Raw genomic sequence first — 72,089 nt, forward strand, 5'->3', positions numbered from 1 at the left:
GTAATTGCGCTCAAAGATAATTCACGGTTGGATTAGTTCGGGTAAAGGTAGCATGAAAATGTAGCATGAAAAGGTTTTCGCCAACGGTTAATAAATAAAATGCACGTTTCGTTTTTTTTAATTGTTTATTTATTAGTAGCAGCCAAAGCACACAACCACACATCTTTCAGTGAAGAAATAACTTCCAACAATCTGATAACCCCAGAAACTAACGAATTTATATATATATATAAAAAAACATTGGATATGCAGAGAAAAGACAAGTAAATGTTTTGAATGTTTTCTGAAACACAAACCGCTAACGACTATGGATGGAAAGTAACGCTTAAAATTTGAAAAGCTCAAACTGCAAATGCTTCTATAGTGTTTCCACAAAAAAAAAAAGGAACTTTATGTTCTCAGTTGGGCTTTGCCCATTAAACCAGTAATGATTTTTAACAAAAAAAATAATAAAATAAGTATGCATATGACTTCAACAAACACATACATCATTCCAAGTGAAATAACATTAAAGTAATATCAAATATTGCAGGCATGGTGAAAGCTTTTCAAGCACCTAGAAGCTTTTTCACCAAGTAACCTGGCATATTGTACAGAAACAAGCCCAGCAGTGCTATGATCAACAGAACCAGCACAATTTTGATGACCAGCCACTTGTATTGGTTGCAGATGAGATGGCGGATGGCCTTAAACGGGCTAAGGAACCACAGCATTGTAATGTCAGGGCGGCTGGTGGGACAAAACCATTGAACAAGCTTTTAAAAATTGTAAACATAGACAATTTTTACATGTTTGTCTCATTGGTGACATGCACTTTTGGCAGGTTCAAAGCAACAATTAAAATGCCTTCATGTGTAATGGTCCACATTAGTGCTCACGCATGGACTCAAGTGTGCAAGAGTAGCCGTTCAGCAAAACCTGAGTGTTGAAGCTTTAATGGAGAACAAAGATGGCTGATCAATTTATGCTTACAAATGGATTTTAAACGGGCCTGTTTATTGCTAAATATTGAATAGACACAGGAATTGCGCTCAAAGATAATTCACGATTGGATTGGTTCTCGCCAACGGTTAATAAATAAAGTGCATGTTTAGTTTTTTATATTATTATTATTATTATTGATTTATTTAAAGCACACAATAACATCCTTCAGTGAAGAAATATAACTTCCAACAATCTGATAACCCCAGAAACGAACGAATTGATATAGAAAACATTTTACATCAGAATTGGATATGCAGAGAAATGAGACATCTACATTTGTTTAGATTTTGTAACACAAAATGTTGTTTTCTGAAACACAAACAGCTAACAGCTATGGATGGAAAGTAACACTTCAAATTTGAAAAGCCAAAACTGCAAATGCTTTTATAGCATTTCCCAAAAAAATGTGCAACGGTCTCCTGTCAGCGTTTGATGAACTTTATGTTCTCAGTTGGGCTTTACCAATTAAACCAGTAATGATTTTTAACAAAATAAGTATGCATATGACTTCAACAAACAAATACATCATTCCAGGTGAAATTGTGTTGAAGTAATATCAAATATTGCTGGCATTGAAAAAGCTTTTCAAGCACCTAGAAGCTTTTTCACCATGTAGCCAGGCATACTGTACAGAAACAAGCCCAGCATTGCTAATATCAACAGCGCCAGCACAATTTTGATGACCAGCCACTTGTATTGGTTGCAGACGAGATGGCGGATTGCCTTTAGCGGGCTAAGGAACCACAGGAAGGTTGTGTCAGGGCGGCTGGTGGGACAAAGAAAAACTCATGATACAAATCTGCGGCACAGCAGAGGGTGAACGTTAGCTGGCATATTTATTACGGATTTATTCTCAATTTATTCAGACGTGCGTAACGAGGTTATATTATTTATATTATTATAATGTCTCTGTAAATAGCATAACCAAATGGTTTATGGTTTATGTTAACACAGACAGCTCCACTTGAAATGTTCAATTCACTTACCGTGATTTAAGCGCATCAAGGCCTGGTTTCACAGACAGGGTTTCACGGAATTAGGCTTTAGTTTAATTAGGACATTTAAGTAGCTTTTATTAAGGTGCCTTAGAAAAAAACATTATTGGTGGGAATCTTGAGATGAAACAATGACACTGATATATTTTAAGATATGTTCTCAATGCAACAGCTCAAACATGCATTTTAGTCTGAGACTAGGTTTAAACCTTGTCTGTGAAACCGGGGGCAATTGTTTCTTTGGAAGATTCTTATTTATAATTTCTTACTGTTGGAAAAAAAAAAACTCAATATTTATGATGCACATATTATTAACATTGTCCACACGTGTCATAGGAGAAATAGTCAGATATTTATTTTATAATTAATTTAATGGAAGGTATTAATGAAAGGAGAGATTCCCTTTAAATCAGGGTATGCTGTGCTGAGGCCATAAATATGGCTTTATTTATTTATTAGAAATTTATTCTTCAATCAATCCTGGAAGCAGGAAAACATGAATCTAACATGTACACCGATGAGCCAAAACATTATGACCACATGTCTAACATGCTGCTGGCGGCCAAAACAGTGCCGACCCGCGAGACGTGGACTCTACAAGAGCCCTGAAGGAGTCCTGCGGTCTCTGGCTGCAGATCCTTCGAGTCCTGTAGGCTGTGAGGTGGAGCCGACTTAGATCGAACTTGAAGGTCCAGCACATCCCACTGATGCTCAACTGGACTGAGATCTGGGGAAACACCTTGAACTCTTCATCATGTTCCTCAATCCATTCCTGATCAATGTGTGCAGTGTGACGGTGCATTATCCTGCTGAAAGAGCCACTTCCACCAGGAACACCAGTGTCATGAAGGACTGGACCTGCTCTGAGACAATCTTTAGCATCACACTCCCTCCAGCGGCTCGTCATTATCCAACAGTGATCCTGGTGCCGTCATTTACCCAGGGAAATGGCACACACGTCCACATGATGTAAAAGAAAACGGGACTCATAGGACCAAACTACCTTCTTCCGCTGCTCCAAGGTCCAGTTTCGGCGCTCTCGTGCCCATTGTAGGCGTTTCAATGGTGGACGGGCTCATCATTACATTCTGATTGGTCTGTGGCTATGCATGTGTTGTGACATTCCTCCCATAACCATCATTAAAATATTGTGTGACTTGTGCTGCAGTAGACCTTCAGTTTGCTGGGACCAGACGGGATGGCCTTCATTGCCCTTCGTTGAGCCTTGGACACTCAACACCCTGTTGACGATTTGTGTTTGTTCCTCCTCGGACACTGCTGGTAAATTCCCACCACTGCTGACCGGGTCAACACACAAGCCTTGCCGTCTCAGAGATACTCTGACACAGTCGTCTCGCCATAACAATCTGGGCCTTGTCGAAGTCGCTCAGACCTTTATTCCTGCCCATTTATCCTCTATCCAACACGTTGATGACGAGAACCGATTGTTTGCACACCATCTAATCTAACCAGACCTTAATATATGGACTTGTTAGGAGATGATCAACGATATTCGCTTCACCTGTGATGGGTCATAATGTTTTGGCTCAATATAGCAAAATAAGTCAAAACCCATCAAACCTTTGCAGTTGCAAACTCTTAAGGACTGTTTTTTGGGCTGTTTTAAAAGGTATTTCTTTTAAAATATTGTATGATAGAATGTTTTCAGTATTATAAATAAATGTTTGAAAGTAATGTATAATGTGTAGTTCAACAAACAAGATGTTTTTAGTTTAAGTGAAAAGTTGTCAGTAGCAAATGACTGCAATATTGAAGGTAGATGTAAAAGTTGGTGTAAATGCTGCTCTTACTTTGGTTTCTCTAGAGGCTCTGGTTCATTGCGTCCTTCACCAACAGGACTCTTCTCGGCCTCCTCACCTGTCAGCAGGTGAAGCTCTGCTTCAACTTTTCCCTTAAAGGATAAAAAAAAAACCATTAAACTAAACATCAGAGCGGAGTAAAAAAATGCTGGTGGTTTAGGAGTGACATTCACAGGGTTAGATCATGCAAAAAAAAAAGTAATTTACTCACTGTCATGTGTTTACAATTTATATGATTTTCTTTTGTTCACTGAACACAAAGCAAGATATTCTGAAGAATGTTCAAAGCACAGTTGGAAGATGATTTTTACTACCAAGCTCCAAAAATGTCCAAAAAACACCATGAAAGTATCATTACAGTAGTCCATATCATTTGCATTTTTGTTCAGAATGCCGTGCATCATGCAACTGAGTCTGAATATGCAGAAGTGTAAGATTGGAATTTGAAAGCATGGAGGGTAGAATTTTTCAGTTTTGGTTTGGAAAAAAAGGAATATTGCACATATAGTAGTCATTCTTAATGTGTAATCTACCAGCCAGCTGCCTCGTGTACAGCAACATGGCATGAGCTGATGGGTCCTGATGTGTAATCCTTCAGCCAATGAACCTGCATGCATTTAATTAGTCTAGTGCTAGTGAGTGTCACTGTAAGTTCACTGTGTTCACATCACTTTGACCCTCCTCCTCCCCAGCACCACCTGTCTATATCGGTTTACAGGGATTCATGCATGTCCGTTTGTGCAGCTGCATCTTAAGCCCTATTCGGATGGGATTGACTTTACAAGGGTAGATGGAGTAATGTAATTTTACCACAGGACGTCTGTAATATTAATGGCCAATTCGCACGGGATAAGATATCTCAGTAAAACTAGCAGAAGTGGGAGGGGTAACTCGATTTGCGCATCGCCGTCACGTTCCTGTCGTCATGTGCGTATTACGATGCTTCCTGATATCATGTGCGCAAACACATATAACCTATATTTATATATATAAAACAGTTCTGTCCGGTTGAACGATGTATTAATTAACTTCAGATTGGATTGGGTTGGTAATAGGCACATACCTAACGCTAAAAGATGTTTCGTGCCTCTAACAAGTGCTTTCGATCTTCTTTCTGATCTGAATGGTATGTGGAAAACACTTGAGTTTTGCCACAGACTTGTCCCAGCGACTAGAACGCAACTGAATGCTTTTTCAAGCGTCTCCATACTTGAAAAACCGCGGAAAACTACTTTTAAACAGGAATATTACCTGAGGTAATTTTTCCGGACCTTTTTACTGAAGGTAAAAGTAGCCGTAATTTTTACTGACATTGTCCACTGTCATGTTTGTGTATGTCTTGGTGTAACAGAGGTAGGCCAGTAAGAGGTGTGCGAGTAAACCACTCCCCTGGCTTCAAGAGGCGCGCTGGCGACTGACGCTAGAGGCTACGGTCTTTAGCGTCCTTGTTAGCCTCCCACGCTGGAAACCCCGGGTCGAGTAGGACCAGTTACATTAGCATACACGCAGAATTTTCAGCATCATTATTCCAGTCTTCAGTTTCACTTGATCCTTTAGAAATCATTCTAATATACTATAATATTTGACGCTCAATTGATTTACAAAGTTTAAACCAGCAGGCGTTGCAACCGTGTTCCTGCGTGTGCAAGTGCTTCGGAAAAGTTAATCATTTTGCGAAGCAATTGGTTCAATCGACTCAAAAGTTTAGAAAAGCTTTGTTTATCTTATCACATTATTTGCAGGTCACTTACCGTAATTTCCATCTCATCATTTTCATCACGGGCCACAAACGGCCACCAGCCTTTAATTCTCTTCTGTTTGAAGAGGTTGACCATGGGCATATCTTGCTCATTTATGACCATGTCAATGGAGCACTGCTTCGCTGTCTTTGCACCTCGAGGAAATCGATTCAGATCAAGTTCGATTGCACCTGAAACAGAAAGCAAACACACATGTGACTGTATGAATGAAGGCCATTAAGACAGAGCCTGAATCTAAAATGACTTTACAAAGTAAAACACAACAGCACACCCAGGAAGTCGTCTGCAGAGAAATGATCCGCGTCCCACACTTGCAAATTCAGTCGGGCAGGAATTTTATACTCAGTCTCATCCCAAGAAAACATGGACTCTTTCTTTGAGATGACGATCTTCTCTTCGGCCTGTAGGTAGTCGAAGGGATAAACAAAGCGCCAGTTGAAATTGCCCTCTCCAGTCAGCGAGTGATAGTGGACGTCTGTGTCCTGCTTGTCTTCTTGTTGGCCTTTCAGCCATCTGTTGGTCACATGTTTCATAGTGATGGAACAGTTGGTTGGTACCCTTGTGATCACTTAAGAGATATGATCCTTCAGATATATATATATACATACATAAAGGCACATATCTGATATATACATACCTTTTTTCTTGCAATTCCGAGATTATATCTTACAATGCTGAGAATGAAACGTGGAATTGCAAGAAATAAAGTCAGAATTGCAGGATATAAATATGTAATTACGAGAACATTTTTTGAATTGTGACATATAAACTAGGAATTGCAAGAAAAAAAGTCTGAATTGTTAGGTATAAACTCTTTTTTAATCCTTTTTTCATTGCGAGTTTATACATTGTATAAAAACGTCTCTGTTATGTATGTTAACCCTCGTTCCCCGAAGGAGGGAACGGAGACGCACGTCAGAGGTGATCCGACGAATGGGGATCTCGCTTGAGAGACCAATCCACTTCGAGTCTAAACTAAACGAGCCAATGCACATTGGCATGCGATAATTGCATCAGCTTCTCTGCCTCGCAGCGCAAGCATATAATTATAAAATCACATCTTTGTTTTTCCGCTGAGGAGCTGGAACTTGTGACTCGGACATACAGCGGAGGTTCAGCAGTTGTGGTGACGGGACGTACTTCTCCGTTCCCTCCTTCGGGGAATGAGGGTTACCATACGTAACGATCCGTTCCCTTTCAGTCGGTCACTTTCCATGTACGTCAGATGTGATCCGATGAATGGGGATATCTACCAACACGCCACTGTTGCTGACCCTTCCACCGCTCTACTTGAGTCTCCTGATCTGTCCCCTAGAGTTGGGGCGGAAGGTAGGAGCTCTAAGCTGAGAAGGTCAGTCACGGCTGATCTGCAAGACCCACTCAGTGTGACTAATTGGATAACGCTGGGAAAGTGTGCCCTTGAAGGAAAGGGGACGCTGCGGAAGCCACCTCCTGCCCGAAGGAAGGTAATGAGGTGGTTACACATATGGACTAGCCAAGCAGGGTAGTGCAACATATGGCAGTCTCTGGGGTGGTTCCAGCATAGCTCTAGGGGGGAAAGAACACCAACAGAGACGACAGAGCGGACTCTGTTGTGGGAAAGACACGGCTCGTCCGCAGAGGAGCTGAACTGTGGAAGAATGCTTGTTCCACAAGCATACGAGTGTAGGCCTGGCATCAGACCCTGAGCAAGGCACTTCTTGGGATTGATACGCCAAGCCAATAGCATCCACTATCCAGTGGGCTAACCTCTGCTTGGAGACAGCCTTTCCCTTCTACTGACCTCCGCAACAGACAAAGAGCTGGTCTGAGGTACTGAGGCTTTGCGTTCTGTCCACGTACAACCAAAGGGCATGGACGGGACAGAGAAAAGCCAGGGCTAGGTCTGCCTCCTCCAAAGGCAGCGCTTGCAGGTTTACCACCTGGTCCCTGAAGGGAATGGTAGGAACCACGGGGACGTATCCAGGCTGGGGTCTCAGGACAATGTGAGAGTTGGCCGGCCCGAATTCTAGGCATGATTCGTCGACCGAAAATGCTTGTAGGTCCCCTTCCCTCTTGAAAGAAGCCAGTGCAGTCAGGAGCACTGTCTTCAGTGACAGGATCTTTAACTCTTACACTCTTACACTTTGAGGGTGGAAGGAGACAGCCTTCACTCCAACCCATCTTGCAGGAAGGAAAGCAGAACACCGACCGGGCATCTTCGGGGGTCTTCACGGTGGGGAGAACACTACTCGACGAACAGGTTCCACTTCAACACGTAGAGGCGCCTCGTAGACGGGACTCTGTCGGAAGTGATAGTGTCCACCACCGACTGGGGCAGGCCACATAGAACCTCCACTGTCTGTCCAGGGACCAGACATGGAGTTTCCAGAGGTCTGGGCGCAGATGCAATCGAGTGCCCTGTCTCTGAGAAAGCAGGTCCTTTAGCGACAATGCGGGGTCATGTACAATCGGTACGTGCCGTTCTGCCATGCCCATCTCGGGACTCGGCCGTGAAGCCAGTGCTGAAACTATCTCATATGAAGCAATCCGTGCAGCATTACTGCGGATGCCGTATGCCCCAGGAACCTCTTAAAAAGTTTCAGTGGGACCGCTGTCCTGCTCTTGATCGAATTCAAGCAGTTCAACACTGACTGGACGAGCTTCTCTGTGAGTTGCGCTGTCATGGTTGACCGAATCCAACTCCATACCGAGAAAGAGATCCTCCACACATGGGAGAGTTTGCTCTTTCCCCAGCTGACCTGAAGTCCCAACAGACTGAGGTGACTGAGCACCATGTCCCTGTGTTCGCACAACTGATCCCGAGACTGAGCCAAAATCAGCCAGTCGTCAAGACAGTTGAGGATGCGAACGCCGCATTCTCTGAGTGGAACAATGGCTGCCTCCGCGAACTTCGCAAAGACGCGAGGTGACAAGGACAGCCCAAAGGGTAGGACCTTGTACTGATATGCTCGACCCTCGAACGCAAAGCGGAGAAACAGTCTGTGTCGAGGGAGAATCGAGACATGAAAGTCGATCACTACAAACCAATCTTGGAAACGGGTGCATTTGAAAATGCGTTTCTGGCACCAGACTGGTTTCTGGCAGAAAAAGGTGCCGTCCACGATCTAGTGACCTCATCATGCACTTCTGGAAAGAAAGGCACTGGGGCACGGGCCGCCCCAAGATACTAATTGTCCAGCCGCGAAGGTTTGGGACATGGTGGAGGGTTCCACTTGAGCCGGACACTTGCGGCGGCCCGGGAAAGCATAGCTGTGAGCTCTGGGTCTGACTCGGCAAGTGGCGAGATGGCCGTGGCGACACAACAGGCGATAGTGCAAGCCTGTGTGGGCACTCAATCTCGTTGAAGATGCAACTCTGTACCCGCTGAATGAACAGCAACTCGTTGAAGGCGCCCACTCTGACGAGCTATGAAAACAGCTGTTTTATACAGCAGCTCTTTAGAGAGATCGCGATCACCACTGCTCACGCTGTCACACCAAGACCAACTGGTAGAGGCTTCTTCCACAAAGAGATTCGTCCAGCAGACACTCAGAAACAGATACTTTGCAGAGCAGGAACAGCATTCACCGTCTGGCTCCGAAGCGAAAGATGCGACGCACCTGCTGCTCATTAGATGCTTGCACTGCGAGGCAGAGCAGCTGATGCAATTACCTCATTTAGCTCGTTTAGTTTACACTAGAGATGTGACGGTGATAATATTCTCTCACCGGTTAATCGAATTGTGACAACACCGGTATTACCAGTTTCATCGTGGGGGTGGGGGGTGTTAGAGTGATGTAATTTTTTTTTTACATGGCGTCAATTCATCATTCGTATTGAGTTTGATTGACATGCGATCTGACCAATCAAATTCCACCATTTTTGTGCGACAAAGCAGTCAGAAGAGTTATTGATTAACTTCGGTGGATTTGAACTTGGCTTTAACTGAGGCAATCTGTCACGACACATTAAAGAGCCAAAAAACGGTAGGCCTATTTTATTTTTGTTTGACTGACCAAATTTGAAAGTTGAGACTTTGTTTCATATTAAATATTACCTGCTCGGTCCTGTATTTCAGCGCGTTGTCAGTGTCCTCTATTTTTCACGGCTTGAGATCATGTTGAGAACAATAACGCCCGATTTGAGGGTGTAGGGCGCGATTTCGGATTCAACCACAGTGTTTTAAATGGTGGGTTCGTTATTATTCATTATTATTCATGAAAAACGCAACAACAAAACGGACATTTTGGCATAATTTGTGTGTGTTATGTTTTGTTCAAGGCCGAAAAGAGAACTCGATACTGACGCGCGTCTTTTCCGTGTGTGTAAGGCAGGACTTCCACAGCGCGGTCTCTTGTTTTGTCGTGCTTGAATGGTTGAGCGTGATCATACAACGCTAGTCAACTGGTGACAGAAAATACGGATACTGCGTAATTGCTTTCAAAAAATTTTTTTTGCGGTGCTGCAGTGGGCAAGTGATGAAACCGGTGTTGCGACTGAACACCGTGTAACACCGGTAACACCGACTATCGTGCCAAGCCTAGTTTACACTCGAAGTGGATTGGTCTCTCGAGCGAGATCCCCATTCGTCGGATCACCTCTGGCGTACGTCGAGAGTGACCGACTGAAGGGGAACTTCTTGAAAGGGAAACTTGAAAGGGAACGCCTTCGTATAAACTCACAATTAGCTTTTTTAATTTGTGAGTTTATATCTCACAATTCTGACTTTATTTTTAACAATTAACTTTTTTCTCATTGACTTTATTTTTTCGCAATTTACTCATGTTCTCACAATTCTGACTTTATTTCTCGCAATTTACTTTTTTTCTCACATTTCTGACTTTATTTTTCACAATTTACTTTTTTCTTGCAATTCTGACTTTATTTTTTTGCAATCAACTTTTTTCGCACTGACTTTATTTCTTCCAATTGACTTATCTCACAATTCTGACTTTATTTCTCAAAAAAAGAAATAATGTCAGAATTATGAGCTAAAAAGTCACAGTTAGCTCTTTTTTTATTCCATGGTGGAAACAAGCGTTCATAATATACACGTACTGTACACAGGAACAAGTGATTTCAGTGAAAAAGATCCCATACCCTCTAACAAATATGTCACTTGATTTTTCTCCGGTGAAAATGTCATCGTCCTCCAGAACGACTTCATCTGTGTTCCACACGATCACCCTGAGCTCGAATCTGTCAATGACAAAAGGGTATTTTGAGTATGCAATGTTCATCTGTATTTGGCCAAAAGCTTTCACCAAGTGGTTCCTACTTTTTTGGCTTCCTAGGTGAAATATCAATAGCAGGTCCAGGTGCAGGCATATCCTTCGGGAACATGTCCACCCACATCTCAATTCTCCCCTACATCACAAGCACTCATATTCACTAACGGCTCATTATCGCCATTTCGTTATCTGACAGTGGTGCTTTTGGGACATTATTCCTGACCTGCTCAATCCCAGGTTTATCAGGATTCAGGAGAGGCCTCGTCTCCACATGCTCTGGAACCAGCTTGCAGCCTATTCGTGGAATATCTTCCCAGTGTTTTAGTACAGCAAGAGCCAGGTGCTCATCCGTCTGTTTCTTCAGTCCTGCCGTAGAAAAGTATGTGCATTTGTTCTGATGTGCTGCTCTCCGATGGGAACTCAGCAATTCAGAAGACCACCCTTATACTTGTTCCCTTTCGAAATGCTTTGTGAAAATGTACATACCATTTTCATCCTCAATTTCAGTTGGTCCCGTGTAAACTCTGTTTGCCACTTTCACTCTTCCTCCCGGGCCGAACTGGGGGGGATCCATTTTTCCATCTTTGCAGAGTTTGCCGAGGATTTGTGTTGGCTTCAGTGGGTCCCTCCACACATTATAGCCATGACTAAAAGAAACAGTTGGAAAAGTTTTGTCCATCCATCCTTTTTTGAAGCAATATTTAGGGGCTATTTATACATTTTATTTTAGGAAATTTAGAATATTAATTTCAACTAAATGAAAATGATGAAAAAAAGTTTTAATATTTAATTCAAGTAATAAAATGTTACATGCAGTTACACACTTAATTTATACACTGAACACCAGGGTTATTATCGTTCACTAAAACTATTTTAAAAAATCATTACTTGAAATAAACGTTATCTGAAATGGGAGAAAATATAAAAAAGTAACTTATTTGATTTCAGCTGATTGCAACATTTCTCATTTTCATTTAGTTTAACGTAAAGTACTAAAATAACTAAACCTGAAATAAAAGTAAGGAATGCACCGAAATGAAAATTGAAAACCAAAAATTTTGGATGCACTTGCCTGAAAACCAAAAATAAGTAATAAATTAATAATTAATCAATATTTAGATCTGGTGACTTTGTTCAGCTCGTGGACAGCATGTAAAAACAACATGACCAGTTGTAGTAGGAAATCTACTCACCTTCAGTAAAAAGTTTATATATTTACAATATTTGGAGGGGACAAAAAAAGTTGTGTTAAGCATTATCTTATTACGTTAATGTTGGAATTGTATTAATTTAATTTGACATTTTTCATAATTGGTCTGTTTTTATCCCCCAGGATACGTCGCCACTTTAGGGGTATAAAAATTGACTCTGTGGTCTATAGACTTTATACTTTGTGGCTTGTTTTAGAAAATCAGTTCAATACCTAAAGGTGGGGTAAGTGATATTTGAAAAACGCTGTCTGAAAGTTGGTTGGAACGACACAACCAGACACAACAACAAACATGTAGCCAATCAGCATTAGGGGGCGTATGACAGTGGAGGAAAGAGAACGAGCAAGAGAGAGATTTGAAGAAAGACTGTAGAAAGAGAAATGGCTGAAAGACATTACAAAAGAGAAAAACTCATTAGAATATTACTGGAAAATGAAGGGTTATGATCAGGAAAGAGCTTTAGGACCTATGTTAATATTAGAAAAGCTTTCCAGCGCTGGAGATAGCGAAGTGGGAAGGCCTGCTTTGATTCTGCTCCACACGTAAGTAACACTGGCTTTGAGTGTCATTGTTTGTCTGCTGCTGTGCTGTTGGCAACTAACAACCAACTCTTGTTTGTATTTACTCTTGTGTATGTTTGTTAATTTTTTGTGCTTCCTTGTCGTTCGTTCATCATCATTCTTCGCATTATTTTTCGTGAAGCTTTCGTGAAGGAGTTTCTGCTACAATAAATAGATTCTTTCAAAGACTTTGAGAAATAACATACTGCACCTTTAATACTATCTCTCTCTCTCTCTCTCTCAATGATAATTGAGAGATGGACAAATAAATGTCCCCAAGTTATGTCAAATTTGACATTTACAGTTGTAATTTAAATGATTCAACCTCCATTGCAAATCAGGTTTATTGGCAAAATGTACAGAATTTCAGCTGTTTGCAATGAACAAATCAAACAAAAGTAATTGAAATAGCTCAACACAACAAGGGTTTTTAAGTGGGTTCCCTAAATTCAATTGAAAACGCAACTTTTAATAACTTTTGCAATCTCAAAATTACTCAACCCCTTCACGGCAAGCATTTTTAGTACTTAGTAGAACACCTTTTGCTGTTATGACCTGCTGCAAACGAGATGTATAACCGGACACCAGCTTCTGGCAGCGTTTCTGAGGAATCTTAGCCCGTTCCTCATGAGCAATGGCCTCCAGTTCAGTAATTTTCTTGGGTTGGTGCTGCAACCGCCGCCTTCAAATTTCAGATTTTATATGGGGTTCAAGTCAGGGGACTGTGAAGCCACTGTAGTGTCTTCCAGGACGACTTCTGCAACCAAGCATTGGTGGAATTTGAGGTATGCTAGGGATCATTGTCCTGTTGGAAGGTTCAATGACACCCAAGCTTCAGCTTTCTCACTGACGGCATGTTGTTTTCTCCTAGGATTTCCTGACAATTCAATGAAATCCATCTTGTCTTCCACAGACTGCAGGTTTCCAGTGCCAGAGGATGTAAAGCAGCCGCAGAGCATCACCGATCCACCATGCTGAACTTTATACAGTGTTCTTTTCAGCATATGTTTCATTCTTCTTCCTCCAGACATACCGCTGATCCATAGGGCCGAAAAGTTCCAGTTTTGTTTCATCGCTCCACAGAACAGAATCCCAAAACGTCTGTGGCTTATTTATATGATTTTGAGCAGTTTTCTTGTGCTGTTGGGTCAGTAGTGGTGTTGTCTTGTAGTTCTGGCATGGAAACCGGATGCGTTTAGTGCGCCCCTTACTGTGCAGCTGAAACCTCAGTGCCTGTTGCCACCAAGTCTTGCTGCAGGTCTTTCGCAGTCACTAGAGGGTCTTTCTGAACCTGCCTTCTCAGAAATCTGCTAGCAGCCGTTGATATCTTCCCTTTTCTGCCCCGTCCAGGTAGTGTTAAAGTTCCTTTAACTTTGAACATGCAAACTATGCTTCCAACGGTGTCTTTAGGAACATTTAGTGCCTTCGCTATCTTTTTGTATCCTGTTCCTTATTTGTGAAGGGCGATGATATCTTCTCGTAACTTTTTGGACCATTCTTTTGACTATTTCTAACATGCAGACAAACATGACACTCAACAAACTTAGCCAGTTCAGTTATACTAGTGGTTCCCAAACCTGTCCTGGAGTACCCCCAACACTGCACGTTTTCTTTGTCTCCCTAATCAAACACACCTGATTCAACTCATCAGCTCATTATCACATGGGTTAATGAGCTGATGAGTTGAATCAGGTGTGTTTGATTAGGGAGACAAAGAAAAATTGCAGTGTTGGGGGTACTCAAGGACAGGTTTGGGAACCACTGAGTTATATCATGTGTTCTAGTTCAAGCACTCCTGGTGCAACTAATGAAGCCCTTGATTAGTTACATCAGGTGTGCTTGAGACAACACCTGTTTTGCAGATTTGTGCTGTTGTGAGGGATTCTATTCAGGGGGTTGAATAATTTTGAGACTGCAGAAGTCATTAAAAGTTGCATTTTCAGTTGAATAGAACCTCTTGAAACATTTGTTATGTTGAGCTATTTCAATTACTTTTGCTTGAAGTATTTTTGCATAGCAAAATTGAATAATTTTGATTACAACTCTACATTAACATGAAAAAATATTAAAAAAGAACTTTTAACATAAAAAAATTATGTATGAATAATCAAGGAAACCCAAGTTACAGTCCACTAAATGTTTATCTAACATTTACTTTATAAAAATCATTAAAGATTTCTAAGCAAAAAAAGACTTTACTTGATAAAAACAAAGTCTGAACTATCAATCAGAGGACAGAAGGTATGAAGTAGATTGTGTACAACAGGTTCTTCAGCAAAGTTTTGGTAATATTGATAATTTACAGGCGCTATTAATATTTGCATATTAAATATGATACAGAAAACTAATACATTAATAAATAGGCATTATGCTTATTGTTAAACAAAATTTTACAAATAATGTTAATTTTAAGTTATGAGAGAATAAATGTTTTAAAAATTTGGCTAAAGTGTTGTAACATGCATTGCCAAACAAACATTGTTTGTTCATTTAATTTATAGCCCTAAAGGGGCGACGGATCCTGGGGGATACAAACATTAAAATAAAAAATAAAAGTAATGTTACAAACATTTAAATTGCACATAAGGCATTTTTTTATATAAAAATAAATTCTTGCTGATTAATGAGGTTATGGACATTAAATAGCTTTCTTGAGGTTAAGTGATTGTATAGCTTTGAATTTTAAAGTTCAGAGATTGGTTTATATTAAAGCTGCATTCAGTAACTTCGGGATTTCTTCGCTGTATTCTCGCTTTTTGCTCTCAGGTTTCTCTCTAGAGCTCCCCCCACAGCTTCGGAATAGATATGACAACACTGTTGTAAAAACTCGTTGGTGATTCTCAGACACCAGAGGCTAGTAGATCAACGACATCAAAGCAGATGGGATATTCTTTAAAACGTCTTCTTCATTCGAGTTCGAACAGCGTGAGGGAGCGCAATAATGACAGCATTTTAGCAGATTTCTTTTGGCCGTAAAGCAATTGTTTACATCGCGAGACCTGATATCACGCAAGACTTCCTGACGCGGCGGCTGGCGGCCCGCCGCCCCAAAGTTGCAAGTGCGAATTTTCCGCTCACGGGCACCAGGGGGGTGCGAAACGACCACCATTCAACCCGAAATAAGTATTATAACCATTCCAATGACTCCGAAGCTGTTCAGTTAAGGTAAAAAAAGTTACTTAGTTCACCTTTAAAAGTAACAAACCATAAAGCTTATTACGTTTATTGGATGACAGGTGTGCTGAAAATGTTTACTGAAGTTTTGTTCTCGCTAGGCATCAACAGAAAACAGCACAGACTAAAAGATTTCAGATTTAAAGGAGCCGTATGTAAGATTGTGGCCAAAACTGGTACTGCAATCACTTTCAAATTACTGTAGAGCGGTGTATCCCCTCCCCCTCCCCCCTGACTCGAGGTTGCCAGATAGGCTGCAGGATCCAGCACGAACGTTTGTAGCTGCAGCTGTGGTAATTAGAGCAGAGCTGGCAACCCCGATGCCGAAACACTACTGTTTCGCAGTCAAAACATGGCATCCGAGTAGCGCCAATTAAAAGTGTTTCTGTCCTCCAAAACCATTTCAGCCCGAAAACGAAAAGAGGTGTTTCGCACGAAAAGTTTCGATAGCTGAAATTTCGATGCATCCCTAAAAATTATAATTAAAATTACAAAAAAACACAACAAAATTACTAAAACTTTAAAATTAAAACCAAAATTATAAAACTATAATAGTATATAAATGATACTAAAATAACCCCAGCGAACACAAACCCCATCAGGAAGTCACAAAGTGTTGATGTGTTTAAAAGAAGAATTGCATACATTGCATATTTGGAGCTGATACCACATGTTGCTCTGTGTTTGCTGTAGTAACGGTTCTCCAGGTCAATCTTGGTCTCCCCAATCAGGTCATCGGTTCCCACCAAATCCCAGTCATAGATGGACACAGTGAGGGTAGAATCCATTGGGAATGTCGCTTCAATATCAAAAAACCTGGGAGTTTGAAGACAGTTGATGTTAACATTAATATTATCTAGTAATGAATGAGAAGTCTTTAATCAACAGGACTAACTTTCCAAACACAGGGTTGAGTTGCTTAGAGATATAGTTCTCCTTGTCCTTGATGTCTGAATTTCCGAGCTTGATGGCGATATATGGGTCGGCCTTCCCATTGATGTCTGCTGGATGCAGATCTGTTGCCTGAGACAAAGACATAACAATTGTACAAATGGCCAAACACAAAAAGACTCAATGCACTGCTCTAAGGTCTGTGGTACTACTACATACCCTGATGACATAGACCCGGACGAGGATGTTAATCGGATCGTTGTGTGGGATGTTCTGGAACATGCCCATGTTGGAATCAAATCCCGTTTCTCTGTACGCCTCATCCGATACAGGGACTTTGTAGATACACAAGGAACCCTACAGTAAACACAGCAAACAAACTCAGAGATGAGCTTCAGAATGTTGAATGTGTTTAATACATTTGCGGATCACTCTTTGGCTCACATTATTTGTATGGTAGAATGTTTACGAAGTACAAATAGTGCCGAAGTACCGACAGGGGGAGGGTGTTGTGAGGTTTTGAGCCAGCTTCTTCTTCAGCTCCGACTTCGCGTGCAGCCGTGCACGAGCACAAAACCTCACAACACCCTCCCCCTGTCGGTGATTGGTTGGAACACTATTTGTTTTGATTTTGAGTGGTTGGTGAAACCAATTGTTTTTGTGTGCAGATCTCAGAGACGTCCCGACATCATCGAGACCTAAATCACAATAAGTGTCGAATTCAATAGCTTACATACAGCGCGCGTCTTCCTCTGCTTATAAACAGACCGTTTTGCGCTTCCGGCAATGTCAGGACGTCATCTTGTACAGTAGATGGCGGTAATACTCCCAAGGAGTGAGCAGCCAGTAACAAGTAGTAGTAGAAGAAGAACGCCGTAATCTCAGTTCTCGCGCATGCGTCCTGGCGCTCCCGTGAACTCTCGTCAGAGGCCCACATTGAAGAACACTAATTGTTGGATAAAGTCGTTATTTTTTGTTGTTTGTCCGCACAAAAAGTATTGTCGTCGCATGATAAACTTAATGTATAGCCACTGTAGTCACTTGGACTATTTTAACTATGTTTTTAATAACTATTCTGGGCCGGCGAGTTTCGGTCCCTCTGAAAGCCTATGGAGGAGTGATGCAGCCGTCAGATTTCATCAAAAATATCTTAATTTGTGATCCGAAGATGAACGAAAGACTTACATGGTTGGAACAACATGAGGGTGAGTGATTACTGACAGAATTTTAATTTTTAGGTGAACTAACCCTGCACTGTGAATTAACTTAATAAATGCTGGTTAATAAATGCTGTAATAACTGCTTATTGTTGGTTCATATTAGTTATGTTAGTAATGTTAACAAATGAGACCTTATTTTAAAGTGTTACAACTAAATATTTTGTTGTTTACGAAAGTTGGTGTGAGAACTGCAATCTATTCTAGAGCAGCTACTTTGATGAAGCTCAAATATAAACATTCTTCTCATTAGATTTGGTCACTACATAATTCCATTTTGTGTTATTTAATAGTTTTGATGACATTACTATTAATCTAACATAAAGAAAACTGAAAGTGCCCCTATTATGGCTTTTCGAATATTCCCTTTCATGCAGTGTGTAATGTAGCTGTTTGTGAATGTAAATGTTCTGCAAAGTTGTAAATTCGAAAGTGCACGATAACTAAAGTTATAGTCTCCCAAAAGACAGAATCGACTCTGAACGCCTATACGAGTCGTTTGTAATTAGTATCTCGCTGCGTGACACTTCTACATCACTAGAAAATACATTTGCATAATGCCCGCCTATGTTGTACGATGTCCACCCGCGAACAACTTGTCCCGCCTTCAAACACATAATTTTGTAGAGTTCAATGCGGGATTCGCAAAACACTTGTTAGTATTGGAGAGAAATATCAGTTTATTTGGACCAACTTGCTCCTCAGAATTACAACTTGTAAGTATGATTAATTATTGATGTATATATTTTCTACCGGATGTTCAAAATATGTTCAAAATAAATATTTTGTGTTTTATATTGCGTAAGTTTCCAACTGTCACGGTGGGTTGCAGGAAGGCAGACGAAGAAGAAGATAATTTCCAATACAATGTTTTAATAATAATAATGATGATGATTCAGAAGACAGGTAAACAGGCTGAGCAACACACACTTACACATAACAGTGATCGGACAGAGAATGGATGTGAGGGACAAACTTATAAAGCAAACACAAATGAGGATGATTAATAAAACACAGCTGAACCAAATGAACTCATAATGATGGTGACCATGGTAACAAAGGAGTGGCGGGAAAATTTAACAAAGGAAAACACGACTAATGAAAACAAACTGTAACACCGGCTAACCGCCTAACTCACGTTATTACTGTCTCACAGAAATAGTTCTGCAAATCAGCTGTGGGCCACTATTACCTAAAACAGTGTCCATAAATGCAGATTGTCTGTCGTTCTTACTACTTTGAGTAAAAATAAAGGATGGACTAGAGTTTGCAAAACAAATCTTGATGTTACATCAGTCATTCATGTTAGTGCTCGGCTTATCGATACAGTTCCTGCTTGTGCACCGCAATAAATTTGAAATATAGCTACACATTGGTTTGTTGATGGACATACACTTGTTAATGCTGATGGTGAGGGATTACAGTTGAAACATCTCATAGTGTACCTCAAACTGAGTAGCGTATCACTGAGAATTGTCCTGCTCAAGCTGTCCTTGCGATGGATGACTAACTATTTCTTCCAATGTTTCATCATCGCCTTGCGCTCGGTTTGATATGGTAAAATCGACATCATCGTTATTGTCTTTAATGTGTGTACAATCGCTGAACTTTAGGAAGCCTCCGTAGCTGAAGTTTATGGTAATGGGCGTATTGTTTCCAGAATCGGCGTTTACGTGCATTGTAAGCGGTAGACCATTCACAACATACTGGGTCATCTGGCCAATCAGAGCAGAGTAGGCTCGCAGAAAGGAGGGATTTAGAGAGACTGATTCATCTGATGAGTCATTTGAGAATCATTGAACAATGTGGTGATGCGCAATGTTTATTATGAGAAAATGAAAGTGTTTTTTGACCTTTGATGCATGTAAACCTGTAGTGGGAGACCTCCAAAACAAAATCAGGAGCCTTTAACATAGCATAATAGGGGCACTTTAATAGTAATTATAGTAATAGTAATAACTATAAAGCATGAGTAGATGTGTCCAAATGTACATGGAGAATTAGCAAGTCAGAAGCAAGAGGAAAGATGGCAATTGGGTAATGATTGATGACAAACCTTGAATTTGCCAATAAGTCTGTCTTCATCTGCTGCATTCTGCTCAACATCAGCATCATCAGAACACTTCCCTCGATACAGGTTAAAGGTGTGAAGCCAATCTTCAAAGGTGCCAAACTCGTGTTCAAGCTCTCTGTTGTACACCTGTAGAGGAAACAAGAATTCCCACACTCTTTTACACCCACAAGGCGTCCCATATGTAGGGCTGGCCTGGGAGTCGATTTCCAAAAAGAATAAATTCCAAGGTGTAGGGAATCAAGAGTTGATTCCAAAAGTTGGAATCCATTCAATCAAAGGAAATTGACTCCTCTTTAAGAGCCTTTTTCAGTTATACAGAGCTAATCATTATTCTGCCTCTCACTTGCTAATAATGATTGGAAGTGCAATTCATTTCTGTGAACAGGTTCTTTTGGACGATCTGTTTCAATGAACCGGTTAAAAAAACCTAATCTTATAAACTCAAAGATTTATGCCCACAAAATGTTGCCACTTGGAGGAATCGTCCAAGGCTCCCATCCAAAGCTTGTAAGTTTACCTCATCTCTGATGGTGAGGTCTTACAATGCTGAATGGCCAGGCCGCCTCTGCCCTGCATGCGATGTCCATCCTGCAAGTTTATCAGGCTAAAGCATTGAAAGACCTACACAAGGGTAGTCCTGATCCAGAGCTCGGCAACTGACTAGGCCCTACAGATTCGCACTAGAACCTCGGCGGACGTGAACACTTCTGAATCGGACCCTGTACAAGCTTCCATTTAAAATGTTCACACAGAAACACATGCTCTCATGTGTCCAACATCAATATTTTCGCAGCAATAGACCTGAAATACATGTACTTTAATGTGTCGACCCTTCCTAGGCACAGGCCCTGCGGTTTGCCTTCGAAGGACGAGCATACCAGTACAAGGTCCTCCCTTCGAGTTTTCCCTGTCTCCTTGAGTCTTCACGAAAGTCACAGAGGTTGCCCTTGCCTCGCTAACTACCTTGATGACTGGCTAATCTTAGCCCACTCAAAAGAGCACCCAGCCACTCACATCCCGGATGACCTCAATCGCACAGCCGATGCGCTTTGGAGACTTCATCCCCAGGTGGTCCAAGGAATCTAGAGTCAATTTAGGGAAGCACAGGTAGACCTGTTCGCCTCACATAAATTCTACCACTGTTCACTGTGGTATTCCCTGACCAAGGCCCCCTCGGCACGGATGCACTGGCTAACAGCTGGCCTCACTTCCCCCAGTGAGCCTCATTGCAAAGACAGGGAGGAAGAAGAACAGGTTCTAATGATTACGCCGTACTGGCCCAACCAGACTTGGTTCTCAGAGCTCATGCTGATGACATCGACCCCTCCCTGACAAATTCCCCTAAGGAGGGCCCTTCTTTCTCAGGGGCAGGGCACAATGTGGCACCTGCGCCCAGACCTCTGGAACCTCCACGGAGGAATTCAGAGGCCTATCACTAGTGGTGACTAGTGGACACAATCACTCAGACAAGACACAAGGCGACTGTATGCCTTGAAGTGGGGCCTCTTCACTACATGGTGTTCTTCCCAGGGTGAAGACCCAAGGAGATGTGGCATCGGGTCCATCCTTTCTCCAGCAGGGCCTTGAGAGGCGCCTATCCACCTCCACCCTGAAAGTGTACATCACTGTAATACTCCTTCAAGACCTCGTCTCATCCTCTCTTGGGATCGTTTTCTAGTCTCTAGGCCATACAGAAAGATCAGTTTTAGCCATTACAATCTGTTGAGCTTAGTGCCCTCTCTATGAAGACAACCCTCCTGATTGCGTTTGCCTTTATCAAGAGGGTGGGGGACCCCCACCACTCTGTAAGTGAATCATGTCTAGAATTTGGGCCAACAGACTCTCAAGTGGTCCTGAGACCCTGGCCCTGATTTGTGCCCAAAGTTGCTACTACTCCATTCAGGGACCAAGTGATAAACTTGCAAGTGATCCCTCCTGACAAGGGAGACCCAGCCCTGTCTCTGTTGAGTCTGGTGCTCACTTTGCACATATACCTGGACCGCACACAGAGCTTCAGAAGATCTGAGCAGCTCTTTGTCTACTTCAGAGGTCAGCAGAAGTGGAAGGCTGTCTCCAAACAGAGATTTCCCCACTGGATTGGGGATGCCATTGTCTGGGCTTACCAGGCCCAAGATGTACCGTGCCCATTGGGAGTGAGCGCTCACTCCACCAGGGGTATTGCGGCCACATCGGCTTTGGCGAGCGATGCTTCATTAGCAGACATCTGTAGAGCTGCGGGCTGGGCAACACCCAGCACCTTCGCGAGATTTTATAATCTCCACATGGAACCAGTTTTGTCTTTTGCCTTCCCCCTCTCTGACGTGGTAACGTGCACCTTTCGTCTCAAAGAGTTCCCCAGGTTTGGGGAACCACAGACATCTTTTCTACTTCCTAGCACTCATGGGTAGTGAGTTCGGCGGAGGAGCTCACCACCAGGCCCATTACTAATGGTATGCCACTTTCAGGTCAGCCCTAGTAATCTGGCTAGTGCTCCATATGTAGTGGTTCCCTAATGTTGACCCCGTAAGATGTATTCTTCCACTGTTCGGTTTCCCTATCTGACCCTGTGCCTTCCCCCTCAAGCCCACTACAGCAACTCTTCCATATGTAGTACACCCCATTAGGTGAGTCCATAGGGTGTACTTTCCATATTCTAACCTACCCTTTGGGTAGGATGTGGTCTCCATACATTTCCTTTCTCAATAGAGTACGCTTCCCAATGTTAACCAGGTGTTCTCAGCTGTAAAAAAAAAATCCTTTTTGAAAAATCAGAAGATGCCCTACAGCTGGAGTGATGTCTTCCAAACTTTGTGGAGTTTAGTATAGGGACCCCTAGTGTCGGTATTTCAACACAACGTCGAAAGTGATCGACAGAAAGGGAACATCTCAGTTCCTAGTCTAACCCTCGTTCCCGAATGGAGGGAACAGAGACGTTGTGTCCCTCCAGCAACAACTCTGAACTACTGCTGAAGTGGTCGAGATGTTGTCTCAGCTCCTCAGCATGCGGTGTGTGGTGTTGGCTGCCTTTTATACCCGTATGTCTTGGGGCATGGCAATACATAAAAATTCCACAGGCCAGTTGGCCTTTTCTGAATATGTGAGAGGTGTTTGGGGCTCCCAAGGGTGACCCCTAGTGTCTGTATTTTGACACAACATCTCTGTTCCCTCCATCAGGGAACGAGGGTTACACTAGTAACCAAGAGGTTAATGTTGTGGTTATTTTAGCATACAGTTTACTTTGTACATTCTATGCAACAACATAAAGTTAAAGTAAACATTACATTTCACATGCATTTTAGACAATATTTTTCTTGCACCATCCCTGCAATAAGTTCATGTCCTTGAATGAGCGTAACATTTATCTTTGGAATTACACGAGTTTATCTTCATATTTGTGAGCCTTCATATTATGAGAAGACATTTCTATGATCTTTATATCTTGTGGTCATGGCCAGACTAAGTAAACATGTTCCTCCTATCTTTTAATTGCAAAAAAGAATCGCAAACAACAGTGAGGAATCGATTCTTGAAATCGAGTCCATCGATTCCAGAACAAAGAATCTGAAGGTCAGTTCCACAACATTTTGAAATGCAATGCCCCTACACATCTGCTATCCAAAGAGATGAACGACTTCACCTATGCCTTACCTTTTCAAATGTACTATGGTTGTTAAACACCTAACTACAAAATGTACCTTCAGCTCTTCTATTTTATGCTTCTTCTTCTCTGGTACGCCATCCCCAGTCATGGCTTTGTTCTTGTTTCCCTTTCCTCTCTTCTTCTTGGTCCCTTTCAAATCAGAGGCATTAGGAACATATTTGGTTATCAGTGCAAAGAACAGAAGAGAAGAGAACAAACAAGCATGGATTTTCAATATTGCGAATGGAGAGTATACAACAGGATAATTTGTGTAATATAAAGCCCAGTTTATACTTCTGCGTCAAACTCACGCCGTAGCTACGTTGTAGACTGTGTGTAGCACACGTACCCTTCGGTGTACCCTGATGTGCACCTCTCCAAAAATGTAACAACGCGTCAATTCTACATGGACGCAAGCGCTGTGATTGGTCTGCTAGAACCGCTCCCTCGGTTTCACGTGCTCCCTCTGCATGTGTAATTGCGCGTCAACGCGGACAACAACGCAGAAGTATAAATGAAAACCAACGCGTAGCCTACAGCGTAGAGGCTCTGGTGTACGTCCGACGCAGAAGCATAAATCAGCCTTAAGTGTGGATTATATGTAAATAAATATCTGTCAACTAACTTCATCTGGGCAGTACTAAAACCAGATGTGTTATAAAAAAAAATATTTTTATGGAAATTGTAAATATATTGTCTTACATCATTAATTGTCTTATGCATTTATATATATTGTATGCTAATATCAAGGTATGTCCAATTTAATGAGGAAACATTTTAACGCAAGAATAACTTTTATATTTTGAGTAATATTTTACTGGACTGAAGCAGCTTAGGTTTACTTAATTTAATAGAAAAATCATGTTCAAATGTGAGTCTCAAATACAATCACCAGGCTTTTAAAGAGGGTTAATTTGTTCATCTCTCAATCATCACTGTATTGCATTGCATTATGTTTTAAAACTACAGAGCTTTGATAATAAACCTAAGCATTTAAATATCATCTTACTAAGACATATTATTGGCAGAAATAGAGTGACGACTGATATTCATTTGCATTTAATGTAAGTAATCTGCTAAACTGTTATAAAGATCTCACTGATTTACACGTATCAGAATTTCATCTTTTTGTTCATATAAATATCAGCATTTGCACCAATTTTTTCTCAGTTTGGGCCTCTGAATAAAATTGAGCTGTTTTTCCTTCATATTCTCACGGTTTTCAGACTATATTAGCCATAAACACCTGATCTATCAAATATGATACGAAAAAAAAAAAACATCAAAACAATATTTCATGTCAGACATTGACATTGATTAAATTTAACATTGATCAATTTGATTAGATTTCTACAGGTGTCTTGTATTAGAGACATAATAAATGACAACTGCCTTAGTTACCTCCACCCTCTCCAGAGTCAAAATCGTCCTTTTCCTCAGCTTCTGATTCTTGTGCTTTAAGGACCTAAATCGGTCATAAAATAGTATACAATTTTCTCAGTTAAAAAAACCTGAATCATACATTTTTATGGATTTCAAAGCATCTTTTGGCAAATGTAAAATAACCTCTTTCAGTGTTTCAATTGAGGAAAAGTATTTGGACCACCAATCCAGCATGCTTTCATCCAGTTCCTCCTCTTCAAGCTCTTCACCCTTCTTCCGCTTCTTTTTCCCTTTCCCACCTTTGTCATCATCTGGCTGCCACAATGTTTAAGACACAAAATTCAAAAAGCCCTTTTCACACAAAAATAATGAATTTATGAATGTAATTTTTTCCCAGCTAACGGAACATTCTCAGAACTTTCGCTAATGTTCTCTCAAAGTTATGAACAAACGTTCTACTAGTAAGTCAAGTTAAGTCACCTTCATTTATATAGCGCTTTTAACAATATAGATTGTTTCAAAGCAGCTTTACAGTTTGTGGCAAGGGGGGCGTGGTTCAGCGAGGTCTGCGACAGGAGAGAGAGCGGGGAGAGAAGCAGCGGTAAGTGGGTTAAGTACGAAATGATTTACACCTGTGTCTCGTTGCAGTGATTGGCGTGGGGAGACTGCATTTAAGGAGAGGTCTCACAGCCATCGAGGAGAGAGAGGGCTGAGGACTCGTGGGAACCAGGCAGAGGACTGAGAGCTCTGTGGACTGAGATTACAGTGCTGTTTGATCCTGTAAAGTTGTGTTGAGTTTTGTGAGCGCATGTGGCGCGATTGTTATGTACGAATTGAGTTATTAAATACCCACGAGTCTCAGCCAGCCGACCCCGGTCTCCTTCCTTCTCCCATACACAAACAAAGGGATTTTTATTACACAGTTATAATAGGAAATTAAAGTAACAGAGATTGTTTTGGCTTTACAGCAGCTCTATAATAAAGTTATTGTCCAGCTAAAGTTAGTTTTGATTGATTCACTTCCGACGCAACGATCATTAGTTATTAACTTATGGGCCACTAACACGACACCGTTCTAACAGAAAACCCTTAATGCGATCCGGCTGCTCATTTGCACAAAACAGTGCCTGATGGCTCGAGAACGCAAACCATGAAATAGAATCCAAGGTACAAGCCTTGAAAATTTTATAATACAGAATTTTTTATTGCTTCCGCGTAGCCACGTGAACCAGAACTATCCCGACAATGTTTTATCTGTACAGAGGTAAAGGGAAAGGAAGGAGGCCTTCACAGGGGAGGGACTAGTTGACACTTCAGGACTGCATTTTCATCGTGTCTATAATGTGTTATGTGTATGCTAGGTCAAAGAGATGTGTTTTTAGTCTAGATTTGAACTGACAGAGTGTCTGCTTCCCGGACAATGTTAGGAAGACTGTTCCAAAGTTTTGGTGCTAAATAGGAAAAGGATCTACCGCCAGCAGTCGATTTTGATATTCTAGGTATTATCAACTGGCCGTAATTTTGAGATTGCAATAGACGTAATGGACTATAGACGTGAAGGACTATAATGAGCTCGCTCAAGTACTGGGGAGCTAAACCATTTAGTGCTTTGTAAGTAATCAGCAATATTTTAAAATGTATGCGATGTTTAATAGGGAGCCAATGCAGTGTTGACAGAACCGGGCTAATATGGTCATACTTCCTGGTTCTGGTAAGAACTCAAGCTGCTGCGTTTTGAACCAGCTGTAGTTTGTTTATTAAGCGTGCAGGGCAACCACCCAGTAGAGCATTACAATAATCTAGCCTTGATGTCATGAACGCATGGACTAATTGTTTCCGCATTTGTCATTGAGAGCATATGACGTAATTTAGATATATTTTTAAGATGGAAAAATGCGGTTTTACAGATACTAGACACGTGAATCTCAAATGAATGATTGGTATCAAAGAGCACACCCAGGTTCCTAACCGACGACGAAGACTTGACAGAGCAGCCAGCAAGTGTTAGACAGTATTCTAGGTTATTACGTGTGGGAGATTTTTGTCCAATAATTAGAATCTCTGTTTTTTCAGAATTAAGTAGCAGTAAATTACTAGTCATCCAGTTTTTTATATCAGCTATGCATTACGTTAATTTTGTGAATTGGAAAGTTTCGTCAGGGCGTGAAGAAATATAGAGCTGAGTATCATCAGCATAACAGTGAAAACTAATGCCATGCTTCCTAATGATATCTCCTAATGGTAGCATGTACAGAGTGAACAGCAACGGTCCTAGTACTGAGCCTTGTGGTACGCCATACTGAACTTTTGATCGATAAGACTCTTCATTTACTGATACAAACTGATAACGGTCAGATAAGTATGATTTAAACTATGCTAATGCAATTCCACTAATGCCAACATCATTTTCAAAGTCTATTTAAAAGAATGTTGTGGTCAATAGTGTCAAACGCAGCACTAAGATAGAGACCAATAGAGAGATACAACCACGATCGGATGATAAGAGCAAATCATTTGTGACTCTAACGAGAGCTGTCTCAGTACTATGGTATGGTATAAATCCTGACTGAAAATCCTCGCAGATACCATTTCTTTCTAAAAAAGGAACATAGTTGTGAGGATACTGCCTTTTCTAGTATCTTTGACAGAAAAGGCAAGATTCGAGATCGGCCTGTAATTGACTAATTCTGTACGATCAAGTTGCGTTTTTTTAACAAGCGGTTTAATCATAGCCAGCTTAAAAGTTTTTTGGTACATATCCTAATGACAAAGATTAATTAATGATATTAAGAAGAGGATCTATGACCTCTGGAAGCATCTCTTTCAGTAGCTTAGTCGGTATAGGGTCTAACATACATGTTGTCGATTTAGATGATTTAACGTTAATGTTGTAACATTAATGTTTGTTCAAAGTTATCTGGTCTTTGATATTGTTCTCAAAGCGTTAGCACAAAAACATTTATACATTCAGGGAACTTTTTTTTCTTCCGTCTAACGTTTTAAAAATGTTACTCGTTGTTTCAGAATGTTCAGAGAAAATTCAAAAGTAACATTTGCATAATGTTTACAAAATGATGAAATGGAATGTTCCCTTAACGTTTGCATAACCAAGAAGAAACATTTTTAAAACTTTATGGGAACATTAGCAAAACATTCTTAGAACATATTTTTGTTAGCTGGGATTAATATTACAGGCACTGAACATAATTAGAAAGACATCTGATATCTGTATACTTACCATATCAACTTTAACCACAGCATCAGATGCCTGAAAACAGATTCAATAAAATTAACAAGTTCAAAAGTCATCTTAAAGCATAATCTCTTATTTAAATATATATATATGCATATTGTGTTAGAATATGATTTACCGTACCAGCCAAAAGTTTGGACACAACTACTTACTGTTTATGATATAATATAATAGTTCCGTCACAAAAAATGTGTAATAACACACATACAGTCTGCATGATGTAGTGATGAAAACATGTGACACAAATGGAAACTCTCTTATAATTGATGGTATGAACAATAGTGAAGGAGAAACATGCAAAACTGCAAACTTTTCCTGCTTTTGCTTCATTATTCAATTCAACACCTTAAAAAATGTAAATTATTTGTGACTCCAAATGTTTGACGGATAAAGTTAATAGACATATTTAAATTTTAATTTTGTAAAGTCTCCTACTGAGTCAAGTTTGACCACTGTCTCAGTCTTCTTTACGGTTGGTTCTGGCTCTGTGTGGATCACAACCTCCTCTGTAGAGGAAAAACGACGTTACTTACTAGCTGAGAAATAAGGGATATAAAAGTATACACTACCAGTCAAAAGTTACTAAATCTAAAGGTTCAAATATTTTTCCATTATTTAACAAACATGACAAATGTTTAATTATTTAAATGCTTTTAGATGAAGGCTCACATCTATGCCATGGATGCTATAAGACTTATCAACTAAAGATACATATTGAACAGCTTTCATCTCAGCCCTGCATACACACCCATAGCAGACCAGCTATTGGCACTCTTGTCCGACGGCCTGTAAATGAATTTGCGTAGAGTTGTGACGGCATGAGAGCCGACTAGCGTGTAACGCCCAAACGCCCGGCAGTCCACCACCCGAATGTTCAGAGGGGGATGGAGAAGCTCGTTCTCAGGAAGGTCCTGGGGGGAAATCCTCAGCATTATCAAATCTTTGTAGTGCGATCAACATCATTTTGAAAATCCTGAGAAATAAAAGTGCAAAAACTCACCACTTCAAACCATTTGACCAGAGTGCTGAAGTTGGGATTTTTCTTGTAGTTCTGAATTAGCGCTGACTGAATGCCTTTCCCCGCACACTCGATGTCCACACGGGGACGGTCAACTTGGGCCAGGTTCACCCGCTTCAAGTCCCTTAGGCCCCAGAAGAGAACCTGCACAAATATTTTGTTCATTTCATTTTTTTACATTGAGACATTGTTTTTCAAAGCTGTATAAGTGCATCTAGCTTTTTTTAAAGGGGCACTAGTGACAGTTCTGGCACTTCTGTGGTGTAATTTTGTAGAATGCATTTGGGACAGGCTCAAATCCTGATACAGTATACACATTTCAATAATAAACCAAGCAAAATTGCACCTTATTGCACTGCATTTTCATGTATGGAAAACAGTGGACTTGACTTTTTGATCATATTTGATCAAATGACCTTTTTTTTTTTTTAAAGATAAGTTTTCACTGTAATAATTACTGAAATGTCTTTCAGAGCCAATTCTATTCTTTTTAATTAAAATGCCTTTAGTGCCACTATGCCAGCATATTACAAATATTACCCTACTAAGTCCTTTTAAATTTTCGACGTATTATGTATAAAGAAATAAAGTCATTTACACCATCAGCATTGTAAATGCAATGTTTGGAGGCACATTTTGTGAATAAGAGGCTGTTCTCCGTAGTCTAACATGCGACGCAGATTCCTTAGTGTTCGAACAATTGGCAAAAGTCATTTTCACAACAAGCTGACATTTAAATGGATATACAGGTGAAACTCGAAAAATTTTAATATCGTACAAAAGTTCATTTATTTCAGTAATTCAACTTAAAAGGTGAAACTAATATATTATATAGACTCATTACATGCAAAGTGAGATATTTCAAGCCTTTATTTGTTATAATTTTGATGATTATGGCTTACAGCTTATGAAAACCCCAAATTCAAAATCTCAGAAATTTTAAAAATGTTCATAAACTGTAAGCCATAATCATCAAAATTATAACAAATAATGTTCTTCATACTTCATACATACTCTTCGACTGTATTGTGTTCTCAAATTAATATTTTGTAAAAATGTTCGCAAAATGTAACTATATTACCATCCAGCTCTATTCTGTCAAATGTGACTATACGGCATGAAGATATTAAGTTGTTATACTGTAAACATTACAGTTGCCACTACATTTTAAACTGACAATTCTTATTTTTTAATGGAATATTGCAGAATTTATCGGTGCACTGCACATCATCGTTTTAAGTTCATGTTCCTGGTAAACTTAAATCAGAATTACAGTGACATCTGTTCCCTGCTGATGTAGGGCAGGGCAACCTGTCACTCACATGAGATCCACCAATAGCAAACCACAACCATCCAATCAATTCCTTCAAAAAGGCAATGAAATCTGTACCTAAATACTAATTGTGCAACGTAATTACCAAAGATAAAATATATTGAGGTTGCCTAGGCCTCAAAATGACACAAGATAATGATCAACTCACCTCAATTCGGTATTTACTCAAGACGGGTCTTATGCCAATAGGAACCGGCAGGATTGGACCACGATCGATATCTGTAGGTCCATCTATTGGAGGCAGGTCGGCCTTTCCAGCTGGTCCAATCTGAAAGATTTACACAGCACATGAATATATATACACACACTCACACGCATTTACATAAAATGAAAAACATTCCATAGACGTAATGGTTTTTATACTGTACATTCTCTCCACTTACACTAACCCGACCCCTAAACCTACTCATCTCACACACACACACACACACACACACACACACACACACACACACACACACACAAAAAATCTTTTATTACTTTAGTTTTATTCCAGATTTACACATGAGGACTTCCCTAAAGGGAGGTTTATGGTTTGTTTGTTCTTATTATAGTTAAGTAGGTACACACTCACTCTCTCTCTCACACACACACACACACACACACTAACCCGACCCCTAAACCTACCCATCACACGCACACACACACACACACACACACACACACACACACACACACACACACACACACTCACACACTCTAACCCAACCCCTAAACCTACCCATCACACTCACACATCACACACACTTCTTACTCACTCTCTCTCTCACACACACACACACACACACACACACACACACACACACACACACACACACACACACACACACAGTGTCAGGTGCACCTGTAGCAGTTCGAAGGCGGCGAGCATCTCTCCCGCAGTGCAGTTTCCCCGGTAGATCTGGTAATACTCTAGTTGAGGAGGGAAGCGTGGCGGCCCGTAATGCTCATCTGACATCTTGGTTATAGGTTTAGCGAATGTCCTACCCATGAAATCGGCTTTTCCCTTGGGAAGCAGAATGAGATCGGAGCACATTTATGATTGTGAAAGCATGAAAAGCAGAAGAAAATGAACAATTGTGAGGATATCGACACTCACAACAGTGTCCTGGTCATAGATCTCGATGACGATTATAGGAGGATCGTCTCTCAGTTCGCCAGCCTCACCATAGAGCTCCACATTATCAAACACCAGCAGCTGATCCCATGTAGGACACAACGTCTCATTCAGGACCTGAGAGAAATCATACACTTATTACATCTTCCTTTCAACTTCTTTAAACTTGTTCACTGCTCATCTGCTCAAGCAGTAAAGCAGCGCCAAACTACATTTTTTTCTGTAAATATTTTCAGTTCAAGCCCGTCAAGCTTCTATATGTTCAATGCTTTATTTTTCCTCATAAGTCACAAGTCGCACGGGTATATTTGTGGCAATAGCCAACAATACATTGTATGGGTCAAAATATTTCTCTTTTATGCCAAAATCCATTAGGATATTAAGTAAAGATCATGTTCCATGAAGATATTTTGTAAATTTCCTACCGTAAATATAGAAAACATTTATTTTTGTGAGTGAATGCAGCACAATCGCCAACATAAATGCACAACTTTAAAGGAGATTTTCTCAATGTTTCGATTTTTTTTTGCACGCTCAGTTTCAGATTTTTGTCCTAATATTGTCCTATCCTAACAAACCATACACCAATAAAAAGCTCATTTATTCAGCTTTCAGATGATGTATAAATCTCAATAAAAAACAGTTTTTACCCATGTGACTGGTTTTGTGTCCAGGGTCACATTTGGCCTGATGGTGCTGACAAAAAGTTGTTTGGGTTTGACACCATTAGGAACGTAATTGACCATCTATTGCTTGATGTAGCAAGCAGGATGTGGAATTGTTATTTAATTCACCTGTTTTAAGTGTAGTACATAACATTCAATCATATTAAAATGAAAAATATTAAATAATAGTTTAATTTTCGATTGAATTACCTATCAATGTCATCATACACACAACACAGGGGGTATTAATAATATCATATATATTAATAATAATAAGGTAAAACTTTATTTCGATAATAGATATTTTACTAACTATAAGTAACTTTGCAACTACATGTCAACTAACTCTCATTAGAGTATAAGTAGACTCTCTGCTTAATATCTGCTAAGTCTTTAATTTGATGCTCCTCAACAGACACTCTACTGACTATAAGTAACTTTACAACTACATGTCAACTTATTCTACTAACCCGAACCCTAACAGTCTACTAATACTCTGAGAGTTAATTGACATGTAGTTGCAAAGTTAGTAGATTGTAGCTAATAATAATGATCATGTTTGAAATGTCACCTAAATGAATTGAAATGTTATGGATGATACTGGAAGAACACTTGAACAACTTTTATCTCACCTCTGTGACATGACTGTGAGTAGAAAAGAAAACCCTGGCAAACGGGTCTGATAGGCCTGAGCTGTCGGCCGCAAACAGACTTCTAGCCTGATACATGTGAATCCTCAGCTGGAAGATCTGCTTCACTGTTGGTGTGAAATAAGAGTTATCACCGACTATTGAATAGACAATCTGTAGCTAATGATATAAACGCATGGGTCTCTTACTGGTGTACATCAGGCTGGTGGGTGGCGCGGACTGTACGCCAGGCCCTTTCACTGCCATGTTCTCCTCGAAGCCGTTCGGCAGTCCGCTCAGGTAGTCCTTCCGCTGCCGGCTCAGGCCGAGCCACAGGTACAGCTCAGTCTTCGCCTGAACCGTCCAGCCTGCAGGTCCAAAGCTTTTCTTACCAGGAAGCTAGAAAGACAGGCAAGCAGAGTGGAAGTAAATTAGTACTTTATCTATGGAAGCGTGTTTTCGCCACAGAATGAAAAACAAAAAAGGTAATTGCGACTTTTTATCTCACAATTCTGACTTTTTTTCTCACAATTGCGTGATATAAACTTGCAGTTCTGACTTTTATCTCGCAATTGCGAGAAATAAACTTGAAATTCTGACTTTTTATCTCACAATTGCGTGATATAAACTTGCAATTCTGACTTTTTATCTCACAATTGCGTGATATTAGTACTTCTATCTATGGAAGCGTGTTTTCGCCACAGAATGAAAAATAAAAAAGGTAATTGCGACTTTTTATCTCACAATTCTGACTTTTTTTCTCATAATTGCGTGATATAAACTTGCAATTCTGACTTTTTATCTCACAATTGCGTGATATAAACTTGCAATTCTGACTTTTTATCTCACAATTGCGTGATATAAACTTGAAATTCGGACTTTTTATCTCACAATTGAGTGATATAAACTTGCAATTCTGACTTATTATTTCGCAATTGCGTGATATTAGTACTTCTATCTATGGAAGCGTGTTTTCGCCACAGAATGAAAAATAAAAAAGGTAATTGCGACTTTTTATCTCACAATTCTGACTTTTTTTCTCATAACTGCGTGATATAAACTTGCAATTCTGACTTTTTATCTCACAATTGCGTGATATAAAGTCGCAATTGCGTGTTATAAAGTCAGAATTATGAGATATAAATTCGCAATTGCGAGAAATAAACTCGAAATTCTGACTTTTTTTCTCAGAATTGCATGTTTATATCGCACAATTCTGACTTTATAACATGCAATTGGGAGATATAAAGTCAGAATTATCATTATATATGTAAACTCGCAATTGTGAGAAAAAAAGTCGCAATTATCTTTTAAAATGTTTTATTCTGTGGCCGAAACAAGCTTCCATACATATCAAGTAAAAGTTCAGAACAAGCCAATTAAAAGTATCATATATTTTTTTATTATTCCTTTTTTAAAGGTTGTTTCCACCACAGAATAAAAAAGGTAATTGTAACTTTTTATTGCACAATTGCAAGTAAAAAAAAAAGTGCAATATGTAATGGCGATCTGAGCCATTTTCCGTCCTTCACCATTTCCACAAGGGTGTTGCACAAAGGATTTGACGTGTGAATCCATAACTTGTCTTGTAAAGCTTTACTTTTTCTTTGTCTTGATACATTATAAGAGAAATCAAACTCAAAACTACTTTACACTTATTCACGTTCCAAAAACATGAATTCTTGAAGTCTTGTACAAACCCTTCCTTCTTCTTCAAAACTGTTACGCATACGTAACACGTATAAAACTAGTCAAAGTCACGTGATACAATACAAATAACACAAAATCTACATTTATCAAAAAACGTAATCACTCTTAATAAATTAATATATTACAAAATTATGAATGTCGTTATGGCTCTAACACAATATATTACAATTCTGAATTGTGAAATATAAACTCGAAATTGAGAGTCAGAATCCCAATTCTATAAAAAAAAAGTCTGAATAGCGAGAAATAAAGTTGCAATCCTGACTTTTTTTTCTTGCAATTGCAAGTTTATATCAAGCAATTATGACACTTTTCCATTTTGTCATAAAGTCAGAAACTGTCAGAATTGCGCTAAACAATGTCGCAATTGCGAGTTATAAAGTCTGAATTGTGAGATATAATCTCACAACTAAGAGAAAAAAGTCAGAACTGTGGGCTAAAAATATATATTTAAAACATATTTTTACAGGGCTTCTATATTCTCGCCTTCACAAGTGAAATTAGGCACAAAAATGTTTTCCATTTATACAGTATATATATATATATATATATATATATATATATATATACATATATATATATATAATATGGTACTTGCTGTTTTTGAGATATGTTCAGAGTGCATTCATCCCAACCTTAAAAAATAACGTCTGGACCTTCCCACAGTCTTTCCCGTTTTCTTCCTCGACAGAAGAGAAGAGGATGTCTTTGGAGGGAACGCGGGCGTATGCAATGCGTTTGTTGTTGCTTATCATCCATATGTAAATATCTGGAACGCTGTGTTGTGGCTATGATGAAAAACCATAAGGATTTACATGAATATTTTTACAGTTCTTTGAATTCCTCAATATGGCCATATAACCACGCATGTTGTGCACTACCTCATCAGACAGGAATCTCAGCTTGTGGAGGAAGTTTTGTGCCAGTTTTATTTTGTCTTTCACGTTGCTTTTCTTAACTTGTGACCGCATGGCCTTTGCTTGCTGGCTTATGTTTTCCTGTCAGAAACAGAATGATTTTTTTTTTTAAACATTATAATAGTATATAATAGTTATTAATAGCATTTATTTGTAACAGATGCTTTTAATTGAAGTCTGAGTGTTTTACCAGGTCCTGCATGCATAATTTCACCCTCTCCCGGTCCAGTTTAGTCTTCCCGGCCTGATTCTGGTCATTGTTCGCCAAAGTTACAAAGGTACTGAAAGAGATATGAAATTTGCTATTATTATATCCTTCCTCTAGACTATAGATATAAAAAACAGTTCAATGATAAAGTTTAACAGTGTCATTTGTGCCTCAAATTTTCAGGCATTTTTTTTTCTTTACATTGTATTTCAAAACGTTACTGCTGAACTATCAATAAATCATGCTTTATCACCTTACAAAGTAACCACTACTGTATGTAAAAATATAGGGAGGTAATTCCCCCAATATAGCTGACCCAAGATTAGTGGTCAAAGACAGATTAGTGTTTTTTTTTAATGGCCGATCATAAATATGTGGTTAAAGCCTTGCAAAGTACTATTAGTTATTTATTTGTAACTAACTCTAGACTTAACCTTAAACCTGTCAATTGCATCAGTATAAAAGAGGACCTATAGTGCTTTTTTTCCATGTTCATCTTTCTTAAGTGTGTAATGTTGCTATTTGAGCATGAAAAAGCTCTGCAAAGTCCCTCCAGCGGGAGTTATTCTCTATATCAGTGTCACTGTTTCTGAACTCCCTGAAACGCCTCCATTGTGGTTTTGAGTTTCTTCCAGGAAGGAACACGTCTCAATATTCCTCATTATAATAATTCATATGCAGAATAAAGGGGCGGGGCCTGGTTGAGTTAGTTAGTAGTGTGTTAAACTGGGGGTTATGGTAAGGGGCGGGGCATTTCCCAAACACATTTGAAGCTCTTGACCAATCACAACACACTGATCCAGCCGACCAATCAGAGCACAGTGTGCTTTTCAGAAGGAGGGGCTTCATAGAGAAAATAAACAGGGGTGTGTTTCCCGTACAACGATGCAACTCGCTGCTTAACTACCATAGTGTGATGAATCGTTTAAGAAATCAACTAGCTAGTCACGACTGTTTCCCGAAACCACATTGTCGCAAATGTGTCATTCAACCATGTTGGTTAATGATGTCACGCAGGTGGTTGAGTAATAACTTATTTTAATGAATCTGTTTGAGATCGAATTATTGCCAGCTTTTTGCTATAAATAACGGACATGGCATCTAAGTGTAACGTGTATGTTCTGTTATGGTTTGGTTCTGTTCTGTGTTCCAGTTAATCACTAATTAAGTTCACCTGTTGTTCATTTTGTTCCCTCGTTTGCCTCTGTGGATTTATAGTCCGCACAACTTTGCGATGCTGTTTACGAATGTTCGTTTCAGGAAACACCGACTCGTTGAACTATGTTGATAACGACAGAACTTGCGAACAATTATTTGGATAACGATGAATTCTGGAAACACACCCCTGTCTGACAGACTGGGAAGAGAGAAGGAGCTGCAACAATGTCAAATATGGGGAAAATAATGTGTTTTTTAAACATTCCAGCATGAAAACCTGTTCTAGTAGAGCCCCAAAAACTATAAATCAAGACTTAATAAGGACATAATATGGCCTCTTTAAATCACTGGAACACAAATGAAGCACAAATTGCACAGTTTCCAGGGAACGACTCATAACTGGCTCATGATCTGCAGAATAATATGTTTGCAAACCTGCAGCTAATGCTGAGTTCCTCCAGGACTCCTCTGAGTCTGCGCTCAGGATAGGCCTTCTCGGTCTTAATGATCTCCTGCACATCGTTCAACCCTTCTTCCTATAAAATGATACAGAGCACAGGCTGCAATGAAAACGTATGGATGTATTTTCACAGAAGGGGTTGTTCATATATCACTTGATTTAACATTTTATTCCAAAAAATATGGTGAAAATTGACATATTTTCTGATTTATGGAGTGATAAAAATAGACATCCAAATCTGTGAAAACCTTTAACTTTAACATGTCAAAACGAAACAAGAATGTCGAACCTGGCTTCAGTATTCAGATTTCTGTTCTCCATATTTATCCAATATATTGCATATTTAATTAGATTATGCCTCATTTGCATTTTAAACATATAATTTCAGAAAACTTGTAATACTAAACAATTTTCTTAATGTACTGTGATTAATATACTGGGAAAAGTATGGTGATATTGATTAGTGTTTTAGTGGCTTGCCTTAAGATTTTAAACATTTTAGTGAAAAATGAAATAACAAAATATGTCAAAAATGAGAATGTGTACAGAACCGTATATTGCAGGAACTAAAACAATATTTCAGGACCTGATATAACCCATATTCACTGATTTATTACCAGTTTGTCTGCAATGTTGTCCATGATGTTGGCATTATAAAGTCGTCGTCTTTGGTCCTGCCACCAGCTCTTGATATAGATGCAGGGCTTCCTCTCAAAGTACGGGAGGTGGAAATAGTTTCTGCAGAACAAATAAACAAGATATTTCACATGAATTTGCACCAAACGTCAAAAATAAAACAGATGAGATTTGGATCAGCAGTGTTGAGTGACTGAACCTGTCAGTGATGACTGGCTTCATTGGAGGGGTGGAGGAAACTGAAGACATATCTCCACCATCATCATCCTCCTCGTCACTGGAGCCGTGAATGAGCTCAGACTCTTCATCCCCATCTCCACCCTTCTTTTTCTTTGTTTTTGGCTTGGTTGGAGTATCAAGGTCACTGCCGTAGTTTCCTGGTGTCGAGAGGATAGTTTAATGAGGTTGGTCTCTGACACACTTCCCAGATTCATTTCATTACTTGCATAAAGCTCAAGTTTGTCATTTCTGGGCCACTAAAAATGATTGTTTTCAAACAGGTTTCTCAAGACTGCTCAAACAAACAGATCAATGTGTAGACGGCACAGTATAATTAAATTTTTTGGGGGGGGGGGGGGGGGGGGGGATCAATCTACAATTGTACATAATACTTATAGTTGACTTGTATATTAAACTCTGACTTCATGTAATGTATGTGCTTGCATGACAACAGACTATAGTTTAGTGGAAAATGACTGTGAACTGTGTCCAAATGTCATCTACGAGCTGAAGATGTCTTTGCAACAGAAGGTGTTGCATGTCTACTCGACATCCTGCCATTTCTTAGAAACTTGCTGTTCTTAGTTTCTCCCCTTTAACATGGCCAATATTTCTCACCAGTAAATGATTTGCATACACCGCCCTAATTTATAGAAGCTTGATTAGTGACTAGATATTATAATTTTGGCCGATGTGTTTGGTGACATTTCCGTTGATATTCCAAATGTGTTTATTTGCTGGATGCACCACAATGCATACATTTAGTTTGTGTTAGTCAGTGCGAATTAAGTCCCTTTCAATGAAAGTCTGTTCACTCGACGGCCATGTTTGCAACGCCTCCGGACAGCAGTTTCGAACATTGTATTTGAATAGGGGAAATCCTGAAATCTCAAAAACCGCTTGCCGAACTCACAATTAAATAACATATTTCAAATCAGCAACAAAATCTGACACGAACTGTCCCATAACTACTGTTTCTTGTGCTCAAATAGCGTTAAAAAAGCTTATTTTCCAGGCTAGACAAGCCAAGACAATGCAGTCCTAAGCGCGAGTCTCAGGTTTCTATAGGAATCAGAGCTTCTAACGGCAGATACAGTGACGCAATGACTTGACTAATCAATGATTGGCTCTATTATATAGAAGTAATTATTTAGTGTTTGAATTTGTTTTGAATCAACCAAAACATAAAGATCGTTTCATTCAAATTGACTATAAACTATTTATATTAAAATAATTAATACCTTTTTAATCATACTTTGTTTAATTCTGCATCCTGTTTACTATCTCAATTCAGTAACATTCTGAATGGTGGACAACTCTGACTGCAATAGCTTTTCCTGAAGCTCAAACAGTAGACCATGGCGCTGGCAACGTCAAGGTCATGGGTTCGATTCCTAGGGAATGCATGAACTGATGAAGTGTAGACCTTCAATGCAATGTAATTCACTTTAGAAAAACGTGTCTGCCAAATTCACATCTATAACTTGAAAGGCTGATCAAACTAGTCTACCATAGACTTTACCTATTGTAACCTCAAAGTGGATGGGTTTGTCTCCAATCTTCCTGTCAATCATAGTGGCCTCAAGGAAACATCCGAAGAGAAAGAATTCCTCAATTTTTCCTGTGGCATTCTAGATATAAACAACAATCAATCGATTAAATATTGTTTTGTGCATAAAGAGGGCCTTCCTAAGATTAGACAGTCAGTGTGTTCATAAATAATTCCGACAGAGTTGTGTAAGTTTTCCCGAATGATTAATTTAAAGTCACATGAAGCCTAACTTTGGCTCTGACTGTGCAGATCATTGTGTTGCACACAAAGAACTACTATAAGTATTACTGCTAAATGAATAATGTAGGGAGAAAAATAAAGGATGAATGAATTATTCACTGTAATTTGCCTGTCGAACCCCCCCGTCGGTGGATCACTTACATCTGAGATGTTGGGTATCCCCTCCACCTGCACCTCGGTGGAGCTCATTACTTCAGGAGACGAGGTGTCCAGTATCTCCACGGCCAGACTGATCAACAGACGAGCCCGGAACGAAACCCCTTCCCCCTGTCCTTCATTCAGGTCCTGGTACTCGTCCATGATCGTGTAACTGCGTGTGGAACCGTACATGTTGACCCAAGCCGGGCCCAGAGTTGGAAGAAAGCCTACGAATGGAAGCAGGATGAATATTTATTTTTGTATCTTTGACCTTTTATATAATCATATCAATAACCATGTAAACTAGAGTTTATCAATTATGAAATTAGTTCAACTGAGTTATAAGCAGCGCTGCAGAAGACAATAGTGTCATTATTCAGTTCAATCCTAAAAATTGAAAACGAATCTGATTATTTTGTTGGTTTAAATTGATGTATTTAAAGTCTCCCTGTGGTGAGAATCAAGCTTTTAATGTTGTTTATATGTCTATGTGGTGTTTTTAATAACATTTCTCCTTAATAGTATTTTCTCCTTAAAACTGCAGTGAACCAAAGACAGTCTCAAAAACACGCTTTGAAATCGCTGGTGTTTCTGACGTCACAAACTACCTTGTAACCAATCAGATCAACGTGTGATCGTCAACCAGTGGATCTCTGAGCTGAGTGAGTGAGTGGAGGCGGGGCTCATTTGCATATTCATAGAACCGCGAATACTAAATGAGGCAAGGGTATCGAGTTACAGTCAATCTATTTTAAGGCATGAAGATATTTTTTTTTCAAGGAAAACCATTTAAATATGTCATTTTGGTGATCAAAGATGAGTTTTAAGGGTTATCATTTTTGATCACAGGGGGACTGTAAGTTGATTCAGCAATATTAAATACTATTTTGGCTTGAATAAAACCAGTTAATTTAGATGTTTGTTTCAGAGTAAAGCCGTACAGAAGACAATAGTATCATTATTCAGCTCATTACAGTTCAAGTTTTGTTCTCATCCAATAGTGTCAGTGTTACGGTATTAAAAATAATCTTATAATGATCTTGAACGGCAATGTAGTGATGGCTTCTGTGGTCGAGCATCCAAAGCTAAATGCAATAAACAACAAGAAAGACAAAGGAAATATTATCTTGCAGACCTTGCCAACGTAGCCCTGTTACCTTTGTCTCCATCATTAGCAATCTTCCGGAGGTCAATGAAGTGTGTTCCGATCGCCACATCGTTCACTTTATCTGAGTCGCGGATCTGGACTTTCATTCTCCCGCACAGAGGTGGAAACTGCTCAGTGAACACGATCTGCTCGTTCCAGATCGGCTCGTAGCTGCTCTTCTGAATTGAAGTTTTTCCCTGCATTGTGGACAGATAAAAACACCAGTTCTCGTATCTGCATCGCCTGTGTCCACTTGGCCCAATAAAGAAACACAATTTTGTAACTTTCAGTTCATGTCTGTTAGATTTGATGTTAGAGTACTTCTAAAAGTGAGGTTTTAGCCAAAATGCACACTTAAAATGTAGTCTTTCTCTACACTTTAGCATAAATTTAAAAGAAAATAGGGTAATACTTTATTTTACAGTGTCAATTTACAGTTTACAGTTGTTACATGCTACATGTACTTACCATAGTAATAACAGTAAATTATGCATAATTACATGTAACTAACCCTCAACCAAACCCTAATCCTACCCTAACCCTATAGTAAGTACATGTAGTTGCTTAATATTACTCAGTAATTAAATATATAATTACACTGTAACAACGACACCTTAAAATAAAGTGTAACCTTAAAGCCTAACCCCTAAAACCCTATAGTAAGTACATGTAGTTAATTATTATTTAGTACATAAATGTCTGATCACACTGTTACACGGACGCCTTAAAATAAAGTTTAGTCTTAACTTTAAATGTAATGTCTTATAATTAAGTACTTTACATGTGCTTTAGTATGTTAGTCAACACATCCAAATAAGTAAGTTCCAAATAAGCGTGACAAAAGATTATTAAAACATAATGATTTAAAATATTATTTAAAGTAAAACTTTTGACATTATTACAAAGTGCACTTTTTAAAAGTGTACTTAATTGTGCTATAGGAAACAGTTATGAAAGTGTGCTCTCTTTAAGTACAGGCCTTTTATTTCATTAACATCATATTATCTGCTAGTGCCGTTTAAAAAAATATATTTTTAAGATTTGAAGTACTCTAAAAGTGCAGATTCAATACAATTAAGCGTACTTCTTTTTCACAAGGTTCATCTTGAACTACACAAGTTGTTGTTCAGTCAAAAGTGAATGAGAATGACCCTTCCTCTAATACCACTTGCTACTGACTCATAAGTAGGAAATAGTGATTCAGCTGTGATGGAAACAATACAAAATGTAATATGTGTATATATATTAATAAGAATTCTGCCCACCTTCTGTCCTGCAAATAGCACCTGGACATAAGGATCAACCAAGTCCTTATTTTCGCCAATGAAAGCTTTTTTGACATTTGCCATGATGCTGGTGTTCATTTTGGGTAACCCCTCGGCTCTGTATACTTTGACATAAAATCTTGCCCACTGCCGCTCAGCTGGGACATCTGCCGGCAACAGAAGGTTACTGGAACAAGAAGAGAAATTAATAAAAGAAGTGATATGTGTTTCTGCAAATAGAATTGCCTTTATGTTGGCTTTAAATATATTGTTATATGAAATTATCTGGGAGATCTCTGCATTTTTATTGTTGTGTGACAGGTGAAATACTACTCTAAACTCATATTTCACATTTCCTGCAGAAATTGTGTATGGTGAAATAGTCACTAATATCACTAATAGTCACTGCCTCGATTGCCAGTGCATTGCTAAGGTGTTCTGAACGTTTTTCGCCAATGATGGCCAAAGATTAATCAAATTGAATGCAAATGTTTAAAAAAATATATAAATAAAATAACATTGCAAGTAAATATTTAGTTCATAGTACTGTCCAAATAAGTTGGGAACACTGGAGTTTAGAGTTTGTTCAGTGTAAGAATCAGAAAGAGTGATGCTTACCTTAGAAAACAACACTAATAATAACATTAACAATATAGGATAGGTTTTTATTACCCCTCAATGTCATCCTCATCGCTTTCATTTGCTTTGTGTTGAGTCTTGATTGTGTCGCCCTTTGCAACAACTGCAATGTCACACTTGACGTATCCTTTGCATCCTGCAGTGATGTCATCGGGATCACATAAAGTGGCCCATTTGTGGAAGAATTGATGTTCTGTAAAGAAAAAAAAAACAATTTCTGAAAATCTGAAGTCTTCAGTGAAATTGTGAGCTTCATATAGAAACATGTAAAACCAGTTACCAGGTTGTGTATATATTGTGCCCACGTCCAGCTTGAAGCTCCCAACCAGTGTGCCACTTCGCAAAAGATTCTTAGAGTGAATAACCTGAATGGACACATTATTTTAAAACAGTTTAAAACGAAGCTTAATGCTACACAAAAAAAGATAATCTTTTATGAATAAGCTCACCCTTGTGAAAAAGAAGTGTGCTTAATTTTATTCAATGTGCACTTGTAGTGTACTTCAGATCTTAGAAGTACGTATATATATATATATATATATATATAAACTGTAGCAGATAATATAATATTAATGAAATAAAAGGCCACTTAGGTGTACTAAAAGAGAGAACACTTTCATGACTATGTTTCTTAACACACTTTTAAAAAGTGCACTTAGTAATGTCAAAATTTTTACTTTAAAGTACATTTTAAATAATTGTTTTAATAACATTTTTGTCATGCTCTGAAGTAGACTTATTTGGATGTTGACTAACATAAAGCACATGTAAAGTACTTGTGTATTAGTCAATATTATATTTAACGTTAATATATTTTAAATGTACTAAAATACATTTTCATCATTACAAATGTGTAATATTTAAATAAAAAACATACATGAATAATTGAAATTAAATTACTTTAAATTATAGTTTACCATAATCAGTCACAGTCATGTTTAGTTTCTGTCTTGTTTAGTTTTCAGTCTATTTTTCAATAACAGCTATTTGTATTGTTGTGTTGTCCGAATCCATAGTGGACGTTATTGAGTGCACTTATTCAATCCCACATTGCACTGCAATAACGAGTGTACAACCGATGTACGCTCAACGGTTGTCCGAATTCGCTCACTCGTTTTCATTCAAATGAACAGTATTAGTGGACTAATGAAGGGAATAGTGAATGAGAGTTTAGAGGGCGATTTCGGATTCAGCCTTTCATTAGTTTTCATGGTTTCTAATTAGTCCACCACACCTGTCCCTGTTCTGTTGATTACCTTACCCTGTGTATTTAAGCCTTCAGTCATCCTCTGGTCTTGCATTTAACATAAATTTAAATTATATTCAATTTCCATTTATATGCAATTAAGTGTCTCAAAACATTACATTCAGTTCTCACTTAAGTATATTCTTTTAAAGTATATTATTCTCTTTTAAAGAATTACGCTTTTAAAAAGTATGCTAAATTGAACATCTTTTTCTCAAGGGGAGGCTTTATTCTATAACTGTTATTTCATGATCATACTTACTGACACTTTCAGGATCTTGTCAAACATGACATCAGGAGGAACGTGGAAGTCAAAAACGAAATACTACAAAAAAAAGTATGCATATAATAAGCTTTAGGATGAATCTTCTCAAAACATTTAATTTACAATGCTTAGATAACAATTACAGTTCAGTAGACAACATACAAACCAATTTATGCTTTGGTCATTAATTTTCCATAGGACAATATTACAATCCCATACCTCATTGTAGTAAGGGCAGTTGGTCGACTCCTTCATTGAAGTGTATTTTTTATCATCGCCAATTTCCACACACACCACTGGATCCATGTTCAATCCCACCAGCTGTCTAGCCTCTATGACAGTGACACTAACCTGGAAAGTGGGGCATAACACAAATTTACGAAATAATGTATGTGGTATGTATATTGTATCTGAAATATACAGTGTCCCCAAACCACCACAATTAGAAACATACAAAATATTAAAGCAAGTGTCTGTATCTGTGGGTGTAGTATATCACAGGGTTGTTTATCACAATTACTATGAACATGTTCCACTAACGCTTCACCAATATATAAATCACACAATAATGACAGCCTTTATTTGCAGCACTATTTTTTTAGCATTTCAAACCGAACAAACTTTTTGTAAAATGCTTGGCTTCTTCTGTCTTTCCTTACAATAAATGCCCCTGCTTTGATATGCTTTGATATTTTGTTATTAATGACATTAAGTTCCCTTTCGAGGGAACTCACGCTGCGACGGAATAGTGGCGCTATGGGAACACGTGTTTCGTTACGTCTTGAAGCACGTGTGGCAGGACGTCAGCCCGTAGCGTGTCAAGTCATGACCAGCAAGCTCTATAAATAGCACCTGGACCAAACAATGTCAGATTCTGTGCCTTCAACAAGTATTCTATGTGAACTGTTGTCTTATTTAGTGTTTGTTTGGCATTCATATAATGTACAAAAGCATTATAATGGCAAGCACACAACAGTTCAAATCGTGTGTTCCTCCCTGGAGCTCTGAGGGGGCTGACTGTGCTCACTGTGTGCGTTTACTGTTAAGGACGCACCGCTCCCACCTGGCACTCTTTGAGGAGGGCACCCAGGCACTCGTTCCTCGTGGTTGAGGTCCCGATTCTGCCAAGGCTTAGCAGCAGCTGAGATTGTGAGGATCGCAAATGGACCTAGTGGAGGGGTTGGAGATAGGCTCTGCCTTTTCTCTGTCCTCACCCACTAGATTCAGTGCCTTCTCTGTGGGATTGGAAGCACAGAGTGAGGGACCAGTTCTTTAGCTATCCAGCTCCAAGGAGGTGGATGTGTTCAGCTTCAAGACAGGAGAGATTGAGGACTTGCCATCTCACTCTCCTGTTTATGAGGAGCTGGTGGAGGTTGTCACTCAAACCGTAGCCAAATTAAGTACTGACACTCATCCTAAAAAGTAAACTGGACAAGCATTTCCTGTCAAGTAAAGTGCAACCTCCATATCGGGGCCTGCCATTTTTTCGAGGTGTTGAGATTGCTTCGGCTGAAGTTGTCCTTGTGTTAATGGTCGTGTAATAACTTCTGTGTGACCTGGCAATAAACATTTTTGTAAGTGTGTCTATAATGTGATAGTCTAAACTGATTTTATTTCGGTTGCGGGTCGGGTGGTCGGTTCTGTTTTAAGTGGGTCGGGTCGGGTGAGGATTTTAATTAGTGCTGCTGTCGGAAAAAGGGTCGGATGCGGCTTTAAGCACTGTGGGTACGGGCGGGTGCGGATTTACAAAATCGGACCCGTGCAGGACTCTTAGGTCAGGCTAGTGCATGTCTGCACACCAAGCCAATCTTGCAGGCGTACCAGGCTTAAGAGACCTTGACAATGGTAAGGGGGTGGGATCGGATGCAATCAAAGAATTTCACCGGGCCACAGATTTGGATTCCTGACAACTAAAGAGATGGCCATAGGCATCTGCCGTTCTATGGCAGCCCTGGTGGCCATTGAGAGGCATATTTAGTTACATTTATCGGGAATAAAGGAGAAAGATAAAGCCTTTCTGTTGGACACCCTGCTTTCCTCTCCTGGCCTCTTCAGCGGCGCTATCACCTCAGTTGTCGATATACTTCCAGAGGCCAAAAAGCAAGCGGCAGCATTCAAACGTTACCTCTCTCACTGAGCTCAGGTCTCAGAGCTGCGGGAGTAGCCCCAGCTGCCAACCAGCTCCCCATACAAGATGCAACAGAAGCAAAGCGTCACTTCCTGGGCCTCCCCACAAAAAGAATCTGAGGACCTTCATTATCTCAAGAAGGCTTTAGCTCTGAGGACAGCCTCCTTCGGGGAGAAGTGCCCTCAAGGGACCATTCTGCCATCCCCACCACTCTTGGTGCTTTGGGGCACACCAAGCGAGTTCAGTTCTCAGTGTCCGCCCGAAGACGTTGTGCCACTGAGACGTCGGTTGGTTGCCTGCCGGTCATCCAAGTTCCTCAGGTTAATTTTTGGGGGTAAAGCGTACCAGTATCGGGTTCTTCTTTTCGGCCAAGCCTTGTCACCCCGCACCTTCACAAAATGTGTGGATCCAACGCTGGCTCCTGTGCGACTCCAGGGCATTTGCGTATTGAATTATATCAACAATTGGTAGATTCTTGCTCAACCGGAGCATATGGCGGTTTGGTATTAAGGTGTCATCCTTGCCCATATGAGGGAGCTGGGGCTAAGCCTGAACGCCAATAAAATTGTGCTTTCTCCATTACAGAGGACTACATTTCTGGGAGTGGTATGGAACTCGACAACAATGCAGGCACGTCTGTCTCCTGTTCGTATCAAATCGATCCTGGCAGCCGTAAACAAGATAAAACAGGCCAGCCACTCACTGTCAAAAAGTTTCAAAGACTGTTAGTTCTGATGGCAGCTGCATCCAACGTGATACCTTTTGGCCTGTTGTACATGAGACCTTTGTAGTGGTGGCTCAAGACCAAGAGGTTTTCCCCAAGGGGCAACCTGTTCTGCATGTTGTGCCTTCATACCTTGATGATGTGAAAGAAAGATTGGTTTCTATCCCAAGGTCCGGTGTTGGGGGCACCCTGTTGTTGCGGATTGTTTACGACTGATGCTTACCCTATGTGCTGGGGTGCGATCCTAGAAGGTAATTCAAAGCAAGGTCTGTGGAGGGGGTCATCTTTTCTCTTGGCACATAAATGGCAGACTGCTCTCCCTGATTCCCGTTAGGAGGGACTTTCTATCTCAGACAGGGGGGTACAATCCTTCACCCCCACCCAGATCTGTAGGTTCTAGCTTTGGTGTTAGCCCCTGAGGGGGACCAGTTCCTAAACTCTGGTTTCTCAACTAAGGTTGTTAAGACCATTCTACACTCTAGAGCTCCCTCCATGAGGAAACTATATGCCTTGAAGTAGAGAGTCTTCCCTTCATGGTGCTGAAATCACCAGTTGGACCCAGATAACTGCCTGGTTGAGTGCTAGAGTTCCTTCAGGATTGGTTCTCCGCGGGGCTGTCCCCCTCCACTCTGAAGGTGTATGTGGTGGCCAATAGCTGTTTACCACGCACCTTTGGGTGGTGAGTCATTGGGGAGAAACCCACTGGGCAACTCATTTCCTAAGTGGCCTGCAAGCCATGTAAGGATTCCGGTTTTGGATTTGGCCGTGGTACTAGAGGGTCTTTGAGCCTTTTGAGTCAGTAGGAGAGAAATGTCTGACTCTGAATGGCTCATGGTTAAATCTCTTCCGCTCCCAAGACTGTTACGTGCCTAAGGTTCCTCCCAATTTTGCACGATCAATGTCCTTGCAAGGCTTTTGTCCTCTGAGATGTCTTCAGCTATTTGTGTGTTTTGGGTCTCCTAAGAAGGGTTCTCCAGTGACCAAACAAACTATGAGCAAGTGGATAGTCCAGGCAATTTCTCTTGCTTATGAGGTGTGCGGTCATCCTTCACCCATGGCTGTCAGGGCACACTCTACCAGGTGTATGGGGGCTTCTAAAGCTTTGTGGTCGGGAGTATCCCTGCAGGAAGTGTGTGATGAGGCGGGTTGATCCTCGCCACACACATTTATGTGTGAGGTTTTATGACCTGGATATGGGCTCCACACCCATGAGTGCCGGGTGCCCATGTTCTGTGTTTGCATGATTCACACTAGACAGGCACTTGTCAGTACAGTGTAATGGGTGTTAACGTTCCTATTGCATTGGTACTCCGACACAGCATGAGTTTCCTTGAAAGGGAACGTCACAGGGTAACGACTGTAACCATGGATCCCTGAGAAGGGAACGAGACGCTGCATCACCCAGCCATACTTACTGCATACCTGTGACCGACTTGCTTCGGCCTATCAGAAGCTGACATTGTTTGATCCAGGTTCTATTTATAGAGCTTCCTGGTCGTGATGTCACACAGTACTTGCTGATGTCCTGCCACATTATTGGACTGATTTCACACGTGCTTCAAGACGCAAACATGCAGAGGTGTTCCCATAGTGTCACTACTCCAACACAGCGTCTCGTTCACTTCTCAGGGAACCATGTTTACAGTCGTAACCTGAGACAATATTTGGGTATAACTTTGTTTTGATGGTCCCCTTCAGACATTTACTTACTATAAGTAACTTTGCACCAACATGTCAACTAACTCTCATTAGAGTATTAGTAGACTGTCTGCTTAATATCTGCTAACACTTTATTTTGATGCTCCTCAACAGACATTCTATTTACTATAAGTAACTTTGCAAGTACATGTCAACTTATTCTACTAACCCTAACAGTCAACTAATACTCAACTAATACTCTAATGAGAGTTGACCAGTAGGTGCTATGTTACTTATAGTCAACAGAATGTCTAAAGGGGACCATCAAAATAAATTGTAACCAACATTTGCAAGAGTAGCTATTGGGTGTTTGATGAGATTTATTTCATTCTCTTTCTGTTTTACATACTTGGAAATCCATTGGTCTTCCAGCACTAGGTTCAATCTTGATGTCAGGCTTTGATCTAAAATATTTAGAGAATTTTTGGATGAAGAAAATACAAAGAGTTGATCGTATATATTAGAATATAGTAATATATCATGCTAGAACATATCATGCATAATATATAAAATAAATGTAATGAAGAATATCATATTCTATATTTATGTAAATAATTTTTGGTCACCTCTTGTTGGAGACATTGGTTGTGACAGCAGTTACTGATGCTAGTGAGATGGTATCCGGGTCTGGCATCCTCATATCCTCGGTCTCAAGAATGGCCGCTTCATCTTAAGTCAAATATGATGAAATGTCATTATGAACAGCACTATGTTTTTTTATTATTTTTTTTATACTACATTCCCACATAAAATACTTAATATAACCAATCAAATATATTATTATTATAAAAATATCATATAATTATATAAACATATTCATTATCCACTATAAATAATCCTGAAATAATTGTGTTTTTGAATTGTGTCAAAAGAATTTATGATAATTTAAAAAAATTCACACAAGTTCATAAAATCTTTCACCTTGACCTTTGCCATCATCCTTGGAGGCACGATGCTTGCTACGCTTCATTGTTATGAATTTGATTTATCCTCTGGATACGTGATCGTTTGGAACATGAAAAATGAAAAATAAAAGTTAAACGTGTCATAAACATCTTAAATGTAACGTTAATATCTTTGGAACTTTGTGTTGCTTTATCCTCTCATGCATTCCATTTTAATTGAACTTGTACAAACAACAATAACCAGAAAAAAAGGTAATTTGTCTTCAGAATTCAATAAAGTTGATTACCCTGACTAACCCATCAATAATTACCATAGATACATGACGAATTTAATGTTTTTAAAACTAACAATGAAAATGCTGAACGTTGTAAATTAGCAAGAAAGAAAGAAAGAAAGACAAAGATTATCACCAACTACACATTCAAATCTGAGAACTATGGCTACTTCGAGCTATTTTATACAATCTAATCAAGTCACCTTTATTTATATATTTATACAGCAGATCTAGAAGAAAATAGTCTCATTGTCCAGCTTAACTAAGTTCAGTGTTGATTAATTTCTGTTGTAAAAAAAAAGTTTAATTTAGTACATTTATCAATACAGCAGCTCTGGAAAACAGTGATGTCCTCGTCCAGCTCAGTTCAGTTCTCACACAATAGGCTTAATATTCAACAATAATATTGATCTCCTGCATTGACACCATTATATGAGAACTGAACTGAGCTGGATGATGACATCAGGGTTTTCTCCAGAGCGGCTAGATATAAATGAACTAAATTAATAACTTTTTTTACAACAAAAATTAACCATCACTGAACTTACTTTAGACAGACTATGACACTATTTTCTTCTAGAAACAAACTTTGTTGCATTATTCTCCTGTTATCTCTGTAAAGCTGCTTTGAAACAATCAGTATTGTAAAAAGCGCTATATAAATAAAGGTGACTTGACTTGACACAATGCTGGCAGATCAATCATATTGTTGAATATTAAGGTTCCCCAACTCAGCATGCAATAGGCAGCACGATGAAAACAGAGCTAATGGATTCCGTGCAGACAAACCAATAGTTTTTTTACTGGATTTTAATGGTTTCTAGTAGTTTTTCTTTCTTAAACAGCAATTATAAGTTAAGATTTTATAAAGCAAAGAAAATATTCCAATTGCATTTTTAAGGTATTTTTGGACACAATTAAATATGACTCTTTTAACTGTACCCTTTCACTGAAACTTGCTGAATTTCACACCAAAAAAGTGAATTAACTCCTAATACATTTCCCATTATGTTCAAGGTTTTCCATTATACACCAACACCACAAACAGGTATGCCAAATCTGAGAGCCACTGTCATTAACTTACAGCCATTAGGATTGCAATGTTACAAAGCAAACGGAAGTCTCACATGTAAACTCTGATGAGATTCTGTAAACTTACCGTACAATGCAGCTGGTTCTCAATTTTTCTGAATCACATCTAAGAGTTTGCAGGAAGAACAAAATGACTCCAATATTGAGATGCTTTTTAAAATAACTTGCCTACAAACTCATTATTGGCATTTGGAGGACAGAAACAGAGAGGCCACAAAAGTAACTCAAAAAGAGTCTGGTTTGGTCTAAGCCTGAAGATGGTCAGGAGAGATGTGATATGGCCATGAATAGTGTATGAGTGTTGAACCCGAGACACTGGTAACTAGAACTAGTTCCTGATGAGAGAGATCATGTGGGACTTTGACAAGCCACAACTATATAACACCATATCCTCAGAGTAACAAACCAGGTAAAAAGCAACTAAACGGTAAACTGCAGAAGCAACATGTTGTATCAATAGTTCATAATAACGTAATGCCCTACTAACCTCCAACTCTCACCAGTGATGGGCTACATGTACTCTAACTACAACTTACACAAGATCTGGAGGAATTGGCAGTGCAATGTGTTGACATATTTTACTCCAATTACGCTTTTATTAAACTACTCTGTAAGATTTGTCTCCTCTGCTCACCAAGGCTGCATTTATTCAAACATTGTGAAATATAATTCCAGTTTAAAAGAACTGTTTTCTATGTGAATATAGGCTATTTTATTCCTGTGATCAAAGATGAATTTTCAGCATCATTACTCCAGTCTTCAGTGTCACGTGATCCTTCTGACCGGTAGTGCACTTACCATAATAACAAAAAACTACACATAGTTACATGCATCTAACTCTGAACCCTAACCACATAGTAAGTACAGGTTTCAATTAATATTACTCTGTACTTACACGTGTAATAAATGTATGCAACAAAGACAAAATAAGGACCAATGATTCTCTGCTTGTTTACTTCGACGTTCCTTTTTTGTCTCTCACTTCGTACATTTTTCAATTAAAAATATCAATGTTTAAACCTATAAATACAAGAGCTGGCTTGAATACAACTGGAAAGCAGTTCATGTAGAATAGTTACATACAGTGTATTATCTTGCGAACATATGGCTTTCATAAATGAGCGTGTGAGTGTTATATCCTCATCTGCACTGAGAAAAGTAACCTGTTATATAATCCACGAGGTGAAAATGGTGGGTCTGATCACTTGGTAGAGTAACAGCACACTCAGCTCAACAACACCACATGATTTGAGGAATCATTCATTCAAATCTAATTTTTGTCTCATAACTGTCTGTAATCGCTTCAGCTGTAAGATGCTTGAACAGAAGCATGTGTAATTGTCAGGAGACAAATCAAACTGACTCTGGCTTCAATAATTGATGATGTCTTGTTCCAACTGCAACTTTCAGACTAGCTGACGACATGTAGCTTCAGTAACCCAGCAGTGTCGTGTGCTAATCTACAATGCAAATGTACTGAAATGTGATACTGGCTCAACAGCTTATTCAACAAAGTTCCAGAAAAATAGTTTAAAATGTTGCACTTAATTTAGGTAAATTATTTAAAGAAATATAATAATAAATAAAAAAAGAATTAGCTAAGGTACAAACACCGATAACATGTGTGTCAGTCTTTACAGGTAAATCTTGCTGGAAATGATCAAATGTGCATGAAGCAAAACACTTGCATTGTGTCTCTTCTATCAACAATGCTTTAGCAGACAGTATATAATACAAATACTTTTGAAAAGTCAAACTAAAGTAATCAGCTCATAAATAAGACATGATGTTTGTAAGGTATACGTTTAAGGTCTAAAGTTGCCTGTATCCAGTGAAATGTCTTAAATTATTAAATTGTGCCAATCAGTGTTGAATGCGTCATCCACAATGAGGTAGCATCATTTGTATTGTCTTGACAGACATGTATGCATCATTAGCCAATAAAAGAGAATTATATATATTGAATAAAAGTTATACTACAACATTTTGTTTTTTTGTATATACAGTAGAATATAGATTGCATTAGATAAGATATCCGATTTAATGTTCTATTGCATTTTTGCATAACCTAAACACTTTATTTTGAAATATTCACGGTTCTTTGAATAAAAAATTAAATAAAAAAACAGACCAAACTGATATGGTGTTATGTAGTGGACATTTTGTCCTGATAATGAGCCTATAAGAGGTTTGAGATGCTCTGAAGCGGTTTATTGTAATGACTGATGATTTCATTGCTGTCATCAAAGTCTCACGTGTGTAAGTTGTGAAATTCTTTTTACCTCTGATAAATGTATGGAATTTTGAAAATAGAATTTTTAGAATGACAACAGGGCTTAACAATGTTTAAATTAGCTGGGTATCCTCTTCAAAACTGACACAAAACTTGTAGAGTTTTTGGTAAAATAGGGCTTTTTAATTGACTTTTAAATGACAATAGAAGTCAAGTCATGCCACATTTATTTATATAGTGCTTTATACAATACAGATTGTTTCATCAAAAATAAATAAATACAATTATAAAACAATTTCATCTGTAAAGCAGTTCTACAGAAGATAATAATGTCTTTGTTCAGTTCAATAACAAAGTCGATGTTGCAAAGTTAGTGACGCTCTTTTGTTCTCATCCGATAGTGTCAGTGCAGTTAAATTGATAATATTACTGAACATTTATTGTCTTTTAAACCCTTCTGAGTTTTTTTGAAGTACGGTAGTGGCCTAGGAAAATTGATATCTTCACCCTTTATATCAAAATATTATTAAAAATGTGTTAAAGATTTTGAAAGAATATTGTGTGTTGTGTTTGGAGTCAATTAATTTGTGATAGCGCAATGAAACATGCCAAATTGTACGTACATAATTTTTGGCCAGGCTGTCATACAATGAAATAATGAACATGCAAAAACGAGAGAAGTAAAATATAGTAAAATTAGTAAAATATAACCCGTTTTTAGTAAAATATAACCTGTAGCTATTGGTTTCCTTTTTTGTTGCCTTGTTTAATGTTTTGTTCTTCTCTCAAATTTAAAATATATAAAATATTTTCCTCATATTTTAATGATTTAATCAAACTTGTCAAAAAAAATAAAAAAAATAATTCCCTCTGGACATCACCTTTGGCCACTGTATGTAACTTTTATTTTTTTTTGTCAAAAAGTTTTGTATGATTTGCTTCCAAAAAATGTGTTACAGAATTGAGGTTATAGTAAATATAAATGAGTGTGTAACTCAGTCTACAGACTGACACCTTTCACAATGTCATCCAGGGCGAACCAGAGCCAACCTGATAGCAGGTTGCAATCTTATACCTTCTTTCTTGAAAGCGCTTTCTTGGCTTTGGCTTATTATCCTAATCTCTTTGTGCTCCAGTGCCTCTATGGGTGTACCATCTGACTGTGGTGTAGTATATCACTAATCTATTCCTGTGCTGTTTTTACGTGCTATTGGTCAGCTGGGGCCTGTGGCAATGCTGGGCCTAAGCCAGTATGCAGCCAGTTTCATGCATCCCAATGACTGATAAAATTAGCTTTTTTACACTCTTAAAAAAAATTCTTTATTGGCATTGATGCTTCTATGAAGAACCTTCAAAGGGATAGTTCTATCTGTCAAACCTGCAGGAATATCTTTCTTCTGCTGAGCACAAAAGAAGACATTTTGAAGAATGTTGATAACCAAAGAGTTGATGGTCCCCATTGACTTCCACAGCATACATTTTTTTTATTCTACTAATAGTTTCAAGTGCTGATATGACACAGACTGTTTGTATCTCTCCACTTGTTCGTGTCTGGCATGTTTTAGACAGATTGTCCATGTTACACATTAACATGCAACCTGTATCTGAACATTGTCCACGTATGCATTGAAAAAGACAAGTGTAAATGCATCTGTGTTCGGAATGTTACTTGATCCGTGTGTCCCACACATTGTGATGGGATCTCATTCCAATCTAAATGCAATCTAGCCATCATATCTGAATTCAAATGTCGTCATACAAAACTCACCCACTACCTTTACTCCCTCCTCTCGTATGTTCCTTTCCAGGGAACTCGCACTGCATAATAGTTGCGACGCTCTGGGAACACCTCTGCATGATTGTGTCTTGAAGCATGTGTGAAATCAGTCCAATGGCATGGCAGAATGTCACAGGCGGGGTGACGTCATGACCAGGACGTTTAAAAGCCCATCAGGAACAAAGTGTTAGCTTCCGTGCCTTTAGCAAGTGTTCTGTGTGAAGTTGTCTCTGTCTGTTTATTGTTTATTTGTCACAAGCACTTTTTTTAGACAATAGTGAGCAACCAGAAGTTTAAATCGTGTGTTCCTCCTTGCCCTCTCTATATCAAGGGTGGGGATACACACAATTTATGTGTTGTTTGTTTGCTTTCAGCTTTCAAGGGGGCTGACTGTGCTCACTGTGAGTGGCTCCCGCTGCGAACGCTCTGCTCTTTGAGGAGGGCGACCAGGCTCGTGGAGGGGTTGGAGACGGGCCCAGCCTTTTCTCTGTCCTACTTTAGATCTAGCACCGGAAGCACGCACTGCAGTTTCATCCGCCAGAGTGAGAACCCAGTGCTTCAGCTATCCAGCTCAGAGGAGGTGTATGTGCTCAGCATTGAGGCAGGGGAGATTGAGGACTCGCCACCTCACTCTCCTGCTTATGAGGAGCTGGTGAAGGTTATAACTTGTACCGTGGCCAAGCTAAACATTGACTGGCCGGCCGAGAAGCAGGAGGTTCGTCACAAAAGCAAATTAGTTTCCTGTGTTTCCTGCCTATAAAATCACAACCTCCACGTTGCCGTTTTTCCCGACCTCCACACAGAGGTGTCAAGGTCGAACCGGTCAATACTGTTTTCAGCCGGCTCTTCAGTCCCCAAGTCAAAGACTATTCAAGAGCACGGGTATGGGGCAATGCCTAAGGTGGAACAGATGCTTGTGAGTTATCTGTCCCCTGACAAGTTTTAAAACTAAGTTAAAAACACGTCTTTTTAGCTGAGTCTTAGTCTTAGTCTTTTTTTTTTTTTTTTTTTTTTTCCTGTTTTATCTGTTTTGTTTTTTTTCTACACTTGGTCTTCACCTTGTGCTCAGTGTACACCTGTATGCCCTTTGAGGGTGTTTATGTTTCCTCTGCATCTTGGCATTTTATGTTCCTTGTATGTAATCTATGTCCCAATCTGATTGTACTGTCCGTACTATCAGTGAATTCAATCATGGATGTAGCTGCATTGTGTTTTAGTAGTTTAGACCCTGACTTTATGCACCAGGCCATGTAGATTAACTTTGGCCTTGGTGGGTAAGGCTTATATGGGGATATTTTGGGGATATTTAATTTGATATTATCAATCAATAAATTCCACTAGAAACAAACCTTGTTGCATTATTTTAATTTAATACTGTGAAGCTGCTTTGATACAATCTGTATTGTGAAAAGCGCTATACAAATATACTTGACTTGACTTGACTTGACTTATATAGCAGCAGGTCAGGACAGTGCTTGTCTGCATTCAAAGTCAAGGAGGTGGGTCTGGATGCAGTTAAGGAGTCACTAAGGAGACGTCCACAACCATCGGTCCTTCTATGGCAGCCCTTGTGGCTACAGAGTGGCATCTTTGGCTGAATTTGTCCGACCTGAGGAAAAGGATTTTTTTTTTTTTTGCTGGATGCCTAGCTGTCTTCTTCTGGCCTCTTTGGCGATGGTTCCAAGCGGGTAAAAAGCAAGTGTTTGCAGTGTTCCAGCACTACCTCCCTCGGCAGGCTCAGGTCTTGGGGGCTCCCCGGCCGTCAACCAGCTCCTCCTGTGGGAAGCTCTGTCACCCCACACTTTCACAAATGCATAGATGCAACTCTGGCTCTGCTGCGACTCCAGGGCATTCGCGTATTAAATTATATTGATGATTGGCAGATATTAGTGCTGTTGGAGCAGTTGGAGGATAGGCATCAAGATGTTGCTTTCGCCCACATGAAAGAGTTTGGGTTAAGACCAAGTGGTATTCCCTGATGGGCAACCCATTCCGCTTGATCAAGATTATGCACAGATTTCTTCGTACCTTGGTAATGTGGAAGAAACCTTGGTTCTTGTCCCAGGGTTTCATGCTGGGAGCGCCTTGTCACATAGGCTAACACTGATGACGTATACATCTGTCATGGGCTGGGGAGCGATCATAAACGGTCGCTCAACACAAGGTCTGTGGTGGAGACATCATCTTTCGTGGCACATAAATGGCCTGGAGATGATGGATGTCTTTCTAACATTGAAACACTTCCTCTCTGATCTGATCTGATCTGACCTGACCTGACCTGATCTGATCTGACCTGCCAACATGTGCTTATCCAGACAGACAACACATCGGTGGTCTCTTACATAAATCATCAGGGGGGGTCTGCAGTCACGCCTGGCACACCTGATCCTCCAGTGGGCTCAAGGGTATCTGCCCTGAGGGCAGTCTACATCCCTGGGCACAAAAACAAGGGAGCAGACATCTTGTCGAAGCAGGGGTTGAGACCCGAGGAATGGGGGTGGTGGAGCAGATATGGAGGGAGTTCAGCCAGGCGGAAGTGGACATATTTGCGTCTCTGGAAATGACACACTGCCCACTCTGGTTCTGCCTCATGCATCCAGCCCCTCTCGATCTGTATGCATTTCTCCTGATCGCTCTGCTCCCAGGAGTTCTGGGGAGAGTCCGTCAGGATGGGGCCCGTCTGTTGCTGGTTGCCCCATTCTGGCCAGCCCAAGTGCGGTTATCGGACCTTGTGTCCCTCCTCGGCGGCTCTCCATGGGAGATTACCACCCAAAGGGTCTTCTGTCTCAGCCTGAGTGCTCAATCCTGAAAATTGATAATAAGGTTTATTAATTTGTTCCCACTTAAACAAATGTTTATTGTTTTTTGAGCAATTTATTTTTCCAGCTGATACCTAAATTGAGGGAACAAATTAAAATGTGGCCATAACTAACAAGAGAGAATTAATAAATAAGAGATACTTACATATTAATAATTTCAAGCCACAATATCTTTGTTTTTATTTATCTTTCAATATATATATATTTTTTTTTTCCTAGCTATCACTCACACCAGTTCAGCGGGACTTCACTGAGTTCTGCACTCTTGCATGAACAGTTAACATATGTACAACTCTTTTCTGACAAGTTGAGTGGTAAATATAACAGTACATAAATATTTTTTATGCAAAACTAGTGTTACAAATGCTGTCATTTTTATTACACCACATTGCCATAATATGTCAGGAATTGTTATAAGAAGATTGGGTCAAATTGTCACAAGGTTAATTTCTAGGTAACGATAAGGTCAGTTGTCAGTTGAGTCGTTCACAAGCTGCACATGCAGGTGTTGATCTCAACTATCTCTTCAGTCCTGTCAAACAATCAGGATGCATTTCAGGTTGCTTTTCAATGGATTGTTTTTTGTTGTACTTGTTGTACCAATTCCTTTAACTCTTTATGGTACAGTGTTGCCGTTGCCTCACTTCCTTGTTATTCAGAAAAAAATACAATATATTGCTCTATGGGAATTAAAAGGACAGGCCTTAAGGTAGCCAATGATGTGCTGATTTTAAGTCACATGACATATGAATGTCCCTCCAAAACTCTCTTTCCCTCTATCACCCTCATAAGGAAGACACCTGTTGAAGTGCTCCAGAAATTGCTCTATTAACCTCATTTCTAAACATCTTCTCAAGGGTTTTTTTTCTTCTTTTTTTTACAGCATCTTTGATTATTAAATTAGATATTTGTATTCACAAATCAACTTTGTCTGACATTTATTGTAAATTGAGAAAATATCAATGTTTCCATATGGCAATGCTGTACCACAGTGGCATTGCAGTAATGTATTTCCCCCTTGTGATTTCTTTTTTAGATAGTAACATCAACAATATCATTGCAGTTATTTATTTATTTGAAGTGTTTATTGTATTTTAGTTGTATCTATGTATAAATGTATGTTGCGGTTCGTCTGTGGATTTGTTTGAAATTATTTTTGTTAGAAGTTACTAAGTTTTTATTATAAGTTACTCAATATTAAAGTCCTGATGCACAGACAAGGGGACTTTAGGATACTCGGTTTTTTTTTTTTTTTTTTTATACTTAATTGTTCAAATTTGTACTTGTTTTTTTAACTGATGTACAAAAGTAATATCACACTCGCAAGTGTCCAATTTTGACACTTTTTGCAAGTTTGATATTGCTTGTAAGGATCCTTGCATTAAAGTTGTTGACTGAAACCCAGACAATTCTGTAGATCACTGCACATTGAAGTGGGAAAGGAGAAAGTATTTAAACATTGAAAAATTAGACACTTTATATTTAAAGAAATTAAAAGTCAAAATAAGACACAACACTATAAACAAAACAAAACAAAACAACTCTGGTGTAGTTTTGAGAATTCTGTGACACAAATGTTTGTGTGTGTGCACATGTGAAAAGTATTAGAGAACTGCACACTGGGAAATATATAGACGCAACTATAGCCTATAGCTTTGACGAATAGCTTGAGGTGCTGTATTTTTTAAGTTTCTTGCTGCCTTCGACTGCCAGCTGTCCAAATCAGCCACGAAGCTTGTCAGTGGTACAAAATCTTTAAAGCCAACTGTCATTCTTGCAGAGATAATGTGCTTTCTCCTTTGTTTACTAAACACTCATTTACTCTCTAGAGGTAGTAGGTTCCCTGTGGATACTAATAAGCCCTTATGAAGACCAAGGAGCCTGTCATGTGAGCAAAGGTATTCTCCCAATCTGTGGTCTAGAATAGCACTTGTTGGTATGTATCCTAATCAAACAATAGAATGAAACTCAATTGCAAACTATCAATTGCATGAGGTACAATGTCATTTTCCCATGACTCAGGAATTTCTCTCACTGGAACAGACTCCGGAATTTCTCTCACTAGAACAGACTCCGGAATTTCTCTCACTGGAACAGACTCTGGAATTTCTCTCACTGGAACAGACTCAGGAATTTCTCTCACTGGAACAGACTCAGGAATTTCTCTCACTGGAACAGACTCAGGAATTTCTCTCACTGGAACAGAACAGGAATTTCTCTCACTAGAACAGACTCTGGAATTTCTCTCACTGGAACAGACTCCGGAATTTCTCTCACTGGAACAGACTCAGGAATTTCTCTCACTGGAACAGACTCAGGAATTTATCTCACTGGAACAGACTCCGGAAATTCTCTCACTGGAACAGAACAGGAATTTCTCTCACTAGAACAGACTCAGGAATTTTTCTCACTTGAACAGAACACAAATTTCTCTCACTAGAACAGACTCCGGAATTTCTCTCACTGGATTTCATTTCATCCTTTCATTTCTCCTGGACATGAGGACCGAAGAGTGGAAATCTTCTTAAGGGCTGTCTTGACGGCCATGATAGGTGGGTCCGCTAGCTTTGCCGTCAGGTCCAAGCTGTTTGAGAAAGCTTTCCTTGGCCAGAGAAAAAACTGAGCACTTACAGTGATGGTACTGAAAGCCGCCGTTGCATTGCGTGAGGAGGGCAGCTGGCATTGGTTTCATCCACATGGCAGACGTTAACCTCTCCCACAGTGAAGGACGAACCACTTAGCCAGAGTGCATAATCAAGATAGCGCTCCAGGGAACAGGTGGTAGCCTGTTGGCATCTGTTGATAAAGATGATCAAACCACAACAATGAGTCCACCCCACCATATACTGGCGTGATGTCCCAAACTGCTTCTCTTGCGGGAAATTAATTTCAATGAGTTTTGAATGAGTTTCACTCTTTCTCAGCATGTGATTGGCTGTTTGCTACAGATGTCACACCTAAACTCCTAAACTCAGGATCAAATCCTGAGTTGACAGAGAAAGTTGATGATCAGCATCATGGTACCAACAAAGCCTGGTTGAATTGGTTTGGTTTTGTCAACTCGAAACTAATCCTGCAACCCTGAGTTTGTTCAACTACAGTAGCATCATGGTACAGGCCCCCGATGGACCACGACAATAACAATAATACGTCTCTGGACGTAACACTGCACTGACGCTGCTTTAGGAGAACTGAACTGAGCTGGACGATGACATCACTGTTTTCTACAGAGCTGCTTTATAACTGAATACAACTCATTTCATATTTGATCATCTCTATGCAATTATAGCACAAAATTGAAATTGACTTGAAAGCCAAACAAACCACAGAGAAAGTACACGTACACACACAACTCTACTGCAGGAGAGGCTGTTTATGCCAAAATGTTATATGGATCTGAGATGATCCCAGAACTACACTGTTTAGTTGGGGAAATAATGAACTGTAACAAGAAACTGTACATGGATCGATTGCTCTACAGACAAAAACAGGATCAAATTACAAAACCCATATTGTACGTAAGCGTGACTCTGTATATTAGTGTTTATAGCCTGAATCCCACATTGCACGACCAGTTAACTTAGCACTTTTGTGACAATAGGCAATAGATTCATTTTAATGTAGACATATCCTTCCTTGAAATTAGCAATGAATCTATTTGTAAGGTAGATTGAGGTGAAGTCCCAGTACATGTGTTCACACCAACTCCTATGAGTATTGGGAGATGTAGAGTATTTTTTATGGAAGCTACTTTTACTGTAACTGTTGCTATAGAAAGGCGCACGACAAAGAAGATGGAGATAGATACAAAGTCTTTTAATTAAATGACAAACTCAGAGAGTACACGACCACGTTCACACAAACAATAACCGACAAGGGACTGAACAGAACGGGGAGTATAAATACACATAGCAAATGAGGTACTAAACAGGAACAGCTGACAAAACTTAACTAATTAGAATCCAAAGTGACTAATGAAAACTAATACAGACAAGACAGAAACTGAACTAAACTGAACATGTGACATAACGCCCCCCTCGAGAAGGCGCATCCCTTTGCCGTGAAATGTCCTGACTGACGGGGTGGACAGAACCTTGGGACCATAATAGTTAACAGTTAGTTTAGATCAGGGGTGCCCAATCCTGCTCCTGCCGATCGACTGTCCTGCACAGTTCATCTCCAACCCTCATCAAACACACCTGAAGCAACCAATTAAGGTCTTTAGGATCACTTGAAAATGAAAGGCAGGTGTGTTTGATGAGGGTTGGAGATGAACTGTGCAGGACAGTCGATCGGCAGGAGCAGGATTGGGCACCCCTGGTTTAGATGATAGTAGAGGTGCAAAAATAGACAAAAATGATGGTTCGGTACATATACCTTGGTTTTGAGCCACGGTTCGGTATGTTTTCAGTACCGTAAGGGGGGAAAATTAAACATAAAATTGCTTCTTTTTTTTCTTTTTTTTTACTTAACCGTGTTTAACAAGAACCTTTTGTGCAATGGAACACGTGTTATTATGGATTTATGTTCAAGGACTCTTATTTAGATTTTTATTTCATTCTATTGTTCCTGTGTTTTCAGTTCCTGTTTCCTGAGTTGCCCAATGCCGGGGACACACTTAACGACTAGCTGAAACACTCTGGTGCTGCGTTCCAGTCCAAAATTGTCATGCCCTTCACTCGCTAACTTCCCTCCGTCTCGTTCACTCGGATGTACATCATTGCTTACGTTGCACGAGTGCCCACTACTGGCGGAAACTGCAATGGGCTGAATTGGAACATCCTTAGCCCTTGATCACTTGGAATCAGCTGTGGAGTTGATTTATTATTTACATTTTTTTTTTCCTTTAAGAATTTAATGCAGCATCCAAATGTTTATATGTGTGTTTGGGTTGTTTAAAAAAAAATAAAAAAATTGAATTAATATATCATAGAGTTGTCTGTTGTGGTGGTGATTAGACGAGATCTGTGGTGACGTCACAATCGTACTGCATTGTGGGACATATAGGTGCCTGAAGTGTACATTTGAAGTAGACTCGCTCCCTCGGTCAAAATCGAGGGAACGAGGGTCTGTCCATATAAACTTCCCTCGTCCACTTCACGAAGTGGAACGCACTTCAAAATGGCGGCAGGGATTTCCCCGAGGGGAAGTGCTTAGGGAAGTTCGCAAGTGCATGTCTAAAAGTGGACTGGAACGCAGCATAAGGCTGAACTGAACACACTTACAGACTTTTCAATGACTGGAGCAGATTTTAAACACTGACTGTGAGCACCAACTGAACGCAACTGTCTCTGACTCTGCGCGTTTGGGCATGATCAGTCCTAAGTATCAAATTACATTCATAATCGACCTTACAGTCGTTAAGTGTGTCTCCGTTTTAAGTTGCTAAGTATTCCTTTGTTTGTCACCATGGTTACTGATTATGTTTCACACCTGTTTCTAGTTTAGTTAGTTACCATCCTGTGTATTTATACTCCTGAGGTTCTTCTGTTTCATGTCGGTTATTGTCTTTGTTTTACCAAGGCTGTTTCAGTGCGGCTCCCCTAGTTGGATAATTAGCTTTATCTCCTAGGATTATCTTCTTTTGTTTATTTAATGAAAGTATTACTGCGCTTAGATCCTCAACTCAACTCTTCCCTTTTCTGCACCCTGAAAGGATGGTAAAAGTTCTTCATGGAACCATCGATGCCAACATATAGGCCTAACCTTGATTTTTTAAGGAGTGTGGTTAAATAACATACACCAGTTTTAGAAGAAAATACTATTTCCATTTTTCTACTTGAACATTTTACATTTAATTCAATATGCTACTTGCTGTTTCTTTATGTGCTTTTGTCATTTTATTGGATTTTTTAAATATTGCTATTTAGGTTTAATTTATTTTAGTGCTTCAACGTCAGCTTATTTCAGTTTATTGCCAAGACAACATTTCTAATTCCTGAGTTTAAGTTTTTCAACTAATATTTATTTTTTCAACTTTATTTCAATTAACAGATTTAATATATATATATATATATATATATATATATATATATATTAAAGATAATAACCCTGTGTTCTTGATCATAATCCATTATAGGAAAATGTTAGCCTTGTATAAGCCTTTGAATCTGATTTCTCAGATTGGATTTATGTGCATGGTGTATGTGGTGTATGATTATATTAAAATGTTTAACACTTTAGAATACTGTTCCATCATTAATGAATAACTACACAGGAACAAATGAGTAATGCAATATTAGCATTCTATTAACTACCAATAAATTCTGATTAACAAATTATAGCACTCAGTTGAATGTGGTAGTTTACTATTAGCTAATCGATAACTACTGTTATTTTAAACCTCCCAGAGTACTACTAAGAACTTCTATATACAGGTTCATAATTAATGTTAATAATGTATAATTAATTCTAAAGTGAAGATCATGATAACCCACTAGTAATGGCTCAGGCGTTACCAAATCCATCAGAATCAATTACTATCCAAAACCTTACTGTCGCGGGTGGAAGTAATAGTGAAGCGAGGATTCAAGTGCAGGAATGAAGGGTCTTTAATTAATAATGAAAATCAAACAAAAACTCCCCATGGGGGAAAGACGGACAGGCATCAAGATATAACAGGAACACGAGGATACATGGATGGCAAACCAGCACAGGACCGCAAACACAGGGAGAATAAATAGGGAAGCAAACAAAAGAGGGTAACAAGGGAAGGCAGGTGGGGCAAATTAATCACTAATCAGATAACAAGATGGGAGGGGCTAGACAATGACAGGAGAGCACATGGCACAAGGAGACACATGACAAGCCCTGTGCTCACAACAAACAGGACTATAACACAAGCACATGACAAACCAGGAGTGTCAGAGCTCTGTTACCAAACCAAGATGACAGAAGTGACAGAACCCTGACACATACAAAAACCTCAAAAGCTTACAATGACTTCAGTAATTATTAGAGAGTTATCATGATCTTCATTTTAGACTACTGTTCCAAATAATTAGTAGTTCATTTAGAAGGATTTGGTAACACTTCAGTCATTACCATTGGGTTAACATGATCTTCACTTTAGAATTAATAATACATTATGCATTATTCACATTAATTATGAACCTGTAATGTAGTAGTTCCTCGTATTCCTCTGGCAGGTATGAAACAAAAAAGTAATTATTAATTAGCTAATAATGAACTACCACATTCGACTGAGCGCACTATTACTCAGAGTTTCTTATTAGTTAGGCTAACAATAGTTATCAGAATGTTAATATTGCGTTACTCATTTGTTCCTGTGTAGTGTAGAACAGTATTTTAAAGTGTTATTGCATTTAATATTAAAGATATTAATTATAAAAAAATTAATCCGCTTGAATTCCAAATTCAAATGTATGAATTGCAAAAAAAAATCTCTCAAATTTAAATGAGGTATTGTAACTATATGCTTGAAGTCTTACTAAAGCTGCCAAAGCCAATTTATGCAAGTAACTAAAAGTAAAAATTTTATGGATGGTAAACGTATTGTATTTTACATCTACCAATGTTATTTATGTGTAATGCTACCATGATAATACAATGTAATAGAGTCTTTCTTGGCCAGCCTACCAATTAACCACTAGATGGGAGCAAACATTAACATTTATACCTCACCTACCCAAGATTCTGGACAATGCAATTACTAAGCAATAATCCATGCTGTTGATGAATCAGTATAATCTATAGTATAATTTTCACACTCAATCACTTAAAAGAAATAAAAAATTCTAAGTCAGGTATTGTACTGTCACACTGTGTACCTAATCAGGGTTTGAAATGACCTTTTTAACTCACCAGCTGATTTGGCTGCAAAGTCACCGGCCATTCAGAGCTTCTCCTAGCCAAAAGATATCAGAAATAAACCAGATTATCAAAGTCACAGCACAGATTTTAATTACACATTAATTATAAGACCATTCTGAAAATGGAAAATGTGGTGTCATAAACTAAAATGCTGTACTTAATGCTTTTAAGAGATTACAATGGATGTTGCAATGCGATGCTCATGTATTCTTTCTGAGCTGCACATAATGTGCGAGACATATTCTACTTAATACATTGACACCAAAAAATGTGTGTTGTTAACATAAGCCAACACAGTAAGCATGGCCATGATGTGTGCATACATTTCTTGTCTGTAAATCCACCCTGAATACAAGCGGTATCACTAAATACCTTTAAGGGATGCTTGTCTAAACAACTTAACTTTATTTTCAGTATAGATGAATCAGAGGCAAAGCCCTGTAAAGTATGACATGGCTTCCGGCTAGGGTTAAGCTGTAATTAAAAGCCACTTAATGTTTTTAAGTATATGGTTATAGAAATCCACCCTCATTGTGTCTTTCCTTTTCTAACAACCACTCAGTCCTGTTACGTAACAGTTGTCTTTGTGAACATCTGCCACTTTCTATAAACGTGTATGTATTTTGTCTAGTGTACATGCTGTCTCTCAGGGACGTGCAGAAAGTTCCTCAGGGGCTCAAATGTAATAAAGGGGCATATATGTGTGTGTATATATATATATATATATATATATATATATATATATATATATAGAGAGAGAGAGAGAGAGAGAGAGAGAGAGAGAGAGAGAGAGAGAGAGAGAGAGAGTACCGGCCCAAATTTTGGACACTATTTTAATGTTTTTGAAAGAAGCCCTTTATGCTCATCAAGGCTGCATTTATTTGATCTAAAATACAGAAAAAAAATTAATATTGTGAAATATTACTACAATTTAAAATAATCTTTTTCTATTATAATATACTTTTTTCAGGATTCTGAGTTAAAAAAAGAACATAATTTATTTAAAACTTTATAATTAAAAAATGTATTTTAATTTATTTATTTTATTTATTTTATACCAATATGCACTACCGTTCAAAAATTTGTGGTCAGTAATATTCTTTAAAATTACTAGACTAGATTACTAGATCAAAGTAAAGACTTATAAAATAATTTCTATTTTAATTAAATACTGTTTTTTTGAACTTTTTATCCATCAATGAATCCTGAAAAAAGTATCACAGGTTAAAAAAAAACTGTTTCTAACATTGATAATAAATCAGCATATTAGAATGATTTGATTTCTGAAAAATCATGTGACACTGAAGACAGGAGTTATCATGGCTGTTGAAAATCCAGCTTTGCATCACAGAAATAAATTAAATTTTTAAAGTATATTAAAATAGAAAATCATTATTTTAAATTGTAATAATATTTTTCTGTATTTTTGATCAAATAAATGCAGGCTTGGTGTGCATAAGAGACTTCTTTTTTTTAAAAAACATAAAAATAGCAATGTGTTCAAATTTTTTACCATTAGTACTGTACTATTATACTATTACTGCATAATTATTAAAAATATTAAAGTCCTTTCACGTCACCATTTCGCGTGTTGTTGTCAGCCTACACTTCACATAGGCCTGGCTTCATTTAACAAACTATGATAGTTTGATCAAATGGTAAACGTGTATATAGACTAAGTGACTTGAATACTACTTACCATTAATGCGACTTTTGGTGCTGGTTTTGTGCAGTGCTTTGTAGTCAATTAACATCCACTGTTTAAACGATGCAGATTCAGATCGCTTCATAAATGTAAATTCGTCTGTCCATGTCATTTTCAAACGATTTTTTTTATAAATGACCAGAAAATTACCGCTCCACTTCACATTGTCCAATGAAATTTGAACTTGTTGTGCCAGATGACGATTGGTCGGTGTATTATACATGACAAACAGGCTTCAATGAATTATGTAATTTTTTAAAATATGTGTTATGTGGATTTTTAATTGAATTGACACACTACCTTTTATTATTGAAACGTTTAAAAATAGTTTGGTTTATTCCTTCCTGCCATCGAGCCATATACTCACTGAAATAACCATATTTGGCTCGAGCATCGGTTCCCGAGCATACTGTGGGATACCTACGTTTACACTAGTGCATTTTCATTTTAAAACGCATAACTTTTGCTACGGTTATGCCTGCCGTGCTGTCCACTATGGAAGCTGATCCGCCACAAAATAAAACATTTTAAAATATAATTGCGACTTTTTATCTCATAATTGCGAGTTTACATCTCGCAATTCTGACTTTATTTCTCAGAATTGCGAGATAAAGTCAGAATTGCGTGAAATAAAGTCGCAATTGCGTGTTATAAAGTCAGAATTGTGTCTTATAAAGTCAGAATTGTGTGTTATAAAGTCAGAATTCTGACTTTTTTTTCTCGGAATTGCAACTTTATATCACGCAAATCTGACTTTATAACACATAATTGCGAGTTTATATCTCGCAATTCTGACATCTTCTCAGAATTGTGAGAATTATTATTATTTTTTTTACCTCAGAATAGCTTATATCTCACAATTCTGACTTTATAACACGCAATTGCAACTTTATATCATGCAATTCTGACTTTATATTTCCCAATTGCGACTTTATTTCTCAGAATTGCGACTTTATATCTCGCAATTGCGACTTTAGCCTATTTCTCAGAATTGTGACTTTATTTCTCACAATTCTGACTTCATATCTCGCAATTGTGAGAAAAAAAATGTCAGAATTGTGAGAAAAAAAGCAATTATTATTATTTATTTATTATTCAGTGGCGGAAACAAGCTTCCATAGTCCACACACACTACTCCGGAGTTTTAGACCCTAGTCCGAAGCAAGACACACGCAACTTGACGCAAGTGACGCAACCTGTAGCAACGCGTTGTGGCAAGGACACCGACCTCAGATTGACAGAAATGTAAAAATAAACATGAATTTAGGCTACTTTAGTTTTGTACACATTGTCATGTAAATTATAATCAAATGCATTTTGTTTTATTGACCACAATATTATCATTGATATTTGTTTGAGAAGGGCACTTTTGATTAATTTTGAAAAAGCGCAGGGGCTGGATCCAGCACCTCAAAATTTGAGCTTTAGGGTGTGTTCACACTTGTAGTACAGTTCTCTTTTTCAAAAAAAAAAAGAAAATTATATATTTAGACCTGGTTCGCTTAGCGTTCACACTGTAATTTTAAACAATGAAACTTAAGATAAAAAACATGTCCTTTTATGACGTATATTTTGTGACGGAACTTACCGAACATTCAAAACAATGCTGTATGTGCATACGTATGATGGTATATTTACAAGTTGAGAACTCACAAAGAGCTCTTAAATTGTGTAAAGGAGTCAAAACAGCGGCAGGTATCTCTCCATCACACACACAAACGAATATCTGCTGCGAGGAGACGCTGTTCTGACACCTGCACTAAACTGTGGTGGGCAACACCGCGACTATGACGAGAAGAACCAGGTATGCTTGTGCATTCATTGCTTTTTAGGGTCACTCCTTGTGAAGAATGCATAAAATTAATAAATATTGTGAGTGTCTGAAGCACGCATGTTACATGCCAATTTTGATTGGCTACCACTGTCAGGTGACATCACAGGCACGCCGACAGAGTATGTAAAGGCGCCTAGAAAGAACCTACAGGAAGAAATAAGGACTGGTGGGACGTTGTCCTGCTCCACTTCACAGACACGCAGTGAAAGGACATTTTTAGAATGACGGACACTCATTTATAAGACACTTTATTCAACAGGAAGAACAGCTCGTTCCGCACGTCACACGTCATTACGCTATTTCTATGTCGTTGCACATGCGCAGTCCTTTCAGTTTCGGTTTTCAATCCGATCAAGTGTTTACATGTTCTCTCGATCGGATTAGAAAAGGAATAAACCACCCCTCTCAATCCGATCAAAATTTCATTCGGATCAAGCTCTATTGGAATCGATTAATGTGTTTACATGAAGGCTTTTCAGTCCAATTGAGCCGTCAATCTGATTACTAACGGATTATTTGGTTGGTCAAAGTGGAACTCTACACTGCATCATGAAGTAGACGCTATGGGGACAAAATACCCACTATGCTATTTAACACACGTGCTTCAGGAACCAAGAGCGTTCCCGTAGCGAACTCCATGAGTCCACAGTCTAGTAAGCTGAGATGATTTCTGCAACAGATGCTCTTTACTCATCTCAAAGGTCTTTTTACATCCACACAAATGTTCGGTACAAAAATGTAGTCCGATTTTCGCATGTGTTTCTCTCCTGTTAAGAAGAATGCAAAAAAAAAAAAAAAAAAAAAATGGCAGACAGGCTTCAGAAAAATGCAAATTCACTGTCTGACAGTAGGTGACACTTACAGTAGAAAAGCAGAAATGCATCGGTTTACCCCAGTTTTTCAGTACACAAAGTAGTGCTGTGCAATTTCATTTCATATTTTTGTATTCACTATGGTGTTCATCAAACTACACCACATACAGAGGACAGAGATTATAGAGCCTGTTCTGGAGTCTTAGCAGAATAGTCTGTTCATAAGCACCACTAAGTCAAAGTTTTATGTACAGTAACCACATCGGTTTGGTCATTTAACCAAAAGCAGTTTGATGGGGGGGGGGGGGGGTCACTTTACATCAAGGACAGCAATGGAAATAAGTTTTTAACTTTGAGTTACTGTTATTACAATTTACTGTAATTACAATTACAAAAATTACTGATAATAACTGAAGTCTGTCACAGTCGATGTATATAAACTAGGGCCGGGACTCGATTAAAAAAATTAATCTAATTAATTAGAGGCTTTGTAATTAATTAATCGAAATTAATCGCATTTTAATTGCATATAAATTAGGGCTTTCAATCAATTAAAAATAATTGTGTTGAACATGTTATTGAAATAATGTTCAAATGTTCAAAGGGTGAGCATTGAAATAATTGTGCCTAGCAAATAATCAATACAATACAATTGAACATTATTAAATTATTGAACATTATTAAATTATACATTTGATATTAAACATTAAATTATAAACATTATTTACACTTGCTTTACAGGTTTTTAACATTACTTCGAAAATGCTGAAATTTAAAGTTTGAGATGTTTTTCATCTGTTTTAGAAAGTATTTTTAGACTTTTGTTTTTTCAGACTAAAACTTGTTTTACAATCTTGAGCATGTGTTATATTTTTATTAAATGTGTTTAATTAAGCCATTGCTGCAAGTAATTTGACAGTTAACAATATTTTAGTGTACAGTTAATCACAAATTCAGTCAGCATTGTCATGACTCATTATCCCATGATGAAAGGTAATACGGTGAAACAACGTCACGATATCAACGTTGATTCAATTTGCAAAACCGAAGCATAATTCATCATTGGTTCAACAACGTCGACATACAATCTTTATTCACCCATATTGAAAGAAGAGACGGTGAAACAACGTCACGAAATCAACAATGAAACAACGTCACGATTTCAACGTTGATTCGTTTTGCACAATCGAAACATAATCCAACATTGATTCGACCTTGGTCCCTTACGTTCACCGGTGAATCAACGTTGAAATGCCGGCTGTTTTTTATAAGTAAATGTTCCAATCAATGATCCAGGCAGCGCCAGCGCGTTCTCTTCTCCCTCCTTCATTTTACAGTCGAATTGTGGCTAGAACGGCTCCAGGTTCAAAGGTCAATGCGGAATGGATTAATCTGCGTTATTTTTTTTAACGCGTTATTTTGTCTCAGATTAATTAATCGAAATTAACGCGTTAATGTCACGGCCCTAATATAAACACAAAAATGAAGATTCCAAAAGTCTTTAATTCAATACACAG

At 38.8% G+C, this 72,089-nt stretch overlaps 1 protein-coding gene across 1 annotated transcript; it reads right to left on the bottom strand.

Annotated features, from left to right (window-relative positions):
- Positions 1–1,569: 1,569 nt before the first annotated feature.
- LOC311281437 (otoferlin) lies at positions 1,570–51,681 on the bottom strand (the record flags this gene model as incomplete). The annotated part of the gene is made up of 42 exons (XM_084394376.1): positions 51,627–51,681; positions 50,209–50,279; positions 49,854–49,956; positions 49,637–49,691; positions 44,957–45,088; positions 44,735–44,797; positions 43,507–43,591; positions 43,260–43,419; positions 42,588–42,774; positions 41,333–41,519; positions 40,179–40,402; positions 39,768–39,876; positions 38,226–38,403; positions 38,008–38,128; positions 37,366–37,466; positions 35,755–35,845; positions 35,529–35,645; positions 35,283–35,435; positions 33,147–33,336; positions 32,941–33,065; positions 31,626–31,760; positions 31,371–31,532; positions 30,675–30,794; positions 29,176–29,337; positions 28,924–29,086; positions 28,611–28,681; positions 28,161–28,190; positions 25,106–25,237; positions 24,947–25,004; positions 23,595–23,689; positions 19,882–20,025; positions 16,828–16,965; positions 16,613–16,740; positions 16,363–16,533; positions 11,259–11,419; positions 10,996–11,138; positions 10,820–10,908; positions 10,642–10,740; positions 5,831–6,072; positions 5,551–5,729; positions 3,791–3,891; positions 1,570–1,750 (listed from the first exon to the last, which is right to left on the bottom strand). The coding sequence occupies exons 2-42, from the start codon at positions 50,255–50,257 to the stop codon at positions 1,570–1,572; spliced, it is 5,334 nt and encodes a 1,777-aa protein (XP_084250502.1). The 5' UTR covers positions 50,258–50,279; positions 51,627–51,681.
- Positions 51,682–72,089: the final 20,408 nt, after the last annotated feature.

The sequence above is a fragment of the Rutilus rutilus genome, assembly GCF_951802725.1.
Source record: "Rutilus rutilus genome assembly, chromosome: 21".
Lineage (NCBI taxonomy): Eukaryota > Metazoa > Chordata > Actinopteri > Cypriniformes > Leuciscidae > Rutilus > Rutilus rutilus.